This window comes from Trichomycterus rosablanca, chromosome 11, assembly GCF_030014385.1.
Source record: "Trichomycterus rosablanca isolate fTriRos1 chromosome 11, fTriRos1.hap1, whole genome shotgun sequence".
In the NCBI taxonomy this organism is placed as follows: Eukaryota; Metazoa; Chordata; class Actinopteri; order Siluriformes; family Trichomycteridae; genus Trichomycterus; species Trichomycterus rosablanca.
The window spans coordinates 18,674,750-18,735,697 of NC_085998.1; the positions used below are offsets into that span (position 1 = coordinate 18,674,750).

Consider the following 60,948-nt stretch of genomic DNA (forward strand, 5'->3'; position numbering starts at 1 on the left):
CCTGTGCTGTTTGTTAAGTAATCAGGAGTACTTCAGTCACATAGCTATACTTGGTATAGATTTTTTTTACTCCCTTGCATAAATAATGTTAGTATTTTTCATTTCATTTCATTCAACCTTCCATATCTTTCTTCTAGTTCAAATTGTTACAACCTGGAATGGAAATAAACGGACATTATATCCCATTATTCTACACAAAATAGCCAGTATTATCAAAGTGGTTGTGACCTGAGATGTTCACAAGTCACAAAATACGAGTCCAAGTCGAGTCACGAGTCTTTAGGCTAGAGTCAAGTCACGAGTCAATATAATATACACAAAACATATATTGGAAATGTAGCATAGAAATAAACAAATAATATGTAAGTTCAGATAAAAACAACAACAGATTAGCGACTGTATTTTGCCGTTTTACTTAGTGCCTTTACTTTCCTAGGTACCAGTTAAAAGCTTAAACTGACGTTTGTTTTCATTGCAAATTACGGCACAGCGGCCAAAATCCCAAACACAGCAAAAAATCCATAACCACTGCTTACCTTAGCTTATGTTGTTCCAGATGCTATTAAATTTATAGCCGTGTGTTGTCCCATTAGGAATAGAATCCATTATTTTGTAAATGTGCTTATAATTAAAAACCTCCAAACTTTTCCCGGTTGTGAAGTAAAACACAAACCTGTTCATTGACAATCATCTGTGTGACGCTGCAATGCAAATAACAGCATTTCTTATTAACAATTAAAATCAGAAGGTCTGATTGGTTCAGAAAGCGGTTCTTACAATCATTAGCACCAATTCTGTAGGAGCGTTCCATTCACATTATCAGGTACTGTAAAGTGCATTCCACCATTTTAAGTAGTGAGTGACGCTTTATCACTATGCCGGAAGCTGGCTGGAACATTTACCCATTGGTGTGTTGCGGGTTAAGATGGTCGGAGCATTATTAGGGAGCAGAAAATGACACAATCCGAATGATGTCGGATCATATATATATATATGTGTCACACGTAACTAATGTTGAGACTTTTGTTGTCCACAAGTCATTTTTTGCGAGTCACAAGTCGAGTCCGAGTCATTTGAAATGAGTCAGAAAATGTAAATGTGACTACATAATTATTCTCCCTCATTAATGTACAACAGTGTTTCCCAAACTTTTTTGCACTACAGACCGATTTCATATAAGATATAATTTCACGGACCGGCGGGGAAGGGAGGATTTAATAATATTGCTCACAAACTGTGTAAAATTAGCTTTTTTCACTGCAATGAGACACTGCTCCCACCTAGGGGGGACAATAAGACAATAACACCCGAAATAGAAGCAGTGAAAACTGCCTTTCTAGCGATCTCTAATAATTCATTCTTTCTGTGCGGCCCAGTAATAAATAGCCATGGACCAGTCTGCGGCCCGGTGGTTGGGGACCACTAATGTACAATACCTAAAGTAGTTCTGGTGCAACCAAATGCTATCAGATTTTACATAATTAGTCGAATGGGGTTCATGTCATGTCACTATATCATCGTCACTTTACGATGGTTGGCTGCACATATGGGTCAGCTTTCTTCAGTGCCTTCTGACTCGTATCAGCTGTAGCAGACTAGTCTCTTATCCTTGTCAAGATGTTGTCAATCCAGTTTATTCTTGATCTTCCTCCTCTTCTGAGTCAGAGTGTGAGTTATACAGTAACAATTGTTACTGTATAATTCACACACACACACACCCAACTATTGTTTTTACCTTTTTGGGGGGTCAAATCCTCCCCATAATTTGAACTATGTTCTAAGTTGTTCCTCGAGTCCTCTCATAACACTGCCTTCTATGTGGCTGTCTCATCACATGCCCAACATAACATAACTTGTGGTCTTTAATGTTAAGGTTTTAGTAGCTCCTGTTCTGTTCTGGCCATCTTGTAAACTTGCTCAGTGGTCATCATCTTCCTCCATGAGATTTTCAGTAGTTTTCTGATGCACTTGTTTTCAAAAGCCTAAATGTGTAATTCTTCCTTTTTCTTCAGTGTCCAGCCTTCACATCCATATGTGGTACTGACCAAACCAAGGCTTTCATTAACTGGAGCTTGGTGATGGTGCTGTCCCTCTATATCTTCGTGAGTTTGATATTCACGTCCATGCTCATTTCCATTTTTGACTTTACCAGCACATTCTGCAGTATTTTATACTCAAATACAATATTCCCAAATATAAGAAGGATTCTATCTGTTCCAGTCCTCTACCTTCCATCATAATCTCCAGTAGTCATTGAGTGTTCGTCATCACTGTTTTTACTGCATTTATCAGCAGGTTATACTCCTTTGAAGCCTTCTTGATATGACACACCAGCTTCTGGTGTTCTTCTAGTAATATGACCAATAGTATGATGTCATCAACAGACCTGAGATTTCCACCAATCCTGAATCCCCTCGGCAAATCCTTGAATCCTTGTTAAACAGACACAGTAAGACGATACCATCTCTCTCTAGTAATTAGAAGAGGTGTTAACCTACTTTTCGCCAGATATACACACCGATCAGCCATAACATTAAAACCACCTTCTTGTTTCTACACTCACTGTCCATTTTATCAGCTCCACTTACCATATAGAAGCACTTTGTAGTTCTTCAATTACTGACCGTAGTCCATCTGTTTTCCTGCATGCTTTGTTAGCCCCTTTCATGCTGTTCTACAATGGACAGGACTCTCCCAGGACCACTTAAGAGTAGGTATTATTTGGGTGGTGGATCATTCTCAGCACTGCCGCTCAGACACAGCAGTGCTGATGGAGTCTTTAAACACCTCACTGTCCCTGCTGGACTGAGAATAGTCCACCAACCAAAAATATCCAGCCAACAGCTCCCCATGGGCAGCGTCCTGTGACCACTGATGAAGGTCTAGAAGATGACCAACTCAAACAGCAGCAATAGATGAGCGATCACCTCTGACTTTACATCTACAAGGTGGACCAACTAGGTAGGAGTGTCTAATAGAGTGGACAATGAGTGGACACGGTATTTAAAAACTTCAGCAGTGCTGCTGTGTCTGATCCACTCATACCAGCACAACACACACTAACACACAACCACCATGTCAGTGTCACTGCAGTGCTGAGAATGATCCACCACTTAAATAATACCTGATCTGTGGTGGTCCTGACCATTGAAGAACAGGGTGAAAGCAGGCTAAAAAAGCATGTAGAGAAACAGATGGACTACAGTCAGTAATTGTAGAACTACAAAGTGCTTCTATATGGTAAGTGGAGCTGATAAAATGGACAGTGAGTGTAAAAACAAGGAGGTGGTTTTAATGTTATGGCTGATCAGTGTAAGTTGCTGTATGTATTTTTTGACCCAGCATATTTTCAGAAAACCAACAGTAAAGGAATAAATGGGCTTAAACCTTTTAGGGAGACAAAGAATGTGTTTCAACCATTCAATCACTGGGAAAGAAAAACAGCTGCACAAATCATACAAATTCCAGGAGTGCAGTTACATACAGTGTATCACTAAAGTGAGTACACCCCTCACATTTCTGCAAATATTTCATTATATCTTTTCATGGGACAACACTATAGACATGAAACTTGGATATAACTTAGAGTAGTCAGTGTACAGCTTGTATAGCAGTGTAGATTTACTGTCTTCTGAAAATAACTCAACACACAGCCATTAATGTCTAAATAGCTGGCAACATAAGTGAGTACACCCCACAGTGAACATGTCCAAATTGTGCCCAAATGTGTCATTGTCCCTCCCTGGTGTCATGTGTCAAGGTCCCAGGTGTGAATGGGGAGCAGGGCTGTTAAATTTGGTGTTTTGGGTACAATTCTCTCATACTGGCCACTGGATATTCAACATGGCACCTTTTGGCAAATAACTCTCTGAGGATGTGAGAAATAGAATTGTTGCTCTCCACAAAGATGGCCTGGGCTATAAGAAGATTGCTAACACCCTGAAACTGAGCTACAGCATGGTGGCCAAGGTCATACAGCGGTTTTCCAGGACAGGTTCCACTCGGAACAGGCTTCGCCAGGGTCGACCAAAGAAGTTGAGTCCACGTGTTCGGCGTCATATCCAGAGGTTGGCTTTAAAAAATAGACACATGAGTGCTGCCATGATTGCTGCAGAGGTTGAAGACGTGGGAGGTCAGCCTGTCAGTGCTCAGACCATACGCCGCACACTGCATCAACTCGGTCTGCATGGTCGTCATCCCAGAAGGAAGCTGACGCACAAGAAAGCCCGCAAACAGTTTGCTGAAGACAAACATGGATTACTGGAATGCCCTGTGGTCTGACGAGACCAAGATAAACTTGTTTGGCTCAGATGGTGTCCAGCATGTGTGGCGGCGCCCTGGTGAGAAGTACCAAGACAACTGTATCTTGCCTACAGTCAAGCATGGTGGTGGTAGCATCATGGTCTTGGGCTGCATGAGTGTTGCCGGCACTGGGGAGCTGCAGTTCATTGAGGGAAACATGAATTCCAACATGTACTGTGACATTCTGAAACAGAGCATGATCCCCTCCGTTCGAAAACTGGGCCTCATGGCAGTTTTCCAACAGGATAACGACCCCAAACACAACCTCCAAGATGACAACTGCCTTGCTGAGGAAGCTGAAGGTAAAGGTGATGGACTAAACCCAATTGAGCACCTGTGGCGCATCCTCAAGTGGAAGGTGGAGGAGTTCAAGGTGTCTAACATCCACCAGCTCCGTGATGTCATCATGGAGGAGTGGAAGAGGATTCCAGTAGCAACCTGTGCAGCTCTGGTGAATTCCATGCCCAGGAGGGTTAAGGCAGTGCTGGATAATAATGGTGGTCACACAAAATATTGACACTTTGGGCACAATTTGGACATGTTCACTGTGGGGTGTACTCACTTATGTTGCCAGCCATTTAGACATTAATGGCTGTGTGTTCAGTTATTTTCAGAAGACAGTAAATCTACACTGCTATACAAGTTGTACACTGACTACTCTAAGTTATATCCAAGTTTTATTTCTATAGTGTTGTCCCATGAAAAGATATAATAAAATATCTGCAGAAATGTGAGGGGTGTACTCACTTTTGTGATACACTGTACATGCCCCTTGTAAGTGTATGTACACTTTCAACTGTATTACATTGTTATCTTGATATGAGGACTAAATAGTCCAGGTTTAAACCATTAATTTGTAATAGGCATTGAGATGGGGATTTCAAGAAGGAAGCAGGGAAAACTCTCGTAGACTTTGTATACACCGCAGTGCAATCTTTAAAGGGTACTTTTGACTTTCGTTTCTCTGTAAGTTTCACAATCTGCCCCACCCTTGTTTTTTTATTGCTTTCCATTACAGGAAGAATGAATTAATAATCATGTTCATTTCGAGGCTTACATAACAAGGCAACATTATCCAAAGTGCATTTGAAGTCGAGCACTAATTCTAAGACATACACTATACAACCAGAAGTATGTGGACACCGCTTTTAGTTATTAAGTTTAGGTGTTTCAGCCTGACCTATTTCTAGGTGGATACAATCAATTATATAGATTACATTGTACACTTCCAACTTTGTTGCAACACCTTGGGGACGGACCTTTTGTGTTCCACCATGACAGCACCCCTGTGAACAGAGCAAAGTCTATAAATACATTTACATTTTTTACATTTTGGCATTTAGCAGACGCTTTTATTCAAAGCGACTCACATTACTGTGACAGTATACTGTCTAAGCAATTGAGGTCAACCTGGCAGTGGTGGGGCTTGAACCAGTGACCTTTCGATTACTAGTCCAGTGCCTTAACCGCTAGACTACAAATACATGGTTTAATGGATTTGGTGTAAAGTTTCCGATGACACTCTCCAATATCCTTGCCACAGAAAAGCACCAGCATAGGAAGATGCTGCCACCATGTTTCACCGTAGGGATAAAATTAGCCTGGTGTTGTGCAGTGCCTGTTTTTAACAGAAATAGTGCTTGCTGTTCTGCCCTTGAAGTTCATTTTTGTCTTATCAGACCAGAGAATATTTTTCCTTATGTTGCAAGTATTTCATCTGCCTTTTATTCAACGCTGTCTTTAATTTTGCCGCACTGCCACAAAGGCCTGGTTTGTAGTTTGTAGTGTTGCAAAGATGGTTGTTTATAAACGTTCTTCAATCCAATTACCCGATTGCATTATGCTTCATCTCTACTGATGCTGATCTCCACTCCTGATTGAGGACAGCCAGACTGACACACGACCCCACCGACAAGTGCGTAGTAGCCAACTACATCTTTTCCCATGCATGAGGCAAGTTCATATGCAGATCAGCTTTGTGCATGGAAAGCCACACCCTGATCAACGCATTATTCCTTGACCCTGTGCAAGCACCATCAATCAGCCAGGAGAGGTCACAATCGCATCAGTTATAAGGTTCCAGCTCTGACTCCCACCCTGTATGAATAACAGCCAATCACTGTTCATGTAGCCACTCACCCTTCGCCTGAGCGGTGGAGCTCTTTTACAGTGGTTCTTTCTTACCTCCCTGACCAGGCCCTTATTTGCCAGACAGACAACTTCAGAAAGGTTTAAGGTTGTGCAAAGCTTCTTCAGTTTCAAAATTATTTAAGCCATTGTGGTCCTGCAAATACTCAATGCCGTTGACATTGTTTATATTATATCTATTCCTTGCCTCAGTTTAATTGCAGAGATCCACAGACAGTTCCTTGCATGGTTTGGTTTGTGCCCTAACAAAGCAGTGTAAAGTGTGCCTTTCCGAAAGATGTCCAATCAGTTGAAAATGCTACAGGTGATCTTCACTTACGTTCATCTGAAGGATAATTAAAACAGACAGGATGCACTTGATTACATTTTGTAGCGTCACAGCAAATAGTATAACTGCTTTTGTAAATAAGATATCAGTTTTTGATTTTACTTAGATTTCTAAAGGCATGGTGCTTTAATAAAGTCTTTCCTGCTTCTAAATCTTACCTGCCATATAAAGCAAGCAAATTAAGCAATATAAAAACAAACAATCCTGTAATCAGTTCAGCATTTTAAATTCATTTTAAATTAAAGTCGTATGAGCCAGGCAAATATGTATTAACAGCCAATAAAGTGGCCTGATTGTAAATATTTAACATTCTTTATTATAAATTTAATAATTCACAAAATGTATTGTTTGTAAGACTATGCTTTTTCCATGCTGTTTAAGTTGTAATAGTCAGGACATTGTAATATCTTTATTTTAAAAATACCCAACAATATACACAACTGATAACCTGGTCAAATTAAAACGTTTCTGTTTAACATGCTAAGGGAAACAATCCAAATACATTTAAACAACAGGGATCAGTCACAAAAATATCTCAAATGTCAACAGCAAACTCCAGAGGCTGGTAATATAGACAACAGAGACGTTCTGGATACAATAAAGGAAACAAACACACGGGAAATACTTAAATCACAAAGCCAATCTTACAAATCTTACATTTTGAGTGCATGTATGATACTGCTTAATTCTTTTCATGTGAAGATATATACTCAATTTTAAAGAATGTAGCTTTTAAATTTGTGAGTCAAATCAGCATGTTTGATAATAAAGGAATGTGCATAAAAGATCGGATGTAACCCAGCCACTCTCTTGGGTCATTTGATCCTCAGCTTCTACAGTGGATGACAATATGCTAGATATGATTTTGTGTGGGTGTTTGGTGCAAAAGCGGCTACATCTATAACCATAGTGGACTTTGGGAAATGTGCTGTTTTAGAACAAAGGTGGTCTCATTTTCAAGGATGTACACAAATCACAGTTTGATTATTGAGTACGCTGCAATTCTTACTTAGCAACTTATATAAAAGCAGTACTGGACCTTAAGGATGTACGACACCAATAATTACCATTAAAGCCAGCACTGGATATTATGAACACTGTCAAAACAAGTACTGGTTAAAAGAAGCTGACAATTTGTAAGGACCACTCATGACAGCATATGCCATCTTGCATGACATGCCTATGTCAGTGTTATGATGGAGTGTTAGCAAATTTTAGGCTGTCAACAAATGAGATGTTGACATGACAAAACACTTGCACTAGCAAAGGTTGTAATCTGTCTCGGGGAAAAAAAAATTGCAAAATATGGCATAATGGCAAGAAACTACCCTCATGGTGCAATTAGTCATATTTTGTTCAAACGTACATGTTAAATCAACTATTAATGAAAGTTTAACTAGAACAACTGACTACACAAATGTCAACAACATTGGAGGTAAAATCGGAATGGTCTTGAGTGTAACATCTTCCATTGGCTTCGCAGTCCCCACAATTTAAAATAACCTTAACATTATGACACTCCAGGTGTATGAATAAGCAAAATCTAAAACCCAGAACCTGACGGTGCATGATTTAGTCCCTTAAACATTTTCAACACTGGAAGAGCTAGAGAAAATAAGGCCACCCAACTGTCTTACTACTAAGGATAAAGATCACTGCAGTAGAAATAAAAGTGAGAACAGACTACAGAAGAGGAAAGCTAAAATGTGTTGATGGGCACTGAACTATTTGATTCAAGCATCTCCTTTATCACTTTCAGTCCCATCATACACACTGGTTCAGAGTCCACAGACAGATCAAAGGTTTCCATGCACTTCTTTTTTTCCAGTCCACAGACACTAGTGTTTGGAGAGCTCATTGGATAACCAGTCTAGTCCTTCATAGAGTCCAGTGCCTTGTGTAGCGCAGGTAGCCTGAACATACCACTGCAAAGATGCAAAGACAAAGACCCAATAAGTCACATTACAAAATCCTAAACCAAGGAAGGTTCCAAACATCTAATTGAGGTGTGTGTTTGTACCGTTCTGCTGCGTAGACTCTGGAGGCCCAATTTGTCTGTGAGCTCGCTGACTGGCATAGCATTTGGAAGATCCTGTTTGTTTGAAAAAACCAGCAGCACGGCCTCCCTCAGCTCATCTTCCTGCAGCTGTATACACACAAAAAGATCATTTAAATCAGGCAAATTTCAGTCAGACAGTATACTAGAAAGTGAACGGTTGTTTTTAGCAGATGGGCATTGGTTAGGACTAACAAATACTTACCATTTTAGAAAGTTCATCAGCAGATTCAGCTATTCTCTCTCTGTCGTTGCTATCCACCACAAAAATCAGACCCTGGTGATAAAAAAATAATAGAAAATAAGTATTTTAAAGGTCATCTTACAAACCATGTAAATTGCAAATATGTTTAGGGTTGGGTGATTTTCCAATGAGCATATTCAATTAATTAATATATTGGTATTCATAAAACAATACATAACTGTTATAAATATCACAAATCAGGCAAATGCTTTACAAAATAGCAATTGTTAACTTGACTCAGCATGTTTATACTTACTGTTAGGTCAACCATTAAGCAGTTAAAAAACTAGAGCTGAAATTAACCTACTTGGAGGAGAAAGCAAGTGTTTTTTTATGTCAAAACTAGAATGACTATTCATAATGATTCTAGAAAACCCCAAAGTATAGCTGTGAAGTTTTGGGGCTCTTTTTACTTAAGTCTTAAATTTCTTAAAACAGATCTTTTTTGGATAAACTTAATCCCGTAGAAACTGTAGCCATAGATACTCAATTAATTTTTGCTTGCAAGTGTCTATACTGTCTGTATAAACATTGCCATTCAGTTGTTGCTAGCACAATTCACCACGACCATTGCCATGGTACTAATGGTATTTTATATCCTACATAAACACACCCTGAACATGAACATGGGACACAAACCAACTTAAGCCAAGCTCAGAAGCTTTCCCAAAAATATTACTTTCAGCTCCTAGGAGAAACAATAGTAAAACAAATAGGTAAAACCACTTACAAAACCAGATTTATCCTTGTGTGTATACTAAACTTTTATAAGCATCTGTACTCCAGCCACAATACATTTTATGTTGTAAGATGTTAGATACAGTCAACGTTCACCCACATGTCTCTAATTCAATCTGAAGTCATGTCTTGTCACTAAGCCACCATCGCCTTGCAATGGTTGGCTGCACAAATGGGTCAGCTCTCTCCAAGGCCTTTTGTCCTATGTCACTTGTATGAGACTAGCATCTGATATTGCAATCCACATTGTAATTATGTCAACTCAGTTTATTAGTCTTTTTTGTTTTCTAAGACTTTCCACAAGATGTCATAATACTGTCTTCCATTTTGTCATGCGGGTACATCATCAAATACTCAAAGTAAAATAACTTGCAAAACGTAATGTGATTCAAGTACCTCCTGTTTTGTTCTGGCCATCTTCCTCCATGACATTTTCAGCAGTTTTCTGATGCACTTGTTCTCAAAAGCCTGCATGTGTCCAGGCTTTAAATCCATATGTGGCTACTGGTCAAACCAAGGCTTCATCAATCGTAGCTTGGTGAGTACTAAATTATTTGTTTTTCTACTTTCTTGTCAATTTGACCATCATATTCTGCAGTATTTAATACTCTACTTTCAAATTATAGGGAGTCCACTTGTCCCAATCGTGTACCATAATCTCCAGTACTACTTTAGTGTTTGTCATCGCTTTCATTTTTGCTGCATTTATTAACATGTTATATTCCTTTATAGGCTTTTTAATACAACACACCAGCTACTGTGGTTCTTCTAGTGATGTGACTAATAATACAATATTATCAGTATACCCGAGATTGCAAATAGTTTTTCTACCCATCCTAAATCCTACTACAATCATTGTAGCACCTCTTATAACTTATTCTCCAGGGATGTTAAATAACAGTCTTGTCATAACCTACCTTTCTTAGTGACTGGCTGACAGCAGCATGTTGTTGGCTATACAAATTCCTTAGTAATTAGACCAGGTTAGAGGGGAAACCACTCACTGATCTAAAGTTAAACAAAAGTCTGCGCCACCTATAATGGAACAATGACCACCAACTCTGTTTTGGGAAGTGGCTTACAGTCATTACTACTGACATTTCAAGATTTAGCAATCAAATCACAAACTGATTGTTGACACAAAATACAATAATTGCATACCTGAGTATTTTGGAAGTAGTGTCTCCAAAGAGGACGAATCTTGTCCTGGCCACCAACATCCCAAACAGTAAAGCAGATGTTCTTGTATTCAACAGTCTCCACATTAAATCCTGAACAATTTAAATCATATACAATTATTTAGTATATATATAAGTTATGTTTAGAACATGAACTCAACACATACTCAGTTATTTTTGAAGCAAACAGAAGATTTACCAGCAGAAAAAAATAGCAATAAATGCATTAAACTTGTTAAAGAAACACTAGCAAATCACTGTAGAGCCATAGTTATAAAAAAAAAAAAAAAAAAAAGTAGTAGATACTGGACCTGGACCTAAATGTTGAACAATAAATAAACCTAACTGTGCTGGTAATAAGTTTAATATTTATGTCTATAGGTGGTCCATTTTCCCAGTTCTGAAGTACCCCTGCTCTGAACACTTCAGTGTTCCCGGTTGCAAACATTCCTTATTTAACCTATATGCAAGAAGCCCAAGGACATTACAGTAAACTGTACCAAACATTAAAAATAAAATCAGATCAAATTAACTTTTGGCCAATGTCATTCATACCTATGGTGGGGATGGTAGTCACAATCTCTCCAAGTTTTAATTTGTACAATATAGTTGTTTTACCCGCAGCATCCAGACCCACTGTAAAAACACAAGAACAGGAATTTAGGCTTTACATGCTGGTGTTTAAACTGTTAAGATTACAAATCTTTATTGTTTAAGATTTAAATCATCATAACATTCATTAACAATAATACAACGACTAATGTAAGATAATAATGTTCTAAACATTTTACTGCTTCTGCCAAGTTGAAAACCTACATGCTTTAGACCAATCAGTTTAACAGATTTATACATACACATTGAATGCAACCCAAGCAATTGAGGGATGAGGACCTAGCTTTGCCCTCAACTTGACAGTGGTGGGGCATGCTGTTATGTTAGAGAAATAAAGCAAAAGAATGAGATAAAAATGCATACTTAGCGCCCAGGTGGTGCAGCGGAATATTCCGCTAGCACACCAGCGCCGAGATTCTGAACTCCTCGGCGTTGCCACCGGTCGGCTGGGCGCCATCTAGCTGGAATAATTGACAGTGCCTGCAGGGAGGGATGACCGGACTATGTGGACAGGGTTTTCAAACACTGTGTAAGGACCCTGAATGGCGGATAGAGGCGCCTGTGCAGAGTGCATGGGTGGAAAAAGGTTCTGTTAAGGGCTGTGCAAGGGTCAGAGGAGACGTGAGCAGCAATATACCCTCCTCAACTGCAAAAAATTGGGGATCCCCCAGCAACGGAAGACAAATTGACTACACTAAAAATGGGAGAAAAACACATAAAATACACTGCCTGGCCAAAAAAAGGTCACACACTCTAATATTTCGTAATTGTCGTTTAGTATATTCAGGTAGTCAGCTGACCTCATTCTTTGGGCACATAACGTTGCTGAACCTAGACCTGACCGACTGCAGCAACCCCAGATCTGCACTGCCCCCACAGGCTTGTACGGTAGGCACTAGGCATGATGGTTGCATGACTTCAGCCGCCTCTCTTACCCTGATGCGCTCATCACTCTGGAACAGGGTAAATCTGGACTCATCAGACCACATGACCTTCTTCCATTGCTCCAGAGTCCAATCTTTAGGCTCCCTAGCTAATTAAAGCCGTTTTTGCCTGTTAGCCTCAGTGACTAAAGTGGTTTTCTTAAGGCTACACAGCTGTTTAGTCCCAATCCCTTGAGTTTCCATGCATTGTGCGTGTGGAAATGCTCTTACTTTCACTATTAAACATATCCCTGAGTTCTACTGTCGTTTAAAAATGCTTTTGATTTAAATAAACAAAAAGCTTTGCGATGCAGATATCCACGTCATATATCTCACTTATACTTTGATCATCTTGGTCATGTTTAAAATGACCAAACTGAAGACAGGACTCATTTTGGGTAACAAAGTCAAAGCCTTGTTTTCCAACCACACACCCAGTTAAAGGGTTTCTATTCATACAACGGGAACTGGTAAAGAAATACCTGTGTATGGGCTAGCCAAATTAATCATTTAGAATGATTCAGTAAGACAGTAAGCTAATTGTATTTACCTGAATTTGTCCCGAACCGTGTACTAGTTTATCTAATAGCATAAAAACATTTAGTCTGTCAGTTCGAGATGTAAGATATAAAACCCTCGCCTCAAAGCACAGGTGAGGTTAGCCAGCTAGCTAAGTCTGTTAACACAACAATACCGTCACGTTTCAAATTACAGAGCTCTCACACTCACCCATAAGTATTCTCATCTGCTTCTTCCCAAAGAGTCTTCCGAACAGTGAGGAAATAGTCAGCCCCATTATTACAAAATTAAAAATACACACGTTCTTTCCAACAACAAGTTTCTCTGTAGCGTTATTAGCGGCTACTGTGGTACACCCAGCTGGTAGTTTTTGCGCCTGCGCACTGTCACGTCATGACCTACGCGTGGAAGATATAACGCAATTTCCTGTGATGTGCTATTGTGCAAGAAGTGATATCTTTACATTTGCTAAAATGCAAAACCTTTTCCCTATTACTTATATTAATTTATTATAACTTATAAGTTATACTTTTCACACTTTGAGTACCCTGCAAATGAGCCTGTACTGGACCTGTACTGGCCAATTGTGGGCTGGAACAAGGGGCCCACAATAATTGTTGATTGGCAAATGATTAATAATTATTTATTTATTAGGATTTTAACGTCATGTTTTACACTTTGTTTACATTCATGACAGAAACGGTAGTTACTCGTTACACAAAATTCATCAGTTCACAAGTTTTATGTCAATCACACGGTTGCGGACAATTTGTATTTCCAATTCACGTCACTTGCATGTCTTTGGACTGTGTGCGGAAACCGGAGCTCCTGGAGGAAACCCACACAGACACAGGGAGAACATGCAAACTCCAATCAGAAAGGCCCTAGACCGCTCCACCAAGGGATTGAACCCAGGACCTTCTTGCTGTGAGGCAACAGTGCTACCCATTGAGCCTGATTAATAATTGTCAGCTATACTACCATTTCATAAACTAACAGTACTGCAACAGTTCACCTCATATTATGACAACGTATTAGAGCCACTGTTAAAAAAATATATATTTTAGGTTTCCATTTCGAGGATAAAGTCGAAATGATTTCGAGATTAAAGTCAAAATATTATGGCTATAGCAACCTCCTCATGTTAAAATGAAAGTTACACTTTCGTATTGGTTTCACAAATAAAGAAATCCTCAATCTCCTGACACATCAGCAGCAGTTTATCAGCATAAGCACGCTGAAACAGCTTTGCAATAAACCGTTTTTATTTAGAAGAACAAACCAGATGACCTTATGGCATATGGACTTGTACGATAAACTAAAGCTGTACTGGCTTCACTATAAATGGTTGCACTGATGGGTTTAGTCGTCATGTCGTGGATGGAAGTGTACAATACAAACAATAACCCAAAAGTAATTGCGGGTTACTGGATAACCACAGTAACACGCACTGGAGGCTGCGATCAGCGTTTGCTAAGGTACTGAGACCCGTGCTTCTCTGAACTGACAAGCCTACGACAACTGTACACTCTTTGGCTATAATATTCTGAGATTATTCTCGAAATCATTTCGACTTTATTAGAACTTTATTACAACAAATGGCAATTAACATGATATTTGCTTAATGATTTTAATTACAGCCACAACAATAATCTCAAAGGTAATTTAGCTGTATGGCTGCCATTAAGAGACATTTTATATCAAAGGCTAATATGCAAAGACAAATAAGCGTGAAGAAATCATTGCCAGCTGGTAAGTTTGGTAAGGGATTTTTAATGGATCTGGCATCACTATCTGGTGAAAATCATTAGATCAAATGATTGTCTAGCAAGGTCCTCTAATGGGCAATTTTACAGAGTATGTTCTTTCCTGATGATGTTTCCATAATACAGAATGAAAATGCCCTCAGATATACCATTAGTATTAATCATAAGTGGTTTGATAAACACCAGGATTAGGTAAACTTGGAGACTCACATTTTTTAAGAGAAAAGTTTACAGAACACTATTTCAACAGGCTTATGGGTCACCACAGTGTTTCTGGCAAACCTTTATTTAAATTCAGAGCATTTAGCTCTTATCTACAGCAACTTAAAATTGTAACTCAATAGGATGGAAGCAGTTGAGGATTAAAGGCCTTACCTGAACCAGCAACCTTCCAATTTATAGTCCAGATTTTATGTTAAACTTGGCTCACTTATGTTAAACTGTAGATACATTTACTAGATAGACAAGAATGTTTGCACAAAGGTAAAAATCTTAAACATTTGAAATGTAATTTTTTTTATTTAAGAAAAGCATTCCAAATAATATGCACAACGCACAAGCATGAGTATTTAACATATTCCAGAATTAGCTAGCATTAAAAACAATACAACAACCAAGAACAATAAGGAAACATGACATCACACGTATTTGTTACTGCAGTCACAGTCAATCTGTCCACTTCACTGTAGTGGCTGTGTATTTACCACCTTACAGCTTGCTCATAAAAAGAAAACATTTATAAAGGGTGTTGCCCTTTTGCTAGTAATGAAAGGTATCTCTTCTCTTTTAACAATACTCCTGGTGCACAACACTGTATGATTGTGATTCAGAATATGGGCTTACTGTTTTCAGAAGATATTTTTTAACGGAAAATAAACTGTAAATCCAGCTGTTAAGGAAAACTGAGAACAGTTTCAAGTTTGGACATTGAAGCTGCACAGCCTTTTAGGATGTATCTAGAATGTGTTAGTGCAAAGGCCACCCTTTACAAATTTAAGTCATGCTTCAGTATAGAAAGTCATTAAACATTAAAGTGTCGTCTGTTTAGGCCTTAGTAGCATCAACCTGTAATCTCCATTATTATTGCCATGTTCAGACAGGCAGATAAAGTAGCCATTTACTGCAGTCTGAACAGTTTACAAACCTAACTGAATCTAACTTTTCCATTTAGATTAAAGTCAAATATGGATGTGGTTTGAAATCCAATTCAAATTTGTCTAGATGTTTCATGTTAAAATGTAATTCATGTGGTGTAAGTCATTCAGTCTACAGTGCTTTCTGAGGTCACTTACTAAGGTCGCTTACTCATTTTCTCAAAAAATAACTGCAACAAATATGTTAATGACCATAACCACTGCCCTAATGAAAAACACAATGCACTGTGAAAAATTATGCTGGTAGCAAGCCAGTCGGCTTTGGCGGCCATAACAACCAAACTGGCTATAGGAGTACAAACAGGAATCGTATTTGGTCACTAAACGGTTGGATACTGCCCTTTAATCCAAACACAGCCAACGTAAATCCATGATCTGACCAAAAAGGCCATTTTTCCTTCTTTTGTACTTAATGTACTGTATCGGTTTGGAATGTGCTGGAAACATATAGGAGTTATTTAGGTGCAATGTGGATTTAAAAATAAATAAAAAAATTTCAGTAATGCCCACTGCCGTGACAATTGTCTCACAGTTTTGAAGTAAACAAGCAATTCAATGTTTTATTCAATAAAGGAATGTGGTTCAGAGGGAAGCAAAATAAAAAGCACAGTCACAAGAAAGTGTAGAAAAGTAAAGACAAGACAGCTGAGTGCTTCATGGCTTCTTAGCACTGTTCAGATCACCCACTCACTCTCATACCCACTCTTTATAACAGAGTCTATAGATAAATGTTCTTTCTTCCTAAAATGCCATTGCTCCTTTTCTCTTTAGTCCAGGAGCATTAGCGTTTGGACAGCTCATTGGATAACCAATCTAGTCCTTCATAGAGCCCAGTGCCTTGTGTAGCGCAGGTAGCCTGAACATACCACTGCAAATACAAGATAAACAGTGAGCTTAAATCTGAATGTGAATACGTTTTTTCAATTTATTCAATCAAAAGTGAGTGTGTGTTTGTACCGATCTGCTGCGTAGACTCTGCAAGCCCAGTTTGTCTGTGAGCTCGCTGACTGGCATAGCATTAGGCAGATCCTGTTTGTTTGCAAAAACCAGCAGCACGGCCTCCCTTAGCTCATCTTCCTGCAGCTGTAAATGCACAGGAAGTGAAGCAAAACTGTATTACTCAAACACCAGTGACACAAAATGCAGAAGACCCATTATTAATCTTGAAGCATGCTTGCTGAGATTGATCTTACCATTTTAGAAAGCTCCTCAGCCGACTCAGCTACTCTCTCTCTGTCATTGCTGTCCACCACAAAGATCAGACCCTACAGATAAAGAGTAAAATATATGCCAACCTTAAACCTCAAAATCTTATCAGGTGTCTAATTCAGAAATAGATGCTACATTATTTGTATAGGCTCTGGTAATATCTAAGTTATTGTATTAATAATAAATGTGGAGTTTAAAAGGATATTCCAATAAAGACATATGAGGGTTTCTGCCCAGTAATCGGTTATTCAGCTAAATTGTGCCACACATAAGACTTAGGTACAAAAGAATTAAAAACCAAAAACAATAACATAACGAAGTGCTTAAATATGACTATAAAAACAATTTTTTTTCCCTTCTTAACTCAAAAACATGATTTGTACATGCGTAACTCTAATTTAATTGTTTTAATTAGATGTTTGAGTTAAATTAGCCAATGTGTGGTTGTGCTACAGTAATAACAAAAACAAAAGTTACAACTAAGTTTTTCATTTAGAAAATATTTTTGTGCCTTCCTAAAGATTTTGGAGTGTGTCTGTGGGAATCTGTGTCTAGTTAGTCAAAAGAGCAATTATCAGGTCAGACACTAAGGCTGGATGAAAAATGCCTGTCTTCAATTCCAGTCCTAAAGGTGTCAGGGCTCTGGACAGGCTACTGGAGGTCCTTTACACTAATTCGTTAATTTATGTCTTTATGAACCTTTGTGCACAGGGACACAGTGATGCTGGACCAAAACTGTTGACACTAAGAAATGTTTGTTCGTAGGTTTGTTAAATGAAAGTTCAAAATAATTAACTCATCACAAATTCCATTTGGGCATTTTCTAAAATGACCCAACTTTTCCGGAAATAAATCACTGAAGATATGACGATGCATTTTAGTGATACTAAAATGTGCATACCTGAAATATATTTATGTTAAACATATGGATGTGCTACCACATTCAATGCAATTCCATACCTGAGTGTTTTGGAAGTAGTGTCTCCAAAGAGGACGGATCTTATCCTGGCCACCAACATCCCAAACGGTGAAACAGATATTTTTATATTCGACAGTCTCCACATTAAAACCTGAAAAAGAAATATGCTGTCTAAAATTCAGAAGCCATGGTTACATGTAGTAACTTGGATACATAATTTTGTTGTCAAGATATAGTTTTGTTGATAAAAGACATGTACTGGTTTACACAGCCCAGTCTTTCAAAACCCAAGCTTGATTGTGCAACTCTTACTCATCATGTTTAATGTTTTGCAAAATCTTAAAAAAGACAAACATTTTTTTTTTTACAATTTTCTTATTATGTCCATCCCAGTTTTGCCCGACATTAGTAGTGCTTAACATACAAAAATAGCTAATTTAGAATTTCTGTAAGTTGAAGCAACCTGGACGTTCTGTGATCACTCACAGTAAACTGAGCAAAAGAAAGCTTTTGAGGGCTACATCAAAAATCTGTTTTGCCACCTTTGCATAAGGAATTGAAAACTATATGGCAATAAAGTGTCACAGTATTGAAAATGTTTGCTTCATGGGTCTATATGCTTAGGTCTAAGCCCATGGAAAGTTTACATGTAGTTTGTACAGTTTCTTATGATTTCTGGCTAAAATATCAGTCATTAAAACCATAAAAATGGGATAATCTTCTGAGGATGCAGGATTACTTTAATTAATTTAATTTTTGATACTAACTGGCTTTATTTAAGCTTTACACCTTGTTTTTGCACTAATTCTGTATAAATTACTATGGACCTACGTATAGAATAACGTATAAATTAGGAGTGGATGTGTGCAGAATATATGTATTCACAAAGCATCCAGCAGTGATATAATGGTGATAAGAATAAGAATATGTTTATTTATTTTGTTTATAATTAAGATGGGTACATGAATTACTATTGTAATTGCACACAGAAGAAGACTGGATTTTAGTGTGGCTCTTGTTATAGTTGTGTACTTTGATACTCTAGTGTTGTTTAAGATAAATGCATTACAGTACATTCTAGATCCGTGATACTGATGTCCTTTTCGGACTGTCCGTAAAGTTAACCCAAAATAGAAAAACCTCTGTCCAGTTTTGCTATGACGTTTATATGATTGACTGTAATATTTAAGCAAACTACAGTTTCCATGTATTTATGTGCTTTAATATGGAGAACTTGAACATTTTTAGCTTTTTAATGCCTTTTAGGTAGCTAGTATAGACATATTATGGCCAGCCAAGATATGATGCCAGATTCCCAAAACCAAAAATACCAAGCCAACAATCAACATAGAGAATTTTATTGTTGTATTAAATAAAACATTTACGATGTTCATTTTCATTATGTCTTCATATTTTTATCTAATGTTAATCTAGCATTTCGGGCCACTGTGAGATCAGGGTATTACCAATTTTAACCAATGTGTAATATTTTAAATATTCCTGAAACAAACAAATGGTAAATGTTGGCAAAAAAGGTTTTTAAAGAACAAACTGGGTGGCACCATGGCTCAGTGGGTAGCACTGAAGCAAGAAGGTCCTGGGTTTGATTCCCAGGTGGAGCGGTCTGGGTGCTTTCTGGAGTTTGCGTGGGTTTCCTCTGGGCGCTCCGGTTTCCTCCGACAGTCCAAAGACATGCAAGTGAGGTGAATTGGAGATACAAAATTCTCCATGACTGTGTTGGACATTAATGTTGTGAACTGATTAATCTTGTGTAATGAGTAACTACCTCTTCTGTCATGAGTGTAACCAAAGTGTAAAACATGACATTAAAATCCTAATAAATAAATAAAGAACAAACTTATAAAAAAACGTACCTATGGTTGGGATTGTTGTGACAATTTCTCCCAGCTTCAGCTTATACAGAATTGTGGTTTTACCAGCAGCATCCAAACCCACTGTAAAATATAAGTGTTTCAGTAAGTATAATTGAATTGGTTCTTCACCATGTCAAAACACTTGGTTTTAATGTTAAAAGCACATTAATACGTCACTACATCTGATTCATAACTGTCAATATAAAAGCTTCAATACAAACAAAGAAATAATTCCTCTAAATGAAGGTCTGTGGCAGGTGGATTAATAAGAGTAATAAGAGAAAGCCTTCTCACACTCACCCATCAGTATTCTCATCTGCTTCTTTCCAAAAAGCCTCCCGAATATGGAAGAAATCGTCAGCCCCATGTCGGTATTAACTGTATAATTAAATGAATGTAGAAAAAGTGGAAGCGTTAATGCTAACAGTTCTGTCCTCTCATACACGATCACTGTACTGTAAAAGAACCGGTCAGTTAACACGTTTGGCGCCTGCGTGCTGCCACGTAGCTGCCAGAGGCCACCGTGGAAGGCATGTCGTAACTTCCTGTTCACGTTTCTACACCCAAGAGGAGAATGTAAATGTTGAAATGATCAGTCTGACGTGTGTCTCCATTACGTGTGCTGTCTAATCACAGTTATTTGCAATAAATCGTCTGGTTTTCGGTTTTATACATTTCTTGTCAATGACTTCATTAATATAATCGAATTAATGGGATGCTGTAGCCTCGTGGTTAAGGTACTGGAGTAGTAATTAGAAGGTCGTTGGTTCAAGCCCCACCACTGCCAGGTTGCCACTGTTGGGCCCTTGAGCAAGGCCCTTAACCCTCAATTGTTTAGACGATATACTGTCACAGTTCTGTAAGTTTGGATAAAAGCGTCTGCTAAATGCCAAACATTTAATGTCTCATGTTTTACGATTGGGGTGGCACGGTGGCTCGGTGGGTAGCACTGTCGCCTCACAGCAAGAAGGTCCTGGGTTCGATCCCCAGGCGGGGCGAGCCGGGTCCTTTCTGTGTGGAGTTTGCATTTGCTCCCTGTGTCTGCGTGGGTTTCCTCCGGGAGCTCCAGTTTCCTTCCACAGTCCAAAAACATGCAGACACTGAATTGCCCTATAGGAGAATGGGTGTGTGTGTGTATGTGTGTGTGTGTGTATGTGTGTGTGCCCTGCGATGGACTGGCACCCCGTCCAGGGTGTTACTGTGTGCCTTGTGCCCATTGAAAAGCTGGGATAGGCTTCAGCTCCACTTACCATATAGGAGCACTTTGTAGTTCTTCAATTACTGACTGTAGTCCATCTGTTTCTCTGCATGCTTTGTTAACCCCCTTTCATACTGTTCTTAAATGTTCTGGACTGTCCCAGGACCACTACAGAGCAGGTATTATTTGGATGGTGGTGTGTTAGTGTGTGTTGTGCTGGTGTAAGTGGATAAGAAACAGCAGCACTGATGGAGTTTTTAAACACCTCACTGTCACTGCTAGACTGATAATAGTCCACCAACCAAAAACATCCAGCCAACAGCGCCCTGTGGACAGCGTCCTGTGACCACTGATGAAGGTCTAGAAGATGACCAACTCAAACAGCAGCAATAGATGAGCGATCGTCTCTGACTTTACATCTACAAGGTGGACCAACTAAGTAGGAGTGTCTAATAGAGTGGACAGTGAGTGGACACGGTATATAAAAATCCAGCAGCGCTGCTGTGTCTGATCCACTCATATCAGAACAACACACACTAACACACCATCACCATGTCAGTGTCACTGCAGTGCTGAGAATGATCCACCACCTAAATAATACCTGCTCTGTGGTGGTCCTGACCATTGAAGAACAGGGTGAAAGAAGGCTAAAAAAGTATGTAGAGAAACAGATGGACTACAGTAAGTAATTGTAGAACTACAAAGTGCTTCTATATGGTAAGTGGAGCTGATAAAATGGACAGTGAGTGTAAAAACAAGGAGGTGATTTTAATTTTATGGCTGATCAGTGTATGTATCGTGTATGTTAGCAGCAGACATCAAGTTTACATTGACATTTTTGGAATGTAGCAGATTTTTAGTCAAAGCAACTTACAACTGTGGGCTCAACAATAGCAACCTGGCAGTGGTGGGGCTTAAACTAGATGTCTTCTTATTATTAGTTCAGCATTTTAACAGCTGAACTTCCATTAACACTGTTCTTGGGGCATTCTTCAGATTTCCCCAAACATAAATTCTTCAAGATGTAAGAAAATTAAAAAAAGTTAGCCTCATTAGAATACTCATTAGAATATTTTATCTATACTTCCATTCATTGTTTGAATATTTATATTTGCACAATGGCTGTTTAAAATAACTGCTCCACCATATATTTTTACCGACTATCCTGTTGTGTCCATCTTTTTCTGTCAGTAAGCTTTAACTTGTGATACTGTTCCACTTTTCTGATGCAATTTGTTTACCTGATAATTAACCAAATTTAGAACATTGTAAGCTGCCTCATTTTGCTTTGCAATATTAAATCTCAAAGTGCACATTGCTTATAACGGGTATTTGTCCATCCACTTTAAAATAGGTATGGTAAAAAAAGTCTATATTGTATTGTAGGTTTTGACCACTGGGTGGAGGTGTAGAGCTTCAGAGTATCATTACAATTAGTGTATCAAGTGGTCACTGTCGATGTTAGTGTGGCTCCATCTGGAAACACACACACGCCAATACTTTTTCCACACATACATACTGTATACACACTTTATAAATTTGTTGTTCTAGTTTGTTTGTTATTTTTAAGGCTATATACTAACGTTATTGAATATTGCTTAATTAATGTAAACGTTTTTTGTATGCAATTATTTTCTCATTTGTTATTTAGTTTGTAAAGAAGCTTTGGCAATACAAATGTGAATATTTGTCATGCTAATAAAGCACTTAGAATTGAATTGAGAGGGAGAGAGAAAGAGAATTCGACTCACACATCTATACAGGCAACTTATAATGATATATATATATATATATATATATATATATATATATATATACACACACACACACATCGATCAGCCATAACATTAAAACCACCTCCTTGTTTCTACACTTACTGTCCATTTTATCAGCTCCACTTACCATATAGAAGCACTTTGTAGTAATACAATTACTGACTGTAGTCCATCTGTTTCTCTGCATGCTTTGTCAGCCCCCTTTCACACTGTACTTAAATGTTCGGGACTGTCCCAGGACCACTACAGAGCAGGTATTATTTGGATGGTGGATCTTTCTCAGCACTGCAGTGACAATGACATGTTGGTGGTGTGTTAGTGTGTGTTATGCTGGTATGAGTGGATAAGACACAGCAGAGCTGCTGGAGTTTTTAAACACCTCATTGTCACTGCTGGACTGAGAATAGTCCACCAACCAACACCATTTAGCCAACAGCACCCTGTAAGCACCGTCCTGTGACCACTGATGAAGGTCTAGAAGATGACCAACTCAAACAGCAGCAATAGATGAGCGATCGTCTCTGACTTTACATCTACAAGGTGGACCAACTAAGTAGGAGTGTCTAATAGAGTGGACAGTGAGTGGACACGGTATATAAAAAAATCCAGCAGCGCTGCTGTGTCTGATCCACTCATACCAGAACAACACACACTAACACACCACCACCATGTCAGTGTCACTGCAGTGCTGAGAATGATCCACCACCTAAATAATACCTGCTCTGTGGTGGTCCTGTGGCGGTCCTGACCATTGAAGAACAGGGTAAAAGTTTGAGGAGAAACAGATGGACTACAGTCAGTAATTGTAGAACTACAAAGTGCTTCTACATGGTTAGTGGAGCTGATAAAATGGACAGTGAGTGTAGAAACAAAAAGCTGGTTTTGTTATGGCTGATCAGTGTGTATATATACAGTATATATTACTTTTATCATGCTACATCATTTAAAAGAAACTATTTTGTATTATATTCTTATTACTAAAAATGCTAAATTCCTTTTTTTAAATATTTGATTCTGGAGTACTTTTGATACTTTAGTACTAACACAGCCAATATTCTAGCTATAACAAGAATTAGAAGTATGTCTAAGGGAATGTGTGCCCATTTAGTCAAAAAGCATTTGTATGACTTGACACTGATGTTTGCCAAGAAAGCCTCAATTAATGATCCAGTTGCATATTCAAAAGCTGTTCAGTGGGAGGAGGTCAGGGCTCTCCGTAGGTCACTGGAGGTTCTTTAAACCAAACTTTTCTTCATGTTTTTACAAACCTTGCTTTGTGCAAAGTTGGAACCATACCCTTTTCTTTTATAATTGTAGTGGAAACACATGAATTCAATAATCAGAAATCTCCCAATACTTGTTTCTATATGCTTTTGTTGGATAAAAAGGCCTGGCTTGCAATGGGCATACCAGTTTGTGAGGTTGAGCTTAGGGCTCTGTGCAGGCCACCAGAATCACTTTACAAGTGAACATGTTTTATGTAGCTAGCTGTAAGTGTCCTCTGGGTTCTCCCAGTACTAATAATTGTTGTATGTGTTTGCCCTGTGTCGGAATGGCAACCTGTCCGGGGTGTTTTCTACCTTTCGTCCAATGAATAAGACCCACTTCAACCCTGACCAGGATAAAGCAGTGGTAAATAAAATACAGTGAATAAATATTAGCAATGGCTGTAGCTGAAACATCTGGTTTTAACATTTAGGAGTGCTGTCTACATACTTTTGGTCATATGGTATGCCTAAAAACTTTTGCTAAGATTTATCTTGGGAAGTTTTACTTGAGTCATTCATCAGAAATGTATTGTTATTGTTTGTCAGTTGTGAGAAAAGAACCTGACACCTGACATGCTTGTAGGCTATAGCAGCACAGCGGGTATTTCCATAAAGGTGAGGAAGCTTCAGAATTTCCAGCCCTAAGAAAGTCCAATGTCCAGCTGCAGGAGGCGGGTTACTCCTTAAATTCTAAACCACACTGAGTGAACATGGATATTGACTATTATTGAAATCACTATTCCCAAACTTCTTCCTACGGAACTCTTCCATTTTGCGATATGACATCGAGTAGTGGATTATCGGACGAAAAGGTAAATAATATTAATATTTTTGTCGCATTTAGCTTATACAGCCACTCAGCAAAATCACCTGCTTTGTTTTATGTAAGTGCCGAGCATTAGTGTTTCTGTAGTGCTGATTTATTTTTCAATTTAGGTTCATTTGATATCATATATACATAATTTAAAGGTGAACAGTGTTCCCAAGTTTTGTTCCCAAGTTTTGTTCACTTCGTAATAATTAAAAAAGAAAGGTTAAAAAAGAAGCAAATATTTACACCTGGACTGTGTACAAATTCAGGTGAGAGAAATACACAGCAGTTTTAACAGGTGATAATTTAACTGTTTCATTGAAATCATCCATTCATTCAGATAACTGCACTACTTCTTAATTTATCGATGCTTTATGGTTTGTGTACGTTTTATTTTATAAATAAACTTACATTTAAAATGTCCTTTTTGTTTGCTACCCGTTCAGCTAACTGCGCTTTCTTCCGTGTACGTCTCGTGTCTTAGCTTAAGGTAAGAAGTTTCACTTTCCCATCTAATCCTCTTCTATTTCTATCATGGAGAGTTTAAATATATATATAGTTATATTTACTATATTACTATCTTATAACACTAAGATTTTCAAAAACATAATATATAACATCTTATAATATATAACATAAAACATATTACACTAAGATTTTCAAAAACATAATATATAACATAATGTATAGCATATAAAACATATCACACTAAGATTTTTAAAAACATAATATATGACGACATTGTAATACATAGCATATAAAACATATCACACTTAAGATTTTCAAAAACATAATATATAACATCTTATGAAATAAACATCTTTATCAAAACTCATCTATTAAAAATGGCATTTAACTTGTAACAACACGAAATAAATGCTTTTATTTTTGCTATTCTTTTTAATAGTTTTTATACTTAGATCACGACAGAAATGTGAGGTCCTAGATCCTAAAACTTGTAAAGTTTTCAGTTTCCTGATTGCATGTGAATCTGTCCTGTTTCTGTCTAATTTTAAGAAATTGTTCTATATTTGTTGTTCTCTCTCATAATTTAGCTAATTTTTAATGAACTGTCTTATGCTGCTCTCTTTGTTTTTATCTTAATTATTCTTGATGTTGATGTACTATTTTGATTTTGTACTATGATTTGTATGGTGTATGTATTTGTTTTGATTATTTGTCTTATGTAAAGCGTCTTTGAGTATCTTGATATCTTGATTATTATTTATTATTATAATATATAGCATATAAAACCACACTTAAGATTTTCAAAAACATATAATATATAACATAATATATAGCATATAAAACATATCACACTAAGATTTTCAAAAACATAATATATAACATATAATATATAGCATATAAAACATATCACACTAAGATTTTCAAAAACATATTATATAACATTATAATATATAGCATATAAAACATATTACACTATGATTTTCAAAAACATAATATATAACATCTTATAATATATAGCATATAAAACATATCACACTTAAGATTATTAAAAACAATGTATAACATATAATATATAACATATAAAACATATTACACTAAGATTTTCAAAAACATAATATATAACATCTTATAATATATAGCATATAAAACCACACTTAAGATTTTCAAAAACATATAATATATAACATATAATATATAACATAAGACATTACACTGAGACTTTTAAAAACATAATATATAACATCTTATATAAAACATATTACACTAAGATTAAAAAACCCATATAATAATAGAATATTATTAATGTAGTTTTATTATATAATTTATTATATTATATACAAATTTTTTGTCTAAAATGTAGAGTTGCCATGAAAGGCTCTTGATCTGCTCGTCCACCATCCACACCTTGATAAACCATGCTGTGTGGCATGAAGCAATGTTGATTGTTCACATGATAGTATATGGTTTGAACACTTGCCACTGTTTTTACATTTCTTTTTAATTTCTTTTATTTCTGTTACAGTTTAATTGGGAGCTGCTCTGTTATAGTGGTAACAATTTTAAAGCAAAGAAATCTCAAGGAACAGGTCAGTAATGCACCAAATCTCTTTCCTTAAGTGTAGGTGTTTATGTATGTAACTAATTTCCTTTGACAATGCCTAAAAAAGCATTATACAATCACAAAAAATCAGACAGCTCCTGAGGTGCTTAGGTCAGTGGATTGATAGACTTGGAACATTAAGTTAAAGTCAATGGTTTACATACTAATGTATGCCATGGTAGTCTTAGGAACTCAATTATTTCTCTGGCTGTTTACAAATCTAAGTTTTCTGAAAATACAAATTTGAACAATATATACGGCATGCTAAATTTTAGGTTATTTGATAGACATTACCATTTATATTCCAGTAAGTCTACTTATTCTGAATAGAGCTGAGGTCAGAAGCCATACCAAGTTTAATTTTAATAAAACATTTTAATGAAATGTCACTTGTTGTACTCATACAGAATTATATAATCTCAATTATAATCACTATTAAAAGACCATATTAAAATATTAAATTACATTATAGAAGTTTCTAACTATTCAAATTCAATATCCAGTAATATTGATGCAGTATCTACACCCAGCACTATTAATCATATTTTAATGAAAAAAAAATTATATATATATATATATACAGTGTATCACAAAAGTGAGTACACCCCTCACATTTCTGCAGATATTTAAGTATATCTTTTCATGGGACAACACTGACAAAATGACACTTTGACACATTGAAAAGTAGTCTGTGTGCAGCTTATATAACAGTTTAAATTTATTCTTCCCTCAAAATAACTCAATATACAGCCATTAATGTCTAAACCACCGGCAACAAAAGTGAGTACACCCCTTAGTGAAAGTTCCTGAAGTGTCAATATTTTGTGTGGCCACCATTATTTCCCAGAACTGCCTTAACTCTCCTGGGCATGGAGTTTACCAGAGCTTCACAGGTTGCCACTGGAATGCTTTTCCACTCCTCCATGATGACATCACGGAGCTGGCGGATATTCGAGACTTTGCGCTCCTCCACCTTCCGCTTGAGGATGCCCCAAAGATGTTCTATTGGGTTTAGGTCTGGAGACATGCTTGGCCAGTCCATCACCTTTACCCTCAGCCTCTTCAATAAAGCAGTGGTCGTCTTAGAGGTGTGTTTGGGGTCATTATCATGCTGGAACACTGCCCTGCGACCCAGTTTCCGGAGGGAGGGGATCATGCTCTGCTTCAGTATTTCACAGTACATATTGGAGTTCATGTGTCCCTCAATGAAATGTAACTCCCCAACACCTGCTGCACTCATGCAGCCCCAGACCATGGCATTCCCACCACCATGCTTGACTGTAGGCATGACACACTTATCTTTGTACTCCTCACCTGATTGCCGCCACACATGCTTGAGACCATCTGAACCAAATAAATTAATCTTGGTCTCATCAGACCATAGGACATGGTTCCAGTAATCCATGTCCTTTGTTGACATGTCTTCAGCAAACTGTTTGCAGGCTTTCTTGTGTAGAGACTTCAGAAGAGGCTTCCTTCTGGGGTGACAGCCATGCAGACCAATTTGATGTAGTGTGCGGCGTATGGTCTGAGCACTGACAGGCTGACCCCCCACCTTTTCAATCTCTGCAGCAATGCTGACAGCACTCCTGCGCCTATCTTTCAAAGACAGCAGTTGGATGTGACGCTGAGCACGTGCACTCAGCTTCTTTGGACGACCAACGCGAGGTCTGTTCTGAGTGGACCCTGCTCTTTTAAAATGCTGGATGATCTTGGCCACTGTGCTGCAGCTCAGTTTCAGGATGTTGGCAATCTTCTTGTAGCCTTGGCCATCTTCATGTAGCGCAATAATTCGTCTTTTAAGATCCTCAGAGAGTTCTTTGCCATGAGGTGCCATGTTGGAACTTTCAGTGACCAGTATGAGAGAGTGTGAGAGCTGTACTACTAAATTGAACACACCTGCTCCCTATGCACACCTGAGACCTAGTAACACTAGCGAGTCACATGACATTTTGGAGGGAAAATGACAAGCAGTGCTCAATTTGGACATTTAGGGGTGTAGTCTCTTAGGGGTGTACTCACTTTTGTTGCCGGTGGTTTAGACATTAATGGCTGTATATTGAGTTATTTTGAGGGAAGAATAAATTTACACTGTTATATAAGCTGCACACAGACTACTTTTCATTGTGTCAAAGTGTCATTTTGTCAGTGTTGTCCCATGAAAAGATATACTTAAATATCTGCAGAAATGTGAGGGGTGTACTCACTTTTGTGATACACTGTATATATATATATATGTATATATATATATAGATCAAGAAGTTTGTTTCATTCATTTAATCAGAAAAATTAACAGTTCAAGGACTGCCGTGTCCCCTATGAGTGTTTGTACACTTTCATCTATAAATCTGTGATACCCAAATACACAATTACACAGACGGAACAGGTATAGTGATACACATAACGTTGTTTTGTTAGTAGCAGACTGTGATATGATAAGCACTGTAAATGAAATACCTTTTCCATTACCTCACCTTGAATTGCATACAGAAGTTTTTGTATTTATCTGGTTTTACTCTTTATTGATTTTAGATAAAATAGAAACACTGCCTACATTCACAAAAATGAAGTAACAGCTCTAACACAGAGTAGTCAAAACACAGACAGACTGTTTAGCACTTTTCAATGAATAAAATGTTTTACATTTATATTTAATACTTCATTAGATTAATAAATTTAAGAGCACATTTGTGTTTGCTTTGTTTGCAACAAGTGACTTGAATGTTTTTGTGCATTAACTAAAATGTACTATTATTCTGGAAATCCCCTAATGCACCTTGACAAGGAAAGTGTATTATTAGGTCACATGAACCATGTACTTGTGATTTACTGTTTGAGTCAACATTGTGTTTTGTTTGACCTTATGTATTTGTCTCTGTATTGAAGGCTAAGCCTCTGTTCCAGCTGGCTCTTGCAGATTTCTTGGCTACCTTTGTCTTGTTTCTTACAACTCTGATTAACTTGTCTCCTAAAGTTGTGCACAAAAGTGAATTGCTGTGCAGCGATGGATTGCCTTTGTCTCTAGTAAGAACTATTCACCTATGAGCAATAATAAAGAAAAAAAAAAACAATAAACTAAAAAGTAAAAATTGATGGGCAAATATTGTTTAGTGATCTAAGTACTAGTATACTGCATAAAAATGTTAGCATTCATTACCATGTTAAACAGCCCTTCCAAACTGTGTTCTTTCTGTTTTCAGACATTTTATTGTATCTCTTTCCTTCTTGTCATCATTTATGCCTTTAAGTCAGCACATACTGCTCAGGGATGGAGGGAGCAAGGCCAAGAAGAGTACAGTCGCCAGGTATAAACACACATCAGTCAGATTTATTAGAAAAAAGCAACATAACATTAAATTCCAGTAAATGAATTAATCACAGTGAGTCCTTAGCTGTTCTTTCAAGGTTTCTAATATTTACGCAGATTTTCATTGTCACTTTCACACAAGGCTTGGTGTAGATTCTGTGAAGATACTTTGATACAGTGTTTATTGTAATAGAATAGAAAACAAGGATTTAGTTGAAAGATACAGCAAAAACGAAGAAAATGAATGATGTATTTTTAAGTCGCAGGATATTTTGTTAATACTGCCATTTTACAATAATTCAACTCCTGCATAATATTGCTGATCTTAAAATCTACTGCCAGTCTCTATGACTAAGTTGGGTTACAAAATAATGAAACATAATTAAACCATTGGGAAATCAATAACATGCCTCAATTTGCACAATATTCACAATATTTTGACTTATTCAATTATAATTTTACAGGATTAACAAGACTGTTTGCAGTTTATATGTATGCTAATTGGGGTCTGTCACATAAATTCGTAATTATTGTTTTCTTTTTGCTTATTTTTACATTTACAGTACAGGAGGTGTACGCTTGATCATCTTTATATCTTTGCATGGTAAGTACATTTGCTTAGTAGTTATGACCAATTAAATTCAATATTACTGAACTATAGTAAAACATATGTTAATATTTATCTAATATAAAGATGTATATTTATTCTACCAGGATCCTCCCTGTTATTGGATATGTGGTCTACATCAGCAGCATCACTTTTCCACTATCATTTGTTATTTCAAACCCATTAGAAGGTTTTAGTTATGAAGAAAGTGGCTGGTATAACAGCAGTTTCTGCAACAGGTAAGACACACACATACACATGAATTGTTTGTTAATCATTCGATATCTCTGTCAAAAATTTGGGAAAGTTCCTTTCTTACTCCAGCATGGGGGTGGGTAGGCAGATCTGATAAGAGGGTTATGGCAACTCAGATAATCAGTCTCTAAAAGGCATCAACACATGACATGTCAAACCATATGGCAGATAAGCTACAACATCAAAAGACATTGGGTTCCACTTCTGTCAGCCAAAAGCAGAATAAGAAAAATAATTGTTTTTTTATTGCCTGTGTTATATTCTGCATATTTGTCACACTAAATGATTTTGTCATAAAACTGTAATATTACACAAACTTAAATATTACACAAATGGAAATTCTATACAACAAATGTCCTTTTACAACACATTTTGTAGAACAATTTAATTTATTACCACTTTTTAAACAAGTTATCCAACACACATATCAATCTTGTAAGAAAAGAATTGCTCTTTTAACCAGCTCTTTGACCACTTTCTACAATTTAATATTAGGCCTGTGTATTGTTGTGGATGAAGTTTAGCTTGTTTTTGCTTGCAAAACTGATTTAAAAAAAGACACATAGCTAATATGCTCTGGCATGAATCACCACAGCATCTTAAATATTAAATTGGGGGTAGCACGGTGGCTTAGTGGGTAGCACTGCTGCTTCACAGCAAGAAGGTCTTGGATTCGATCACCAGGTGGGGTGGTCCAGGTCCTTTCTGTGTGGAGTTTGCATGTTCTCCCTGTGTCTGCGTGGGTTTCCCCCAAGAGCTCCGGTTTCCTCCCACAGTCCAAAGACATGCAGTGAGGTGAATTGGAGATACAAAATTGTCCATGACTGTGTTTGACATTAAACTTGTGAACTGATGTGAATCATGAAACTACCGTTTCTCTCATGAATGTAACCAAAATGTAAAACATGACGTTAAAATCCTAATAAACAAACACATTTTAAATTGCTTTTGTATTTTGAATCTTTGCATTTTGGCACATGAACATTCTGATAGAAAGTAAAATTAATTGTCCTCCTACCACTGGAAGTTGTCCAGGTTCTGACACAGTAAAACACCCCCAAGCCAACACATTACCAACATCATGTTGACTGTTCGTATATGTACTTTCTATGAACACAATATTTGATATACAATATTTGACATAATGAGACACAGTGGAATCCCTACCATGATTTAATGAAATGCAGAGAACATATTTAATATTAAACAATACAAATAAAAATAGAAGGTATTTATTTGTATTTGGAATGCCCATTACTACTGCCCACTACATCCACCTAACTGGTTAGAAAATCTTCTTCAGTAATAATGTACATGTGTATGACATTGATTTCCCTAATAACTGTATTTTCTGTTGCAGCTGCATTCTCTTTCTTCACTTACACATTGAGGATACTCTATGTTCTACTGTGGTATGTCAATCCTTAACAGCCTTACTAATTCAAGCTGATTTAAAACCTAAACTTTATCTAAATCCCTTTTTCTGTTTTTTTTTTAATAGGATGGAGAACATAATAATATTATTAGGGGTTTTACCTTTGCAGCTGTGCTGTGTGTACTAATCTGCTGTACTGTAAGTATATGAATAAGTATTTTTAATTGCATAAAGTCACTAGTAAGACCTTTGTAGAACATAGTTGTCAATTGTAAAAAACTAGTATTTGCCCCTTCCTGATTTTTTCATTATCATTTCACTTGCAGTAGGAAAAAAGTTAGCGCTTACTAACTTGCCAGAGCAACAAAATACTCATTCAAGACTTTGTCTGACAGCTGATGGAGTGGATTAATTAAAAATTTTAACTCTGAGTGATGATTTGAATTTTCTGGTGGAGAGCAAATTATATTGTTTCACAAATTATAACAAGGGCCTAAAGAAACAAAGCATCCACATGTTCTTACAATATCACCATTGTGTTCGACAGTTGGTATGACTGGTAACTTTGCAAATTCACACTAGATGTAATGGGAATCATGTATTTAAATAGGTTTTGATCAGTCCACAAAACATGGGGATCATTCAGGTTATTTGAGATAAGTTTTTATGTTTTATGTGTGCTGCTTGTAGGGACATTGTAGCCTGCTTCATATTTCTGGAAAGACTCTTTCATGGTATTTAGATTTAACAGAGCTGTCAGTAATTATGCCTGCATGTGTCTGGTATGAAACCAATTATCATTAAAATGAAATTTGGTTGTAGTTGGTTGCTTCAGTAACTAAGGTGACAGTACTTTTTTCACATAGGATCAGTTGGTGTTAGATGTATTTTATTTTCTCGAATGAATAATTTCAAAACTGTATTTTGTGTACTTTGGTTGTATTTAACTTAAATAAAAAGCTAAACACAATAAATAACTTTAATTTAGTTAAACTGTATAATAATTTAAGTTTTTAATACTCATCACATACGGTTCATAGTGTATAAACACAAAGAGCTCATCAACATATTAACATACTTGACATTCATACACAGTGCATTTAATGATAGAATACTTGATGTGTGGAGTTCGCATGTTCTCATTTTGTCTGTGTGGGTTTCCTCAGGGAGCTTTGGTTTCCTCCCACAATCCAAAGACATGTAAGTGAGGTAAATTGGGAATACAAAATTATCTGTGATGGTGTTTGACATTGAACTTAAACTGATGAATCATGTGTAACCTAAGTACTTGTCCTGTCATAAATTTAACCAAAGTGTAAGAATACTAACAAACTGATATATAATAATGTCTTTCTCTTTTCTGGTGTATTTCTTAGCTGGTGTATTGGAAGTTCCAGAGTTGGTACAGGCATTTTGAACAGGATGGCAGGAGATGTGTAGGCAGAGTTTGGTCCTCAGCCAGCTATATGATCCTTGTCATCATCTTCTGCTGGACTCCTGGTTAGTAGTCAGACATACAAACACACATACACATGTGGTCTCATCCTAAGAATAAAAATCTAAATTTTTCAAAATAAACAAGAAATTAAATAATTAATAACTATCTTCTAATGACTAAAGTCCAGGCAAACATTTTTAACAAAAAATAAAAAATAAAAAAAAACAGTACATGCTTTACCATAATCAATTCCACATAATTTTTTGTAGTTCCGTGCAGCCTGCAAATCAATCCAGCTTCACAAATACAGATTTTAAATCTAAAATCAACACACAAACACACAGTATGGAGAGAAATGGACTGATTATTATTTTGTTTCTATTTTTTCTTTTCAGCTCTTATTGTGATTGGTGTATCATTTGTATACTCTAACACAGAAAGACTGTTTCCGCTCTTTGTCATACAGGTATGTTTTAAATTTATTTTTTAAACAACAAATTGCTGAGTTAAGGTCCATGACATGCATTTTGTTGAGCGTAATTTTAGGAAGACAAAGTGCCTTCTTTATTTAAACATACAGTATTTTCATTGTTTTAAAATAACATTACTGCAATGTTATGTTGGTAAACCAAAGCTAACTTCGGCATTTTATCTAAATATCATACTACCAACTTCCAAGAGCAATACGTTTCAAACAAGTAGGAAAAGTCAAGGTCATACACAGGATAACAGTATAGGCAATTAAGAAAGACAAAGCTTAAATCTCAAACAGGATTAGCAATGCACGTGTACAAACTTTCTGTAATAGGCACACAGGAAGTCAGATGTAAAGAAACTAGGTAATGTCACTCTCTAATAGCCTGGAGGGGTGTTTAAGTCCAGAGTGTATATTACAAAATCTCACTCTTGGCTAATGATGTGCATGCTGACACTAAAGGGGAGCCCTGGGCTGTGAGCCTTGAAGCAAGAATCTCACACAGAGTGCAAAGTGGTTTTTGAGTTCACTTTAACAGATAACAGTATGACCATGCTGTAAGATATTTTACACATCTCCTTGCTGTGCTACAGGCGATATCAGTTTCGCTGCAGGGATTCCTCAACAGCATTGTCTATGGCTGGAGACGACGTAACTTCAGAGAAGCTGTGTTCACAGAGAGATTACATCTGCTGTCTTACGTAAACCAAGCCTTCTATGATCAGTCCTTGGCACTAGAAAGGGAAAATGAAGAAAATTCCCACTCAGCACGCTGATCACAGTGACTCAGACTTTATGGTTAAGATAGCCATTGTGTAAACTAAGTCTATAACAGTGAAGTGGGAGCAGGTGTGGCTGAAAAACGGTAGCACTTTTGTATTCTTATTTTTATTATCTTTTTATCTAAGTGATTTATTTCTTTTTATTGATGTATTTATGTTTATGATGCATTTGTTATAGCGTGTATTTTTTACCATGACTAGTTTGTCTGAATTTAGTTTTAGATAAATATGAGGGATCTTCAAAAGTTTCCGCTCTTTTATGTTTTCGTTGGACATGGTGTGGGCGGTAGGAGTAGAAATTGGTCGTGTCTGAGAGGCTAAGAGAGAGAGCTTATTGTCTGGATCTGCTTTAAGGGGAAGAAGATTTTCATGTGATGATGATGTGAAACCAGCAGCGCATCAGTGGCTACATTTTTTGCTGATGGTTGGTACTAAAAGTTGGTACCATGCTGGGAAAAATGCATCGGAAGGTGACTATGTAGAAAAGTGATGTAATTAATTTTTTTTAATTCTTAATAAATAGAGTTTTAAAAAAGTGCAGAAACTTTTTGAAGAACCCTCGTATCATAGCTATGCTATGTGCTGTTCATTTCTGAGTTCTGGAATGTCTTTATTATTTCCAGACTGAATAGAAGAGTAAAAAAAAAAAACTATTGATACAGTTGTAGACAGAAATGTCTTAAAATGCCTATGCAGATAGAATTAGACAAGACTCCTTTCATGGTGGGTTAGATAAGGAGTGACATATGGTATTTTTTAAAATAAAACACTTGTTTATGTGCTATTTTTAAGTATTAATAAAGACTGTAGTAATATGGCATTCAAATACAAAAGTAATATTATTTACATATTAGGATAATTTATTTATACACATAGATTACATTTTTTATTTACATTTTTTTCTATATATATTATATTTATATCATGGGTGTACAAATGATACATTTGCCATTTTTGTGCCCATTCTCTTGTTTTGAGTCCCATACCAGGTTCAGAGTTAGCATAATGAAACTGACATGTATGATGTTCTATTAAATAATAGCACTTATATTTTTTCTAATGGTTAAAACCTTTTGGATGCATGTTTTAAATATTGGGGTCAAAACTGCAGATTATTTATTCCAGCACAAAATGTTTTTTTTTTTTATTTAAATGCACTTTACTTGTGTCTTTAGCCAGCATAATAAAATCTTAAAAATGAAAACTTTGGTTGTGGATAGGGACAAAGCCAATTTGCTAAATAAATACTTTTCATTTACTTTTCATTTTCATGTTGCTGTCAAATGTAATAGTTCTCATTATTAATTTATCAACTGCTTTTATCCTAGTCAAGGGTTGCGTCGAGTCCAGTTTCACCGGAAACACTCAAAGCAAGGCAGGAATAGGCTGGACAGGACACCAATCCCTTGCAGGGCTTTGGTGATCCCCCAACTCCACCAATCATGTCTGTGTAGACACCTGATTCAAATCCAAGTTTAAGTGGTGGTGGGCAAGTGTACTAGACCACAAATGTATTAATTAGGAGAAGCCTATAGCAAAGTAGAATCTTTATATTTTTATATTGCTCTGCAGACTTGAATTTTAATTCATACATGCCTATTCAATGTGTTAAAGTAAGCTTTTTATTTCAATTTTTCAACTTATTTTGCAATAAAAATATTCAAACATTGTTAATTGTGTTAAAGAAAATGATTTGGGACAGTGGTAAATTATTTAGCCTTTCATATTTGATGGACTTTGTGGGTTAATTCAAATTAAGTGTACCTGTTTAATTTGTTATTTTGTTTCTGGTACTTTTTGACCTTATATAAAAATGACTTCAATGAGGGTAATAACAGTTTTATTTTTTACAGTGTTATAACTGTCTCACACAAATGTCTCTGAGTAAATGATTTAAGGAGGTCATGTCTGAACGTTATGCTGGGTTGAGAACATAGTGTGTCATACTTTTTTACAGAGAGATTATGACCTGGTCACCTGAGGCCTGAAATGATGAGTAAGTATGAGTAAGAAAAGTACAAAACTATATATAAAAAGTGACCATTTGACAATGTTGATATTTGACAATGGTAATTTTTGTTGTATTTAGTTTTTAATGTATTACTTTTATAAATCACAAAAATCATTTACAATTTTATCACAAATCCAAAACACATTTTTGGCCTGTATTTATAAATTTTATATTATAATATTAGTTATTACACATTCTTTACTTTGTTTTGTTTGTTTGATTAGCATGAATTTATCTAGAATTAAATGAAGTTTTTGTTTATGTAGCAGGCCTTTTTACATATGTTAATTTAGTTTAGTTTTTAAAAAAACAGACATTTTATTTCAGTAAAGATTTCTATGTTTTGTGATTTATATGTTGTGTTTTTTTATTAATGAGAATAACCCTGGTGTTTATGTGGCGGGTCTGTCAAATGATCCTCACCTACAGTCCTAAAATCAAAATGTGCCAGAAAATATTTGTGAAAATGAAGCTAAAAAAGAAGCAAGTTATGTTCTTTAAAGCCGTGGTTCTCAAAGTGGGGTCTGGGTAGCACTGGGGGATCTGTGGAGTGGTGACAATTTTTTTCTGATTTGAAATAAGTGAGATAAATAATACATGTTGAAGTCAAACATTATATATTACACTAGGGTACAAAAATACTTGTTAATGCTTTAAAATGACGCCATCAGCTGTTTCTAAATATTCAAATTGTTAAACAGAGAAATATATAAAACTGCCAAAAAGCAAGGATATAAATTTATAATTTGGATATGTTATATAATTTGTCATAACTGCCCTAAAAAAGAGACATGTATTCTTTTATTAATACAGTTTAACTATTTTTAAACCAAAACATTGTCTCTCACTGTTAAAGTATGTAATTATTGACCATTGTTTTCATTATTGTTTTAATTGTAAAAAAACGTGTATCTCATCTATATTTACATGTACCTATTGTTATTGTGCTATAGGTACTCTAATAATAATTCCGTTTCACTGGTCACATAAATCAAATATTATTGGGTCATTCCTGGGATTGGGTGCCTTCTGGACCTTAAAACTTTTTAAAAATGAAACAGTTTTAATTTATACTTAATTTATACTTTTCCAAACTAATATTGGTCAAGCTCAATTACACATGCACCTCATATTAGGTTGTAACAGGGTGGACCATAACAGGGTGGACATTCTGACATAAAATTAGCCATTAGCTAGCGAATGAGCAAAACCATGCTAGCATAAAAGTGAATTCAGACAAAGAATTCTCTGCTTTTTAGTATGATTATTTTTAAAATGATCAAATCGTATTGCTTTTTCTCATATATCCCATAACAGGGGACATGTTATGGTTGACCATATAAGACTTTTAGGATAAAATGTGGAAAAAAAACATTAAAATGAAAAGTTAGCTACTCATCTTCCACAGTTGTTTTCCCGCCAAAAAGATCATGTGAGCGCCAGGAAATGATGTCAATATGTAAAACAGCTCTTCATTTTAAGAGACAGTAGTAAGAAAGAACAGGGTGGACAGCAACTTGAAGGACGTGTGAAAAACCCTTATAATCAGCAATAAAATCCAAAAAAAATCAAAAAAAATCCAAGGTTTAGAGGGACTTAAGCAAAGCTTTTAAACAGTATTGAAAGACTGAGATATTTTCATGATTAAACCTCATATATATCCATCTATATACAGTACTGGGGACATGTGAAAACCTCTGGTATCTAAGAGATAAAAACAGTATGTATACAGTCATTTTATTTGGGGGGGGGGGGGGGGGGTAGAAAACATTGTGTTCAGTATTTGAAAGTGTTAATTATTTCAGTAAGATGTTTAGAGATTGTATAGGGCAAGCCGTAGCCTAGTGGTTAAGGTACTGGACTAGTAATCAGAAGGTCGCTGGTTCAAGCCCCATCACTGCCAGGTTGCTGCTGTTGGGCCCTTGAGCAAGGCCCTTAACCCTCAGTTGCTCAGACTGTATACTGTAACTGTAATGTAAGTTGCTTTGGATAAAAGCATCAGCTAAATGCCGAAAATGTAAATGTATTGTTTAAAATTGACTTAATAAATACAATGATCAATACTGGGGACACAAAAGGCACCGAATTGTAGGAATGACCCTATTACACATTATGTCGTTTATCTTGTGAAGGAACTTTCATCTGCTAAACATGAGTGACTGAGTGAATTACAAGTCACATTCATTAAACACTCTCAAAAGCACCAATAAATGTATTTTTTGTAGCTGACCGGATGTGTGGGCTATCAATCACAAAAGTAAACAAAGTTTGAAACGTTACCTAAAAGCTTCACAGTCCAATATTCATTTGACCACATATTCAGTGAGGTTGTTTGAAACTACTGCATACAATAATAAAGCCTGATAACAAGGCCTACACATTTGTACAGTTTTATTTTTAAATCTTTGTTACTCTTAATTTGCAGTACCTGTTCAGTTGTGTTTGCATTTGTGAATTAGAAACTTCCAGTAGGTTCTGCAGTATCCTCTACTGTTTCGACTGGGGAACTGCAATTGCAAGAGCTAAACTGTTCTTTAAATAAGGTATAACATACTGTACCTTCTGTAACTCCAAGTTCGGCACTTAAAGCCTAAATAAAGTTTGTTGTTGATTACTACATAAAGTCCTCAGACCATCTCATGGTTGTGAAAACACATACTTGTAACTATGTCTCTCTATATCTCTGCACCTGATGTGGCTAAGAGATTGGAAAGGCATAGCGTTGAAAAGCTTAGACTCTCAGCTTAACATTTCAACATTTACTTAAAAAATTGTTGTGCCTCAAATGACTTTGCTAAAATAGAGAAAACGAGGAAATTATAAATAAAAAAGAAAAACTTAAATCTACATTTGGTGTAGTAAAGCTGAATTAAATTACTACTAATGATTTAAAGCAATGAGCAATAAGTAAAATAAAAAAAACCACAAACCAAAAAGCTTGTTTGTGTTATGTTTTAATAAAAAACCATACTGGAGCTTAATGCATAATGGCTCTTGTAACACTAAATGTGTGTAAAATCCTACACAGATCTGAAGGTTGGTAGTCATACTACTCCATATTAGATTCATAAATCTGGAGTACAGCATTAAAAGTCAATGATTTTTTTACACTCACTCTTTTGCATATTTACATATATTTTGCACCCTTATTTACATAAATCATGCTTTAATTCATTAAGTTGTAGTGATTTAATTTCTCTTTTTCCTGTTACAGCATGTGTCCCCTATGCACAAAGTGAGGTTCATACAGACTGGTATAGAGGAACTCCAGTTGCCTGCACAAAGGCTGTAAATTAATATGAATGAATCCCTATTTAAATCACAAATGCTCTTTTGAGCAAATGGGCACAACTGTAATTCCATGGTTTTGTAATGGGAAGTTAAAGATGATATTTATATGTTTACATAGCTTTGTATAAAGTGCATAAAGATCTGCTGTTTGTTAGCCTCAAACATGGGCTAACAAATAGCATTAGCTGTAACATGAATTAGGGAATTATCTTAAATACACACAGTAGCTAAAACTGCATGTTGATATTTAGAAAAGTGACAAAAACTAGCATTGTCTTTGAAAGGTATTGGAGCCCAAGAAGTTCTCATAATTTCAATGGATCTTATAATTGAGTGTAGTCTGAAATTGTGCTGTAAATATCATAAACTAAGTCTGCATAATATAATATAAATAATATAAAATATGCCTTTGCTGTCAGTCACACTGATTTAGAGAAGTACTTAAACCTTTGACCCAATCTTCTTAAATGTCCTGTTAGAAGAAATAAAAAAGAAATAGCTTTTAAGATTTATACCGTTTTGCATTCTGCATAAGTAATCAAACTATGGCTTATTTAAAACAATTGACTGCTTTCTTCAGTCCGTCAAATGATGCAGCAAAAGTTTGAAAGCTCCAATTTGTCCTTCACAAGGTCATCAGAGGCTATGAGTGTCACAACAGCATGCCACAACAGGTGTCTCTAAACACTGGCTATCAGTTCTGAGATGCCTCACTGATAATTGAGAGGTGGGTGTTATCAGCGTTATCTGCTTTAAGTCACATGAGATGTTCCTGGGTGAGCACATCATCAAAGAACAGTTCATTAGCTCTGCTGTTAGTCGCCCATGCTACAGCCAATCAGCCAAGCTCGACAATTACAGGAAAACGAAGGCTCTGCAAAGCAGCAGCCCAACCACTCTCTGGCTGGAGAAAAAACAAACAGTTCAGACAACTTCTATCCCAAACTTCTGATGTACCTGATTCTAAGCAACTATAGAAACTCTATACCATCACAAACATATTCTGCACTGGATTCCTGGAAGATGGCAAAAACACCCACCAGGGTAACTGGCAGCCATGTGGTAACACAAAGGTTCAAGGCATCATGTCCAAAGCAACAGAACTAGTGTCCAAACCAAAGAGTGCAACCACAAAGATTAACGATTAATAATACCATGAAGTCAAACTAAGTTTAATATAAATCAATTAATTTAACTCATTTTATTATTGTTGCACATTGTTTTCCACTTAATTACACTTAATGTTTTGTTAGGCATTATTGAAATTACTAAATACAATCACAGATTTCTTGTATATTAATGAGCTGAAACCATCAACCTCTCCCTGAAAGAATCTGCGTTGACACGTCAAAATTGTATTTTCAGGGCTGTCAGACATCACATTAAGACATTAAATTAAGACATTAATGAGATTTTATTTCAATTAAGAATATAAAAAGAGGTACTAAGAAAGAAAAAAAAAAAACATTAAAATATATTAACTTGAACCATGAAGTATATATTTAAATTCTTCAACTTACATAATATTTATCTTGCATGTTATTGTAGTTTTATTTTAGACATTATTTGCAAAAGATAAAACCTTCTACATTCATCAAAATTCTAAATAATTTACAACTGACAAATTTAATACAGAACAATTTAATTTGCAAAAAAAAGTAAAGGTATAAAAAGTGTGAAAATGTTTTTGTTGGTGGCATGAAATACACAACTCTGGAAGCAAACCTACAGCAATGGGAAACCATTATTAAAAAGTACAGAGACAAACACTCAAATTAATCTAACTCGCATGTAATTTCTTACAGATTAGTAACAAATAGACTCATTTAGTACTGGGGTTTAAAGACCACATGAACTTTTCAAATAAGATTTCCCACCACTTAAATTAGGTTTCACTAAGCTTTCACTCAGGCTGGAAACCCACTGTGAATGCTAGGAGTCCCACAAGCATCAGTAAGGAAGACAAAGACATCCAGTCTACACCAGCAGATACACTGCTTTCAGAGCAGACCTTCATTGGGGCAGCCTTACTGACTGGAATCTCCCATCAAACACCTACAGCAAGATAGAAGGGAAAAAAAGGTGAAACCAGGGTGTAATCATCAGGGTAATATTATAAAAAGCATTAACTGTATTATAGCCTTACAACCAAATACACCATACTGCCAAATGTATGTGGACATGTTTCTAATTATCAAGGCCAGTTCTATCAGCCACACCCACTGGTAGTAACTGTATGGAGTAAATTATATAAAATATGTTTTCAGTTTTGTGGCCACTGATAAGATAAGGATTTAGGGGTGACTGTGTCCCTGTGTATCAAGCAAAGACCATAAAGACATGGTTTGACAGGTTTGGAGTGGAAGACCTTCAAAGCCCATGAAGAGCCCTGAGCTCGAGTTCAAATCCCCCCCCCCCCCCCCCCCCCCCCCCCTCCTTCCTCCCCCCAAAAAAAAGTCACATTGATTGTGAGTTAGGCCTGATCTTACAAACACCATTTTGATTAGATGGGCATAAATTCTATTTCCCTTTAATTTAATTCCACCCCCATATTTAACCAAATGTAATCACTAATATGCCAAATCTCCAATTACAATTCTCTTGTCGTTTGTACCACACCCATGCTGGCCAAGGAGGGCTGAGACTATTATGCACCCAGAGCTTGGGTGGTGCTGTGGTAAACTGTGAAAACCCACTACCGCTGAGATCCGGGATTTCGAATTTCAGCTGTGCTATGAGCTGGTTGAGGATTTACACATGCATGATTGGCTTGGATGATACTTGGATGAATCTGGCCGAAAAGACTAGCCACTGGAAGGTGCGCTTGTCCAGATAAATTAAATCATTTCACCTTTATATTTTTGGACATTAATAGCATTATAACCAATACAAAATACTGCATTTTTTATTCTAATATAATGGAATTTCTATTTGTAACTTAAAAGAACACAAAACCTAATATAGACTGTCCACAATCAAGCTAGCTTTACAATGCAGTGGGCTTGCTAACTCCTAAGAAAGAAGCCCCTCCTCCAAAAACAACAACTTAGAGCTTTTTCATGGCAAACACCTTTTTTTTTTGGTAGTGACCATCCAAATGAATTATCTTTCAGCATAATAAAGGTTCACAACCTTGGCAAGAGACCACTTTTCCCAATAGCCAATTATGTCTGTATAGATGCCTGGAGTGCTGACAGCACTGCTGTGATTTAAAAACAGATTGTATATTTATGAGCTTAAAGCCGTGGTGGGCTCAGAACATACAACATTTTATTGCCTAAATTCCATTATTATTGGAACTAACTGTGACTCATTTCCTTTAAACAAACTGAAACTTTAATATTCTAAGTTTCTTAGCATGTACAAAAATAATCTGATTAAGATAAGGTTCTGACAGTAATCAGACTATTCAAATAGTCACATAGACTACATTCTTGAATTATCTTAACCTGATTAAGGGGATATTCAGCACATGTATTTGAAGTATTCTCATTACCTTTTAGTTTTGGTTCACTTTAAAATGCTTCTGTTTTTTAAATTATATTTTAAGTTTTATTTTTCTACACTTTTTACATTTTAAAATATTTCTATTTTTAATATACATTAATTTTTTGTCCATTTGTTACTAAATGCTAATGTGGCCGAGCAGTCACAAAAGCATTTTACTGCCAGTTGTACTGTGTATGACTATGTGTATGAGACAAATACATTTTGATTTGATTTAATTGACTTTTAGCCAAAAAGCAAAAAAAAAAAAAAAAAAGATAGTTAAAGAATTATAGAACATATAATGCTGGCTACCAAAATGTCATTAAAGCAGTTTAACTAATTATAAAAGGTAGTAAACACATCCCTAATACACACTTAATGAATCAACAGTGGGCAAATAAAGGTATGAATTGTACAAAACATGTTTTATGGCATTGGATTACATGTGCTTGTGTAAAATGATTAAAAACAAGCTAGACAAATTACACTTCTAGACAAATACACTTCTACACTTTATTACACAAAAAATATATTCTCATCAGATGCCATTAAATGTTATTTCAATATTTTAGATCAAAGCCACTAAATCTGTGTAGTACTTTTTCATATCTACACCTCTTACTGCATGATCTGTGTCAACTCAGAGGTTTCTATTATCAGACCACTGAAATGCAGGTGAATCCATTAATATAATTATGGTCCCAAGATGCCGTGTGTGTACTTAAATGCACTCACTGTTTTACTGCAGCATAACGCCAACACAGTATTTACCTTTATGTTAATGTACTGACCAAAGTATTTGCCTATTACTTACAGGAAAGGTTATAGCTCTGAAGCTGCAACCATCTGGAATTAGGATAGCTGGAGGGGAAGAGTATCCATGTGTGCAGTTAGCTTCATCTCATTTTCCAAGATCTGAAGAAGCTGCTGCATGGAGGGCAAGTGGCCTGACTCCAGCTTGGACCAAACAGGCACGTCTGCACACGCACAATAACAATATCACATTTACTTCAATCATTATTGCATAACTTCAATCATTATTGCATAGTTGCATACTTAAAATATATATGTTTATATAATACTTAACATGGTGTTTAAGTACCCTAAGCGAAGTCACACACTTACACTCACAATTTTGTTCTCAAGCCCTAAATGTTTACACCCTTGTTGTACCCCATCTCGCAAAATCACTATTCAAAAAGAACCTCAGCAAAAATAATGAGACACTATTTACCAACACAACTACAAAGAACTCAATAAAATACATTACATTCATTTATGAACATCTTTTAACTCTAACTCGACCACAATGGACCATTTCCAGCTAAAATCTATTAGCTTGACAAAGCTCACTTTACACAGGAACTCAAAGTTAATGGGCTTAAAAATGGTCCAATTAACTAACATCTTGTTTTTCTGTGGCATGACATTTTTCCCCACATCAAATAAGGCACTAAATAGGACTAGTGTCCGCTATGCTGGATTTACTGACTGGATGCAGTTGTTATAATAGCAGTCTGAATACTGGGGTCTGGGTGTAAACAAACCCCTTTCTGACTTACCATTCAGGGTTATTTCAAAGGCTCCAGTAGACAAGCACTGATTTTCAATCATGTTACTAAGAAAGAAGACCATCATACAAGCATAGATCTACAAAAACACAAACATAGCAAATTACATTCTGTGAATCATTGAGAGTTATCACTATACACAATAATACACAATAATAAAGTCCATTTACACATCTATCTCTGGATTAACAAGGGATTAAGTGGTTGACGCAACTCCCCCCACAGACATCATTATACAACATCCCAGGGGGGACTACACTTCTATCTTCACTAAATGACTGAACTAATGACGCAACTAAAACAGTGTAATCATGGGCTACTATTTCTAATATTCTTCTTAACAAATGTTGTGTGATTATACAGCTCTGGCTCTTGGAATGAGGGACAAACATGTTTTAGGTCTTCTATTTTTTAATACTATGCTAATTTGAAATTGATATATTTATAAAGTTTTCAACTAACCAACCATGTAGGGGAACATGGTAGGTGTAGGGTAGGATGTTTTGTCTATTATCTTAAGAATTAGTGACACAAAATACACATGTATACCAGATGTGTTTTCTTACTTTATTCTCCTGACCCCAGACCCAGACTCCAGGGGTCTGCATACCAATGAAGGTAAACGGATCCTTTCCCATAACGATGAGGCCAATAACAACAAACTTAAATATAGAGATGAAGGAAGCAATGTGCCTGCAAAAATAAATTTGACATGCTTGAAAATAAAATACAAAGGCAGAAAGATTACTGCAGTGCACTTTAAATGAACTGAGCAATAAAGACACACACCTGTATATAGGCTGGGGCAGGTAGTTCTCCCCTTCAATGCGGATGTCTGGGTACCTCTGGGTAAGAACCTGAGTGTACTCCTCAAACACCCGCTTGTAACCTCAGGAAATGCTGCAAGAAAATGATATTAAAAACACAAATGAAAATCACAGTTGTTTTGGGGGGCAAGTACAAGTACAGACTTTTTAAAAATCTACTTCTATTGCACTTATTAACTTTCAATTTACACAATATATTTTGACTTTGTACTTGAATTAAAAATATGGACACGAACTTTGGATTTATATACCTGAATATTTGATGAAAAACAAGAGTAGTCAGTCACTTTATAAGCTTACAAATATTAAATAAAGGTCTAGATATTACTTCTGAAAACACAGTTTATTTGCTTTATGCAAATACATCGATTAGGCATAACATTATGACCACCTCCTTGTTTCTACACTCACTGTCCATTTTATCACCCCACTTACCATATAGAAGCACTTTGGAACTCTACAATTACTGACTGTAGTCTATTTGCATACTTTTTAGCCTGCTTTCACCCTGTTCTTCAATGGTCAGGACTCTCCCAGGACCACCACAGAGCAGGTATTATTTGGGTGGTGGATCATTCTCAGCACTGCAGTGACAATGACATGGTGGTGGTGTGTTAGTGTGTGTTGTGCTGGTATGAGTGGATAAGACACAGCAATGCTTATAGGAGTTTAAACACCTCACTGTCACTGCTGGACTGAGAATAGTCCACCAAGCAAAAATATATCCAGCCAAAAGCACCCCGTGGGCAGCATCCTGTGACCACTGATGAAGGTCTAGAAGATGACCAACTCATACAGCAGCAATAGATGAGCGATCGTCTCTGACTTTACATCTACTGGGTGGGCCAACTAGATAGGAGTGTCTAATAGAGTGGACAGTGAGTGGACACGGTATTTAAAAACTTCAGCAGCGCTGGTGTGTCTGATCCACTCATACCAGCACAACACACACTAACACACCGCCACCATGTCAGTATCACTGCAGTGCTGAGAGTGATCCACCACCTAAATAATACCTGCTCTGTGGTGGTCCTACGGGGGTCCTGACCATTGAAAAACAGGGTGAAAGCAGGATAAAAAGTTATGTAGAGAATTAGATGGACTACAGTCAGTAATTGTAGAACTACAAAGTGCTTCTATATGGTAAGTGGAGCTGATAAAATGGACAGTGTGTGTAGAAACAAGGAGATGGTTTTAATGTTATGGCTGATCAGTGTAAGTACTGGAACGTATCAGAGGAGAATGTAATCACAGTTTTACACCAAACATACAGCCAAAAATAATTTAGGACTGGTTACTCAATAACAAAGTCAAGGTGCTGGCATGGCTTTGCCAATCCAACGTTGGACAATTTGAAGACCTATGACATGTGAACATTTATACAACAGTTAGTTCTGACCTTACAATCTGATTGGTTGAGAAGCGTTCTAAACGTGCTGATATTCGTGATAACAGCACGGCCTTTTCACACCACTACGGTATTACTCCGCTGACGCGTTGCCATTAACGACAAGCTTCATGCACACAAATGCGCACGCAGGCGACACAGACTTTTCTCCCGGTCGCGTTTTAAATCCGTTATCTGATATACAATCTAGCGCACTGTGTAGGGAACATAACCAATTGTCTAATTCACTATCTAGTGCACTATGTAGGGAACATATATCCATGATCTGATACACAATCTAGTGCACTATTTAGGGAACATGAATGTGTTTGTAACGCGAACAGTTAGTTAAGCCAGTTAGCAGCTCCTAGTAGTTCTGTTTTCATCCATAGCCTTTGGTGTGTGCGAGAGGTTTTTTTATTTCTTTTTTTCCCTTCGGAGGTTCTTGCCTTCTTCTTCTTGTTCTTCTTACCTCCCTGAAATGAGTTTTTGCAACTTGGGATGTCTGCTTTGTAGTGTTAAACTTTATATTCGTTGTGGAACTACTTTTTGGCGGAAGGTATTGTCAATATTAAAGCATATTTAATATGAAATTCAGAGCTTCTTTGATTTATTTTCTTTCTTTATTTTGTAAAAACTGTTGTATAAAAGCAATAGAACACTCGAGGTCGTGTTCTATTGCTTAAATAACCCGGCTTCTGTTAAGAATGTAGACTTTAAGTTATAGTAAACCAGAGACTTAGCTAAGTAATGACAGAGGCGTCGTGATTAAATGTGGGTAGTTATGCTAGTCTGTTACCAAAACTGACTTTCACTCTTGACTGAAAAATGGTTAAACATTAGATTTTACAATGTACAGCTAAATAATTAGATTGGGCCGTTCTTCAACGATAATTTTAATAAAACATTACAGAACAACCGACTAAAAGTCTTTTATTTCGACTTTCTGAGTATATCAATGAAATGTTGCAAATTAGCGGTTGTAACGTCATGACCAAGTAGACGCCTTTGCTGGGTCACTATTAATCTGGTAAACTCGGTTTTCCGACCACTTATCTGTATGTTTGTACATAAGATACAGACCAATTATTGATATTGGTTGTTTTATTTGTATGTTATTACTCGAGGAAGCTGTGCGTGTATAAAGCACTGCTACTATTAGCTAACTTAATCCAGCTACATACGACTTTAATCGACGCTTTCTTACCAGATTTGGAATTTGAGCAGAGGTCCGGCAGCGTACTGCATTTTCATCTTTTTAACACTGCCGTTATCAGCGGCAGCATGATACAGAAACAATGTGCAAAGAAATAAAATCGAGAAACTGAATTTCCTCATTCTGCTGCGTGTGCGCTTCTACTGAACCCGGTCAGATCTGGGGTGAGTAGAAGCTCTTCCTTAAACCAAATGAAGAACCGTGTGCCGCCTCCTACTGTACTGGCGTGTGAAGACAACACGAACTGGCGACACTAAAACATGGGTACCAAATTATCAAGGATTGCACCCTGAACAAGGTAACAAAAGATAACAGATAGCACACACCTACTTACTCTACACATAGGGACAATTTAAAGCAGCCAATCTACCCTTGGCATGTTTGGAGAGTAAACCACAAGCAGCGTATTTGCTGCAAGTATTCCATGGTCTAAAGGACTACTGCCAAGTTCACACTACACGACTTTCAAGTTGTTCAGATCACTATACAGTTCACACTACACAACTGGATCTCTTGTAATCGGGAGTCTTTCAAGTCGTTGTGGTTTTCACACTACACAACCGATCGGAGGAGGAATCTCAGTCGAGTCTATCTGGTCTCCTGAAAACACACGTGAGAAGTGGCAAGTGGGAAACATAAATGAATCTGGGTGAAGGAGTGGGTTTGGCTACGCAGCCAGCAGGGATTGTCTGTTCTGCAGAGAGAGTTAGAGATAAATTTTTTTTGCAATGCAACGTTGGTATGATGGTTTGGCATCTTTGTCAACTTAACGTACGAACAAATTTCGGATTACGAACCAAAATTCGCGAAACACGTGACGTCTGTATATATACAGAGAGCGAACATTCGGACAGCGGACGGTGTTTTTTTTCGGTGTTTTATTTATATTTTGTAAAATTCTACGTATATTAAAATGGCCCCAAAGAAGGTGCAGAGAAAGCGTAGTGGTGAGAAAATGAAAAACTCTATTACATTTGTTGTTGTATAATTACTCCTGCCAGTAGCTGTCACTGTGTATCAGACAGAGGGGACAAAGTGAGTGAGAGAGAAGAAGAGTAAAGTATTCTTTCTTTCGTGCAATTACACCTTATAAATTTATTATGGTGTATGGTACAGCACACGTACTGTACTGAAATGTGATGTGTGTTTTTATGTACAGTACTACTGTGTATAGTTGTTTGTTATTGTTTATTACAGTACTATCTATTCTACTGTATAATTTAAGATTTAAGTATACTTATAAGATATAAATATACTTGTATTTATAACAAAAAGACCTTTAAAGACATTAGAAAGGTTAGGTTAGGGGGTGGTTTGGGAGGTCTGGCTCATATTTACAACTCATCCCTCAAGGTTTTCCTTCTGTATTTTGCGTTCATAACAATCACAACCTGATTGCAACACCTTTTACAGTACATGATTTTGAGTCGCCGACTGGTCCAGATATTTAGCATGCTAGATATTTTTCTTGAGTCTGCAAGCAATCTGCAAGCCACTCGAATTGAGTCGTTTGGATTGAGTCGTTAAACAGTTCACACATAGCGTTCGAGAGCTGATTTTCAAGCCCTGAGCAAACGCCGAGTGAAAACTAGGAATAAGTAAACACACATTATTACTCTGAAGTCTAATTAATTCTTTTTTAAATCAGGCCAAAGAAGCAATGCATTATTTAATTATCAGTTTTTATTGACCACAAAATGTAACAAGATAGTTAGAACCTTTCGTTCAATTTTGTGTATGTATGATTTGTGTAAATCCTATTTATTAAAATTATCCTCCAGGCCATCCAAGAAGGATGGGAGTCCTTGCTGAGTCTGGTTCTTCCTGTATTTTTAAGGGAGTTTTTCCTTGCCACTGTCACCCTCAGCTTGCTCAACAAGGGTTTTTGGTCTGTTGGTCCTGGATTCTGTAAAGTTGCTTTGAGACAATGTCCATTGCAAAAAGCGCTATACAAATAAACTTGACTTGACTATATATATGTGTTCTCTATAATGACAACCTGCTGCCTCACCTCCATGTGTAGAGTAGGGGATGCGGATGGGACGGAGTTCTCTTCTGATAAACAACACATACTCTTTGTACATTCCTTTTCACAGCGCAAGCTGCAGAATTTCTGTTCTGCTGACTTTGTCATGGGCAGATTTGCTTCCTCTACCTGTGAATCAATAAATTCTGGCTGCACAGTACAGTGGCTTATACCAAAACCTCTCAGCACCTCTGTGACAGTCACCAAAAGTTGAGAACATGTCTGCGTACACAGGCCCGATTGGCAGTAAACATGCACAGATGCCACCAGGCATGTTTCAGACAGCTGCCAAACATGCAGCTCATGCACAGCTGACACACCAGACACACGACCAATGTGGGCCATCAGTTCCTCCGTACTTAAGTGCTTTGGAATTGCCTGGAGCAGCAATAAGCCATGGTGCCAGAGTTCAGGCATGGTTGTGGCTAGAAGAACCAACACAGTGAGCATGGAAAAGCCAGGGTCCAGGTAAGCAAAAACCTTGCAGTTCAGACAGTTAGGTTTAAAAAGAAGAAGGATGATGCCATTCACTAGAACCAAAACACAACCCAAGAGGCTCCTGATGACAGCGATGCAGGTCTTAATACGTCCACCTTTCTGCCTGGTGTGCTTACTGTCCATTTGGGTACACAGTTCTGTTCTGAGTGGTTGCAGGGTTGCTGGCATTAGAAGCACATAATAAAACATCATTAGAATAAAAGTAGGTTGTATTAATTTCTACAATAAGGAAAAGATAATCATCATAATTCAAAGGGCAAGTGTTTTAAATACTTACAGCTGCAAGAAAACGATTCTGTTATTATTATTATTATTATTATTATTATTATTATTATTATTATTATTATTATTTTATTCAGGTTAGGGTGTAAGACCGGATGACCCTGGACAGGGCTTCATCCACCAACTCAGACAAAGTTAATCATGTCTATATAGACACACCAACCAGCCAATAGCACCACTAAAATTGGAAACCAACATCTGTGGTGGTGGGCTAGTGCCATCTGAGCGTTATTATTATTATTAGCAATTGCTATTAAGTCAATTTTATAGATAGTGTTTCTCCAGAATATCCTATCTTTATATATGATATCTTTACCCAACTAATATTAGGCTTAAGGTGATGCTCGTTACCTTGACAATCTTTAATATAATTATTTAATATAAATATAATATAAATATTTTAATATAATATAATATAAATATTTGGGACAGTGGTAGCCTAGTGGGTAGAGCTTTGGGCTATCAACCAGAAGATTGGCGGTTCAAATCCAGCCTTCGCTATGTAGCCACTGTTGGGTTCTTGAGCAAGGCCCTTAACCCTGTCTGCTCCAGGGGCGCCGTACGATGGCTGACCCTGCGCTCTGACCCCAGCTTCCAAACAAGCTAGGATATGCGAAGAAAGAATTTCATTGTACTGTACACCTGTATATGTATATATGACAAATAAACTATATCTTCTTCTATCTTCTTCTTAAACAATTTTGTATCCACTGTTTCGTCAATGACTGCAAACTTTTCAGGTCCTAAGGCATCAAAGCAAACACAAACCTTGATGCTTCCTCCACCATGCTTTCCAGGTGAAATAACATTTTGATATTAGTAAGTATTGAACACAGCTTTGTGGGTTTCTGCCATTAAGTTCTTATTTTGGCCCATATTTTAACAAAAGATGAGCTGACTAATGTGCTTGTCTATCTGGATTTCTATATGATATCCTTCATTAACAAAACAACTGGGTTTTTATGGAAACATTTATTTTTACTAACTACTTATCCTGGTCAGTGTTGCAATATAGCAATAAGTAATTACTGGAAAATGTCAGGTACAGTGTATCACAAAAGTGAGTACACCCCTCACATTTCTGCAGATATTTAAGTATATCTTTTCATGGGACAACACTGACAAAATGACACTTTGACACAATGAAAAGTAGTCTGTGTGCAGCTTATATAACAGTGTAAGTTTATTCTTCCCTCAAAATAACTCAATATACAGCCATTAATGTCTAAACCACCGGCAACAAAAGTGAGTACACCCCTTAGTGAAAGTTCCTGAAGTGTCAATATTTTGTGTGGCCACCATTATTTCCCAGAACTGCCTTAACTCTCCTGGGCATGGAGTTTACCAGAGCTTCACAGGTTGCCACTGGAATGCTTTTCCACTCCTCCATGACGACATCACGGAGCTGGCGGATATTCGAGACTTTGCGCTCCTCCACCTTCCGCTTGAGGATGCCCCAAAGATGTTCTACTGGGTTTAGGTCTGGAGACATGCTTGGCCAGTCCATCACCTTTACCCTCAGCCTCTTCAATAAAGCAGTGGTCGTATTAGAGGTGTGTTTGGGGTCATTATCATGCTGGAACACTGCCCTGCGACCCAGTTTCCGGAGGGAGGGGATCATGCTCTGCTTCAGTATTTCACAGTACATATTGGAGTTCATGTGTCCCTCAATGAAATGTAACTCCCCAACACCTGCTGCACTCATGCAGCCCCAGACCATGGCATTCCCACCACCATGCTTGACTGTAGGCATGACACACTTATCTTTGTACTCCTCACCTGATTGCCGCCACACATGCTTGAGACCATCTGAACCAAACAAATTAATCTTGGTCTCATCAGACCATAGGACATGGTTCCAGTAATCCATGTCCTTTGTTGACATGTCTTCAGCAAACTGTTTGCGGGCTTTCTTGTGTAGAGACTTCAGAAGAGGCTTCCTTCTGGGGTGACAGCCATGCAGACCAATTTGATGTAGTGTGCGGCGTATGGTCTGAGCACTGACAGGCTGACCCCCCACCTTTTCAATCTCTGCAGCAATGCTGACAGCACTCCTGCGCCTATCTTTCAAAGACAGCAGTTGGATGTGACGCTGAGCACGTGCACTCAGCTTCTTTGGACGACCAACGCGAGGTCTGTTCTGAGTGGACCCTGCTCTTTTAAAACGCTGGATGATCTTGGCCACTGTGCTGCAGCTCAGTTTCAGGGTGTTGGCAATCTTCTTGTAGCCTTGGCCATCTTCATGTAGCGCAACAATTCGTCTTTTAAGATCCTCAGAGAGTTCTTTGCCATGAGGTGCCATGTTGGAACTTTCAGTGACCAGTATGAGAGAGTGTGAGAGCTGTACTACTAAATTGAACACGCCTGCTCCCTATGCACACCTGAGACCTAGTAACACTAACGAGTCACATGACATTTTGGAGGGAAAATGACAAGCAGTGCTCAATTTGGACATTTAGGGGTGTAGTCTCTTAGGGGTGTACTCACTTTTGTTGCCGGTGGTTTAGACATTAATGGCTGTATATTGAGTTGTTTTGAGGGAAGAATAAATTTACACTGTTATATAAGCTGCACACAGACTACTTTTCATTGTGTCAAAGTGTCATTTTGTCAGTGTTGTCCCATGAAAAGATATACTTAAATATCTGCAGAAATGTGAGGGGTGTACTCACTTTTGTGATACACTGTACTTAAAAAGCTACAGTTGATTTTTAGATCCCTTAACCTTTTGCACACTTTGATTTGTGGATGTGGTTTTAAATGGATATATTTGCCATTTATATCTATCAATCTACACTTAATCAGTTTTTTAAATTTTTAAGTACTTTTTGAAAACCTTTCAAACTTGGCTTTACATTGTCATTGTAGGTGCAGACTGATGGGTAATGAAATAGATACAAAATCAACTTCACAACACGCTGCTCAGGTGGCGCAGCGGTAAAAACACACGCTGTTCACCAGAGCTGAGATCTCGAATACAACGTATCGAATCTTGGCTCCGCCTGCCGGCTAAGGCTGAGCGGCCACATAAACAACGATTGGCCTGTTGTTCAGATAGGGGCGGGATTAAGCCGGATGGGGACTCTCTCTCAGACTAGTGCGATTACGACCACTGCTGGCTGGTTGGTGGCACCTGCACGGAGATGGGAAAGGAGTGCGGTAGAGGGTGTTGCTCTCCGTACACAGCGCTGTACCGCACTGCACTCGTCAAGTGTAGGTGATAAGATGTCTGAATTATTTTTAAATCCACTGTATACATGGAGGCAAGGTATTATGTCACAGCAATGTATTTCAAGTAAAACATCATGATAATGTTTATTAATCACCTGGAGTGATACTGCAGTTAGCCACTTCAGTACCTGGATCCATTGGCTGGATGGTCTGTTGAGATTGCTGGCATTCAGTGGAATCATGGGAGATGGATTTCTCTGTATAGTTAGACTGTGGCACAGGGGGAGTGATTGAAGCATTGGGGCATGAACCTCCCAAAGAGGAGAATTCCTGAGAGCCTTGGTCTGGATCCACCACACTGGCTGCTCCAAGGTTACAGAACATCAGTGTACCACCATCAAGTCCTGTCTTCTTTACTATTGCAGTGCTTGTTTCAAACTGTGTATTTCCAGTATCTACAAAAACAGTTAGATAGAAAGACATAAAAATCTGATTTTAACATGATTGTCTTATCTTGACTGGCTGATTTTGGTTACACCGAGTGGCAGTAGTTTAGTTAATAATCATACTGCATACTTAAACAGAGACTTACCAAGTATTTAAAAAAATAGGGGCATGGTCAGTTTTATCTGGAAAGATGGGGTCAACTTTATAATAGCAGCTATAGTTTTGTCATGGAATGTTAAACAAGCTCTTGGTTTGCTGTTCACATACTTGATTGACTTAATTAAACATTTGTTTATTATTTATACGAGGATAGTGTCAAGCATCTTTACCTTTATCTTCTGAAGTAAAAGGCTCACTCTGAGTCTCTGTTGGGCCTCTCTTCAACCCTTTCACAGCTGTGTTTGTTTGTTCACATCTCTTCCAGACGAGCACGAGTGTATTAAACAATAGACTAATAATACCTACAACAGTAGCCAGAAGAGGGTGCTGTATGAAATGAGGCTGCACCAGGTGACTGAGGATCTCAAAAGTGATGCACACACACAAAGACACCAGAAGCAGAGCTGAAATCAAAGCCCCAAAAGGTGAAATACGTAATTTAGAATATTGGTACCCTTTACAGAATGGAGAGTTGGCACCAAGGTGAGCAGATTCAGAGATGGGTAGAGGTGTATTTGGAGAGCCCACAATCGAGGTCTCTGAAATTCCTGCAGGCATCGTTGACGGATACAGGCTTATGTGAATAAGGATGTAGAGGGTGTGGAAGCTGTCCACCATGTTAATTAGGGAGTGGCAGATGCGTCCAACCAAGATCTCACACAGCAGGAGTGCGAAAGTGAAGACCAGCATGCACTTTTGTAAACAGCTTCCCCACATTTGAAATCCTCCCATGACTAATCTATCTTTAACACAAGAACAAGCAGGCAAGGACATTAATAGACTTTAATTAGCAGGTTATAACATTTTTCTTTTATACTTGTATATACATATATACGAGGGTTCTTCAAAAAGTTTCTGCACTTTTTTACTCTATTTATTAAGAATATTTAAAAACAAATGACGTCACTTTTCTTCATAGTCACCTTCCAATGCATTTTTCCCGGCGGCGTACCAATGCTTGTGGTTGAGCACTTAGTCACTGATGCACCGCTGCTTTTACATCATCATCATATGAAAATCTTCTTCCTCTTAAAGCTTCTTTGAGCGAAAATCAGATGGTGCTAAATCCGGACTATAAGCTCTCTCAGTCTCTCAGACACGACCAATTACTACTCCTCCCGCCCTCACAGTCAAAAATATGAACTTTTTGAAGATCCTTCGTATAATACACTATATGGCTAAAATACATAGACAGAACTTCTAAATATTGAGTTCACATTTTAGCCAAACCCACTGCTAGCAGGTATTAAAAAATCAATTATTTAAAAAAAGTAATATGCATTGAACCTGGTGGCAACAGTTTGGGAAGGCCAATTACTGTTCCGGCATGAATGGGCCCCAGTGCACAAAACGAGGTCCATAAAAACATGGTTTGGCAAATTTGGTGTGGAGGAACACCTTCCTAACTGTAACCCAAATGAACACCTGTGGGATCAACTGTACCCAGATAGCAAGCCAATCCTTCTTGTTTAACATCAGTGCTTCATCACAAATGCTCTTCTGTTTGAATGGGCCGGAATTTCCAGTTACACTAGAGGAGACTAGCTTGCTACAGTATGGCTACAGTATGGTGATAGGAGGCTTAGTTTTGGAATTGGAGTGTTTAACAACCTAATAGTCAGGTGTGGACAAACATTTGGTTAGTAAGTGTATGTTAATGCAAAAGGTATTGTGGGTGCTGCACAGGCACAAGAATCACGAGACCCAGGTTTAAATTTCATCTTCAGTCATTGTTTGTTGGGAGTTTTTCCCTTTAAAATCACACAGAAGGCTGTTTTCCACATTCTGTAAATTAAAATTCTACAAGATTACTGATGTACTGTATGAGGTTAGGGGGGACATATTCTACCACTCCTAATTAATGAGATGAGATCTTTTAGTCACACTCACTGCTAATAAAATTAATTATTTTAATGTTTAATGTAATTATATTTTAATTTTAATTAGGATAATTTTATTTAATTATGCAACAGTTTGGGGAAACATATTCACTGTTTCAGCATGAGCCCTTCAGTACAAAGCAAGGTAGTCTGCACAGATCCCTGCTTTTAACCCACCTTAACACCTTTGGCATATATTAGATGCAGATTGTAAGTAAAGCTTTTTTTATCCAACATCCCTGATTATAAATAACTAAATGGACACAAATTCCCACAAACACACACCATTATTTTTAAAAGCCTTCCTTCCAGAGTCTTTCAAAGCTTGTGTGTGGAGGTGGAAATATCAGATATCCACATAATTATGGACATATAGTGTATTTATGTAACAATGCAGGATAATCTACAGTCTGAGTTTATATAAGAGAAATTAAGCAAAAAGAGTCAGGTTTGGCATGTAGAATCAATACCACAGCTTTGAGATTGACACTCATGGCTCAATGACTAAAACCAAGTAAGGCCAACTATTCTTCTGACCATCTCAAATATTCAATAACAATCTGCAAACTACGTTCTTTAATACTCTATAACAAAATAAATAACTAAAATAAGTATTTACCTCAGGGTCTTAACAGAGTCAGAAAAGTCTTTCCATCCACCTAATGAATCTGCTGTGTGTGTGTCTGTGAAGGTCCTGAAAGGAAACAAAGTCACTGAGAAATACATAGCAGCGTATGGTCTCTTCTCTCCCACGCCTCCTGGTCCTAATCACTATCATGTGAGCTACTCTTGTCTGCTGTCCCTCGCCCTCAGTAAACCTTGACCAGTCCAGGATAAAAAATAAAAAAAAAATAGAGTAAATGTTTAAGATTCATTATTGGCCAAAAGTATGTGGACAATCATATCCTGGAACATTTGTGTCTCACAAATGCTCTTTTTCAAGCTCAAGCCCAATTTACTGGGAAAACCGCATACCTGGCTATAAAGGAGGAGCACTGACGAAGCACTCTCACACATTCAGAACAGCCAAGTGTATTTTTGAAGACCAAAACTGAGTAATGTGGGTAATACATGAGCACTAGAAGCAATTATTTCTGACCCCACCATTTGCACGTTGCCAAAAATTCACATGTATCAGACCAGGCAACATTTAAATAGTTTACTGTCTAGTTTTGGTGAGCCTGTGATCACTGTAAACTCTTATTTCTGTTTTACAATGACCAAAATAAAACTTCATGTGATCCTGTGCTGTAGTAGCCCATCAGCCCCAAGGTTCAATATGCCATGGAATTGGATATGGTTTTGTAGAGTGGTTATTTGAGTTAGGCTTTCTGTTAGCTCGAATATGTCTTGCCATTCACCTTTGACCTCTGTCTTTAATAGGACATGTTTACACACATAAATTCTGTTCACTGTATGTTTTTCCACACTATTCCAACTTTACAAGCTGTTGTGCATAACATAATTCCAGGTGACCAACAGATTCTGACACACTCAAACCAGTCTGGCACCAACAACAATGCCACTGTCAAAGTCACTCAAATCACATTTTCCTGCCATGCTGATACCTGATGTCAATAATAAGTGAAGCTGAATTAACTGAAAATTACATAAATAGATGTACAGGTGTTCCTAACAAAGTGGACAGTGATTCTATAACAAGCTAAAGACCCCACACAAAAACTTAACCTTGCTGGTCTCAAGTCAGAATAATAAACATAACATTCTATATACAATGCCAGTGGCATAAACCTTACAAAATAAGGCAAGTTTTCTGTTGAATAAACATTGTATTGTCTTGTAAAATCTAGATTAGGTCACTTTACTAAAAGTGTTTTATTTTTTTCACAATTTCCAAGACTTTTAATCAACATTGTTTAAACAATGCTTGTTTAGAATAGATTAGGTAGTAAACTAAATTGAATAGAAACAGATAACAGGTCCATGTTTGCTCCCCCATCCCTTGTTGTTAAAGCCAGATTGTGTTTGACAAGATGGAAACGTGTCTTTTCAATACTAAACCAACATGGCTAAACCAACTGGAGCACATTCCAGAGGACCTTTTAGGCAACATAATAGGGAACAAGAGAATAACAGACAATAATGGACAACCATGCACTAACATTTAATGCCTCTTACCAGACTGACATTGTTTTTTTACAGTATACAGATAATCCACCCCACTACTGAGAAATCAACTAATGAATAAAATACATACCAAATAAGTAAATGTTTAAGAAATGGCTCAGTCATTACAGTGTTTATATTAAATCATTATACTCTATTAAAATTCTTCCCGCATGTCACACACACCTTTACAAAATCTCTATCTTTCTTTCTGGTTAATTTGGTTAATTTTAAACGTACATAACTGTATTTGTTCTGCACAACAAAAGGGTCTGAGACCACAGAAAACAAGGCAGCAAAGTTATTGCTAATAGAACACAAGGGTTAATGTTTTGTAATCTCTCACTGATAAGTAAAAATTGTGTTGGTAACTTTTTTTGTACTTTGTTTCATAATTTCTACCAAGTTGGTTTCAAAACTAAATGGAACTATTCTTCCCTGAGGCTCCCATTAGTGGCCTTTGCAGTATATTGTCAAACAGTATCCACAGATACAGACAGCCAACTGTCCATTCATTATAACAAGGTTTCAACAGAAAGTAAAATGCCAACAGGAAGCAGTGATTTATGAACTGTTTCTCATATGTATTTATATCTCAAAATAAACATGCTTTTGTACTGCTTTTTAACAAGGGCTTAGAAAACCCTCGTCAGTAAACATAGTTTGTTGAGAGCAAAAGCCTTATATTAATAACATCCTAAAGTGAAGTTGATGAAAGTGTTAATGGGCTGTATTATGACAAGTGCTACTTTTTTAAATTATGGTTAAAAATAATAAAAATAAATAGTACATATTTCTCTTTGCACTGCAGCCTCTCGGCTTGATTGAGGTGAAAAGTATGTTGTAGCAGTTTGAAAATTGATTTAAATGAATTTTGTGTCACTTGGCTAAATGGCTCAGACAGTGGTGGCCTAGTAGGTAGAGCTTTGGACTATCAACTGAAAGGTTGATAGTTCGAATCCCAACTCTGCCATGCAGCCACTGTTGGGCCCTTGAGCGAGGTCCTTAACCCTCTCTGCTCCAGGAGCACCATACAATGGCTCACCCTGTGCTCTGACCCCAACTACCAAACAAGCTGGGATATGCGAATAAAGAATTGTGTTGTACTGTACACACCTGTATGCCTGTCAGTAAAATAATTATAACTGCTGTGAGTATATTTTGACCCAGCAGATTGTTACACAAGCCAAAACCAACTAAAATGTATAATGTCTTTTTATTATTGAACAAAGTATGC

General features: G+C 37.0%; 5 protein-coding genes across 5 annotated transcripts; 1 reads left to right on the forward strand and 4 right to left on the reverse strand.

Annotated features, from left to right (window-relative positions):
- Window positions 1–7,153: 7,153 nt before the first annotated feature.
- Window positions 7,154–13,407, reverse strand: LOC134323661 (ADP-ribosylation factor 5-like). Its single transcript, XM_063005260.1, has 6 exons — window positions 13,259–13,407; window positions 11,550–11,630; window positions 10,978–11,087; window positions 9,040–9,111; window positions 8,799–8,924; window positions 7,154–8,703 (listed from the first exon to the last, which is right to left on the reverse strand). Exons 1-6 carry the CDS (start codon window positions 13,323–13,325, stop codon window positions 8,617–8,619), a joined length of 543 nt encoding a protein of 180 aa, XP_062861330.1. The 5' UTR covers window positions 13,326–13,407; the 3' UTR covers window positions 7,154–8,616.
- A 1,912-nt stretch (window positions 13,408–15,319) lies between these two features.
- Window positions 15,320–20,438, reverse strand: LOC134323662 (ADP-ribosylation factor 4-like). Its single transcript, XM_063005261.1, has 6 exons — window positions 20,271–20,438; window positions 19,971–20,051; window positions 18,138–18,247; window positions 17,162–17,233; window positions 16,926–17,051; window positions 15,320–16,836 (listed from the first exon to the last, which is right to left on the reverse strand). Exons 1-6 carry the CDS (start codon window positions 20,335–20,337, stop codon window positions 16,750–16,752), a joined length of 543 nt encoding a protein of 180 aa, XP_062861331.1. The 5' UTR covers window positions 20,338–20,438; the 3' UTR covers window positions 15,320–16,749.
- Window positions 20,439–24,990: 4,552 nt separating this feature from the next.
- On the forward strand, window positions 24,991–35,323 carry si:dkey-30c15.2 (uncharacterized protein LOC558938 homolog). The gene is made up of 11 exons (XM_063005080.1): window positions 24,991–25,023; window positions 25,469–25,512; window positions 27,013–27,076; window positions 29,977–30,114; window positions 30,291–30,395; window positions 30,961–31,001; window positions 31,112–31,243; window positions 32,620–32,671; window positions 34,011–34,134; window positions 34,468–34,538; window positions 35,141–35,323. Exons 1-11 carry the CDS (start codon window positions 24,991–24,993, stop codon window positions 35,321–35,323), a joined length of 987 nt encoding a protein of 328 aa, XP_062861150.1.
- A 6,490-nt stretch (window positions 35,324–41,813) lies between these two features.
- On the reverse strand, window positions 41,814–49,269 carry selenot1b (selenoprotein T, 1b). The gene is made up of 6 exons (XM_063004519.1): window positions 49,113–49,269; window positions 46,481–46,591; window positions 46,258–46,384; window positions 45,683–45,770; window positions 44,935–45,097; window positions 41,814–42,686 (listed from the first exon to the last, which is right to left on the reverse strand). The coding sequence occupies exons 1-5, from the start codon at window positions 49,241–49,243 to the stop codon at window positions 44,973–44,975; spliced, it is 582 nt and encodes a 193-aa protein (XP_062860589.1). The 5' UTR covers window positions 49,244–49,269; the 3' UTR covers window positions 41,814–42,686; window positions 44,935–44,972.
- Window positions 49,270–50,817: 1,548 nt separating this feature from the next.
- LOC134323543 (proton-coupled zinc antiporter SLC30A1) lies at window positions 50,818–56,436 on the reverse strand. The gene is made up of 3 exons (XM_063005081.1): window positions 55,875–56,436; window positions 55,254–55,553; window positions 50,818–51,806 (listed from the first exon to the last, which is right to left on the reverse strand). The coding sequence occupies exons 1-3, from the start codon at window positions 56,434–56,436 to the stop codon at window positions 51,091–51,093; spliced, it is 1,578 nt and encodes a 525-aa protein (XP_062861151.1). The 3' UTR covers window positions 50,818–51,090.
- Between the last annotated feature and the right edge of the window lie 4,512 nt (window positions 56,437–60,948).

Bases quoted from the DNA above. Each gene is read 5' to 3' on its own strand.
- LOC134323661 (XM_063005260.1), bottom strand. From the start codon at position 13,325: ATGGGGCTGACTATTTCCTCACTGTTCGGAAGACTCTTTGGGAAGAAG. The intron at 9,112-10,977 runs GTATGCAATTAT...TTTTATCACCAG, and splicing joins ACTACTTCCAAAATACTCAG to GGTCTGATTTTTGTGGTGGA. The intron at 8,925-9,039 runs GTAAGTATTTGT...GTGTGTATACAG, and splicing joins CTGATGAACTTTCTAAAATG to CTGCAGGAAGATGAGCTGAG.
- LOC134323662 (XM_063005261.1), bottom strand. From the start codon at position 20,337: ATGGGGCTGACGATTTCTTCCATATTCGGGAGGCTTTTTGGAAAGAAG. The intron at 17,234-18,137 runs GTATGGAATTGC...CTTTATCTGTAG, and splicing joins ACTACTTCCAAAACACTCAG to GGTCTGATCTTTGTGGTGGA. The intron at 16,837-16,925 runs GTACAAACACAC...TTGTATTTGCAG, and splicing joins AGAGTCTACGCAGCAGATCG to TGGTATGTTCAGGCTACCTG.
- si:dkey-30c15.2 (XM_063005080.1), top strand. From the start codon at position 24,991: ATGACATCGAGTAGTGGATTATCGGACGAAAAG. The intron at 25,024-25,468 runs GTAAATAATATT...CTACCCGTTCAG, and splicing joins GTGGATTATCGGACGAAAAG to CTAACTGCGCTTTCTTCCGT. The intron at 34,135-34,467 runs GTTAGTAGTCAG...TTTTCTTTTCAG, and splicing joins CATCTTCTGCTGGACTCCTG to CTCTTATTGTGATTGGTGTA.
- LOC134323543 (XM_063005081.1), bottom strand. From the start codon at position 56,436: ATGGGAGGATTTCAAATGTGGGGAAGCTGTTTACAAAAGTGCATGCTG. The intron at 55,554-55,874 runs GTAAAGATGCTT...CTGTTTTTGTAG, and splicing joins TTTTACTTCAGAAGATAAAG to ATACTGGAAATACACAGTTT. The intron at 51,807-55,253 runs GTGATTAATAAA...TTCTAATGCCAG, and splicing joins TAACTGCAGTATCACTCCAG to CAACCCTGCAACCACTCAGA.